Genomic DNA, 62668 nt, shown 5'->3' with positions numbered 1-62668 from the left:
AATCGAAATCATAATATTTAAGTTCTATTCTAATTCAATATTCAGACTAATTGCTCCATTGGTAACAATGATATTTAATTAATTAATTGATTAATCAATTAATTTATTCATTTATCTATCTATCAACCTATTTATATTGTATGAATGAATGAATGAATGAATGAATGAATGAATGAATGAATGAATGAATGAATGAATGAATGAATGAATGAATGAATGAATGAATGAATGAATGAATGAATGAATGAATGAATGAATGAATGAATGAATGAATGAATGAATGAATGAATGAATGAATGAATGAATGAATGAATAACGAACGGACGAACAAACGAACGAATAAGTGAATAAATAAAAAAAATCATTCATTTAATTTTAAATATATAAATAGACAGATAATAAATAATTAAATGAATAAATTAATAACTCAATAAACTAATAGATAATTAAACTTATAGTTTAATTAAATGAATAAATGAATAAATAAATTAAAAAATTTAGTCAATTGATAAACTAAATAAACTAATAAATTGATAAATTGATTAGATAAATAAATTAATTAATAAATTTATAAATTCATAAATTAATTCATTCGTTAATGTAACAAATGTCCAATTAGTCTGATATTGAATTAGAATGGATCTGAAATATTATGATTTCGATTGGTCGATTACCTTAAGTTTTCAATACCAGTATAACAGTCACCTGTACATTAAATTTGGGCGGGGCGTGGTCAGTGCAGTTCTAATTACCAATGAAAACAAAGGAATTATCTTTCGGATAATAACTTGATTGGATAGCAACATAAATGACTGGCAGATCTGATTGCCCCCTAAAAGAATGTTGACATCACTTGAACGTGTGAAAAATATAACCATCGAAGGTCATAAATTACGTATTACATCCTATTGTTCACAGAGATCAATTAAGTTTTATTCCCTTCATGATGGGGTTTTTCATAACAGCATTATTATATAAAAGACACACACACACACACAGAAAAAAGAAGAAGAAAAAAAACAACACGGTTTAAAAGAATGATAGAATTTAAAGAACATGAGGATGTTGATCATTTGAAAAAAAATAGTTCATATATAATAAATGCAAGTTATAATAATTTATACATGTACGCCGTTTGTAACAGAAATAAGAGCATTTAGGATGTTTTCTCGTCGGTTTCATTGATCTCTTTCTTTCTTTGTAATAATTGAATGGCTATTTGTTTAAAAAGCGGCGTATTTGAAAATCGTGTAGGCACGTTCATTTAGAGCACTTAAATAACAAATCATTTTTTACATAAATTTAACTTGTACAACACGCCAAAAGAAACAAAACAGCATATATTTTAATGTATTAGCGAGGAAAAGAAATACACATAAGTAAACTGACATGAAGGTTAACAAAATAAGGTAGTGATTTTCTTATGTCATCAATTAATATAGCGGTAGAAACTTCCGATTACTTATTTATTTATTATTTATTTTTTATATATTATCTCATTCATTCATTCATTCATTCATTCATTCATTCATTCATTCATTCATTCATTCATTCATTCATTCATTCATTCATATAGAATTAATTAATTAACTTATTGATGAATGAATGAATGAATGAATGAATGAATGAATGAATGAATGAATGAATGAATGAATGAATGAATGAATGAATGAATGAATGAATGAATGAATGAATGATCGAATGAATGAATGAATAAATAAATAAATAAATAAATAAATAAATAAATAAATAAATAAATAAATAAATAAATAAATAATCGGCAATATCTGCCGCCATTTAATTGATGACGTAGGAAAATCACTACCTAATTTTGTTAACCTTCATGTCAGTTTTACTTATCTGTATTTCTTTTCATCGCTAATACATCAAAATATATGCTGTTTTGTTTCATTTGGCGTGTTGTACAAGTTATACATATCCAAACAAAAACGCTTTTGATATTAAAGTGCTCTAAATGAACGTTCCTACACGATTTTCAAATACGCCGATTTTAACACAAATAGCCATTCAATTATTCAACTGGATTGTAAACAAAGAAAGAAAGAGATCGATGCAACGGACAAAAAAACATCCTAAACGCTCTAATTTCTGTTACAAACTATGCAATTTACGGCGTACATGTATATATAACTTGTTAACTTACATTATTATATATGAACTATTCATTTTCAAATGATCAACATCCACATTTTCTTCTTTCTTTATTTTTGATCATTCTTTTAAACCGTGCTTTGTCTGTGTGTTTTGTGTGTGTGTGTGTCTATGCTATTATGAAAAAGCCCCATCATGAAGGGTAATAAAACTTAATTGATCTCTGGGAATCAAAGGATGTGTAATATGATACGTAATTTATGACCTTCGATGGTTATGTTTTTCACACGTTCGAGTGGTGTCAACATTCTTTTTAGGGGGGCAATCAGACCTGATAGTCATTTATGTTGCTATCCAATCAAGTTATTATCCGAAAGATAATTCCTTGTTTTCATTGGTTATTAGAACTGCAATGACCACACCCCGCCCAAATTAAATATACAGGTGACTGTCATACTGTTTATGAAAACTTAAGGTAATCATCCAATCGAAATCATAATATTTCAGATCTATTCTAAATCAATATCAGACTAATTGGACATTGGTTACTTTAATGAATGAATTAAATTATTAATTTATAAAATTAACTAATAACTTTATTTATTTAATCAATTGATTAACTTATTGGTTTATTTATTTATTAATTGATTTGTAAATTTATTTATTTAATTAATTTATAAGTTAATTAATTTATTAGATTATCAATTTATTGATTTATCAATGTATTAATTCAATTATTTATATCTATCTATTTATATATTTTTAATTAATTGAATAAATGAATGAATGAATGAATGAATGAATGAATGAATGAATGAATGAATGAATGAATGAATGAATGAATGAATGAATGAATGAATGAATGAATGAATGAATTTATTTATTTATTTATTTATTTATTTAGAATGAATTTATTTATTTATTTATTTATTTATTTATTTATTTATTTATTTATTTATTTATTTATTTATTTATTTATTTATTTATTTATTTAGAATTAATAAATAAACTAATTGATAAATAAATAAATAAACTTATTGATAAATAAATATAAATCAATCAATAAATAAATCAATTAATAAATAAATAAATAAATAAACAAATAATCGGTAATTTCTTTTGCCATTCTAATTGATGACGTGGGATATAACTTTGTTAACCTTCATGTCAGTTATACTTATGTGTATTTCTTTTCCTCGCTAATACATCAAAATGTAAGCTGTTTTGTTTCATTTGGCGTGTTGTACAAGTTATATTTATGTAATTAAGAAAGAAAGAGATCGATGCAACGGACAAAAAACATCCTAAACGCTCTAATTTCTGTTACAAACTATGCAATTTACGGCGTACATGTATATATAACTTGTTAACTTACATTATTATATATGAACTATTCATTTTCAAATGATCAACATCCATTTTTTCTTCTTTTTTTTAAATTTTTTTATTGTTCCTTTAAACTGTGATTTTTTCCTTTTTTTTCTTTTGCGTGTGTGTGTGTCTCTTATAATTATGCTGTTAAGAAAAAGCCCCATCATGAAGGGTAATAAAAGATAATTGATCTCATTGCTAATTAGAACTGCAGTGACCACACACCGCCCGAATTTAATGTACAGTTGACTGTCATACAATTAATTAATTTATTTATTTAATCAATTTATTAAAAAAATATTTATTTATTAATTCATCAATTTATCAATCTATTAATTTATTTATTGATTTCTTTATTTAATTATTTATTTATATATTTATATATTTATAATTAATTGATTGATTGAATGAATGAATGAATGAATGAATGAATGAATGAATGAATGAATGAATGAATGAATGAATGAATGAATTTATTTATTTAGAATTAATTAATTAAATTGACTGTCATACTGTTTAAACAATTTTTTTAAATATTTCTACAATGTATAATAATACTTATTTATGAAAGTCTCATTCATGCACATACACAAATAAAATTCAAAAGCAAACATAAAACACAGAAAAGTACATGACCATTCAATTATTGAATTATAAGAGACTAGTAAAACATTTATAATAACACGAAACTATCATACTTATCATAAAATTATATCCTACTAAAAATAATAACTAACTACACAGAACAAATACTATAAATTAATGGAAAGAAATATACATTTATATATTTATATGATTAAAAAAAACAGTCGCTATTAATGTTTATGAAACTTAATGTAATAATCCAAGCCAAATCATAATATTTTAGATATATTTTAATTCATTATTAGACTAATTGGACATTTGTAACATTAATTCATAAACCAATTAATTAATTAATCTATTTAATCAATTTATTAAAAAAATAATTTATTTATTTATTAATTCATCAATTTATCAATCTATTAATTATTAATTAATTTATTTATTGATTTCTTTATTTAATTAATTAAATAAGTGTATTAATTTATTAGTTTATTAATATATTGATTTATCAATATGTTAATTTAATTATTTATTTTCTATTTATTTATATATTTATAATTAATTGAATGAATGAATGAATGAATGAATGAATGAATGAATGAATGAATGAATGAATGAATGAATGAATGAATGAACGAATGAATGAATTTATTTATTTAGAATTAATTAATTGACTAATAAATAAATTAATAATTAATTAATTGAGTAAATAAATAACTAATTGGACCGGACTATTTCATTTAAAAAAGGTCGGAACCGAATATTAACATGTAGAAACACTTTTTTACTGTTAAACTTTCGATCCAATAAGTAAAACAAAAAAAAAAGATATAGATGAACTCTCCCATAATGTTATTCTCCCATCACGCTCTAATGGGTATTTCTCCAAGTTAGCCATCATGGGAGATTTCTCCCATTTTAATTTTGGGAGGTTTCCGCACCATTTTAATTTTGGGAGATTTCTCCCATTTACTAAATGGGTTAGTTCAGCCAATGGAGAATTGCAAAATTCTTTAAATATATTCCTCGAATACTTATAAGTTTATCATAAGTATTATATATTCAACATATGTAAAAATATTTAGAAAAAAAATATTTTTCCTCCCACGGTTTTATTCTCCCACTTTAAGAAATGGGGTTTCAACCCCACTAAAGTCCCAGTGGGATACGTAAAAACCCGTGGGAGAATTGAAAAACCCAATTGGAGGTCACACTTTGAACGCTCACACAGCGTTTAATTATTGTGCTATCTTTGTGTAATCGGTCAATAATCGTCTATTTTTATCCAAATTACTGTTTGATTTAAATTTTTGTATTGAAACTATGTTAAAAAGGGTAGTTGAGTTTGCGAAAATTCCGGATTTGCAAACTTATTCCGGAGGCTGTTTTTAGCAGAATTCAATATTTGAACATAAAGTGGTTAAATTTATGGTTTTATGCCATACCGGTGTACATGACTCTTACCAGAGATTGGGATTTAATTCTTGGCAATCTTATTTTCAGTGGAATGCAACTGTTCATTGTTAACAGAATAATATTTACACAGGTTGCACTGTGTTTGTATTGGAATGAAATTCTCATTAGTACATTATTCTCCATAATGTGCACTTTTTACAAAAGGCTAACATAAAAATCAGGTCTTGAGTGATCATTTTCAAAATTATAGGCATCAGAACTATAACTTGGTCCTTTTTCCATTCTTGTTTGCTTATTAAATTGAAGTATGATTATACATTATCATATATCAATCGGTTGAGTCTGTAGATGTTAACTATGTATTGGCTTTTGCATGCAATTGTCTGGTTATTTAATCTGGTGACACCCTATACAGGTTATTACACCAGATTGCCAAATGATCTTTCTTTTCATTATTATTTCATAACATAGAAACTTGGGGTTTGGAGCTCAAAACGCCTTTAAAATCCAAATAAAATGCATATTTGTCAATCCCAGCAGATGTACTGATCATATATATCAAAAAAACTTAATATAAGCCGTTTTGAAAAAAAATTCATATTTCAACATCTATAATAATTAATACAGATTGAGCACCAAACCCCCAAGTGTCTGTGTTTCATAATATTTACATGACGCACACTACTGTATGCCATATTACTACGATGGAAGCTTGGCAATAGGTACGTTTTATTTCTGGTACGAACCGATCATAAAGAACGGCTTCAAATAACCACAGCAACCGTACGACATAGACATGACCAACGCTCCATCTTCTTGTTTACTGTAGATCTAGTGAGAGTCTCAGACTTTGTTCTTTTTCCGATTGTTTCGTAACGCGTTACGAGGATATAAGCTACATTCCTTAGCTAATAAATAGCTTTTCATATCGTTTATTAATTACAAAACATAAAATAAAATTGCATCCGTCATTTATATTATATCTCCTAAAATCGAGGTCGCAAGTTTGTTGACGTTTCTAATTATAGCATTTCCGAACTTGTTTCTAATTATAGCATTTCCGAACTTTTCCGTATGCAAATGAGTTAATTCCGAATGAAACCGATCGGGCCCGAGAGCTTTTACAAATGGCGGGGATTTCAAAAACTGGCGATATTATATCCAGTTGCATCCGAGTGTTTCGGCGAAATAAGATTAAAATTGTATAGCAGTTCATCATTAATGAGGATATACTTATGATTTAGGTGATAATTTCTGAAAACTAAGTTGTAGGGTAAAATATCATCGTTCAACGGTATTATAACTTTAACATACTGTTTACCCGAATATGATAAGCGATTTCCTTTGCATATTTTTTTCAGTTTAAAGTGTCCCATCTCTGCAAGACTGTCAAACTTTATATTTTAGGCTTTTTAGAATCATTAGGAGCTTTTTTAACATTCATAACGAGCAACCAATACTAGACTGTGTTGACCCCCCGTATAACAAAAAATGATTTTTTTAATTCAGCATGAAACCGAAAATAAAAGTCTGCATTAAGAATATTAAGTTTAATTATGCCAAGATTTCTTTTTGTAAAATTCGTCTGCTCAACTCGTTTCTTTTGCCTGGGTAATGAATAAATGTTTCATTATGCAGAAAAGGCAAAGAGATGCTCATCACCTATATAAAGTGTTGAATATGAAATATAAATTTTGAAAAAGGTAACAAAAATTGTAAACAAAGAGGTATTTTGACTTCTAGATTGGCCTTTAAGATGAATACACATTATCATTTCATAAGATAGGGGAAGTAACTCCATCAACATTGTAAATGTTTAATATTCTCTGATTACATACCTTCATTGTAATATACGTTAACATATATACCCAAATAAAGAGTTCGCGCGTTTTTATTAAATAGTTTAAATTATGAAATTAATTGCTCTTTGAGCATTGAAACATTTTTTATTCGTTTTCATGTAAACAACTGTACATACTTATAAACTGCATTTTCAAAATGTTTATGGCAGTAAGCTTGAATCTGGAGGCGTGGTGCTTTAAGTCATAAAAATACAACCTTCATGAGGAGTATATAACTAGAGACTTACCTCTTTAATATTTCGTTCATTTAGAGTAATAATACTAGACTAAGCGTACATTTTATGCCGTTTAAATGCCATAGTACCTCAGGTGTGTAATACATGAATATATAAGCAAGCATAACGTGAATATTTTCAAAAATTGAACTGAAACATACATATCTATACAAAACATGTACACATATGAGCGATCTAAGAAGTTGACACATGTTAGTTAATTACAAATTACAAACATTAATTGAAAACAAATTTCATTTGTTTCACAATTATTTCCACTCGTATTTTTCATCAATTTAGGATGTTTTTGAAATTGATTAGATTATTTTTGAAAAATGAAAAAAATACATTTGAATCATTAAAATTTGCAATTATGAAAATTGTTTTTATCAATTTAATATTTGGAAAAAAGGGAACAAATACAATGTTGTCACATTTGTTTGATTTATAAATGGGTTAGAACACAATTCTGTAGTAACGTTTTAAATATTGTTTCTGTTTAACGAGATCGGAAAATTACATCAAAAGATGATACTTATTTACTATATTTTCGTCTCTTGGTATTGAGTTGGCGAAATAAAGTCTGGTCAAGTTATTGTAAACATAAAGGTGGCTTGAATACAAAAATAAAGAAACATGAATACCTAAAATGATAACAAAAGCATGACTAGACAAAATTAAATGAACAAAATGTTATCCTTTGGGTACTCGTATATGTTCCCTGTGATATACTCTTACTGTTACTGTATACCTGAATGTGCGTGCTCTTCTTCATAGTTTGCGAAATATTGTACCAACTTATGTTTCAAATAAAGTAGACTAATTTAAATTAATAATTTTTGATTGCATAACAGAACTATAATGATTATGTTGATGATGGTGGTTTTTGTAGTTTTCACTCCGGATCACGGAAGTAAGCCACATTGAAATTACCAGAGCACATTTTTTTTGAGAAGGATAAAAAGTCTGTACATAATAATCGCGTCAAAACACATTTAACCTAAAATGAGCGAAACAATTTTTGATGAAAAGGTTCATTTTAAAGCTAGACATCAGTAATTCAATAATTGGGTGTTTTCACCGTTTATTCCTCTTCGTGTAAACATATGCGTTAGGTTGAAGGAATTTACTACTGTTCTTGGCGTGACACATTTTAGGCCTCTCAAAGAATAATGGAATGAATCTATTTCCTAGAAAGATTCGTCTGGTACTCACAATTGAGCCGCGTCATGACAAAACCAACATAGTGCGTTTGCGACCAGCATGTATCCAGACCAGCCTGCACATCCGCGCAGTCTGATCAGGATCCATGCTATCAGTTTCTCTACTTGTCATAGCATGTATAGGGTCTTTAAGCGAACAGCATGGATCCTGATCAGACTGCGCGGATGCGCAGGCTGGTCTGGATCCATGCTGGTCGCATACCCATTATGTTGCTTTTGTCGTGACGCGGCACATATGTTTTCGTTCTTTTGACAAGATGTCTTTATAAATACATTTGTAAGGAAAATAGCCGAATACAAAATGTCGGAAACCGCTGCATTGAACCCTCAATATTTCATTTTAATTTCTTTTAAATTTCAAAACATTCAAATTACAAAGTTGCATAGTAAAAGAAGAAAATATTGATAAGGTTAATTATATAAAATTATAATTAAGAATCTTAGCTCAAAAAGAAAAGATATTACTTCAATGTTATTGATGAGGTTGATTATATAAAATTATAATAAATGAACTGCATTGCTCAAGTAACAGAACTCTTTTTATTCAAGTAAAGATAAATTAAAAAGAAACATATCCTGTTGTTCGTGCTGTTGGTACTTAGTTAACACCAACATCCTGTTTAGAGTTAAACAAACAAGTAATAAAAAAGTAACAATATACATTTGTGTTAAATGTTAGTTGAAAAAGAGGAGAAGGAATAGCAATTAAAAAACATTACAAAAAATGTAATGCTTATGTGTCCAGCTACATTTGGAACTACATTTCAAACAACCTCATTTATATTGAAATCAAATCATCTTGTTTACCATGCATGACTTATTGTATTGGGCACTGATGAAACTGGCACTTGTGCGAGTATATTGTGTGTTGGTGCCCCCCCCCCCCCCCCGACGCCACCCCCCCCCCCCCAAAAAAAAAAGAAAAAAAAAAGAAATTAACATCAAAAGGGCCAAAAAATAGAATAAAAATACGATTTTGATTTAATTTCTGAGTATATTTCTTCATTTTAATTTGTATATATCTTTCTATTTTTAGGTACTCCAATTGATCAATATCAGAAAGTTTTTTTATGTTTACAGGCCTTTGGACATCAGAGGAGTTCCTTAAGAAACAATATAGACTTGCTCTTTAAATGTGCTATATTTTTACCTGCATTTCATTATAGATTATGTATGGATGTTATTTGTTTATGTTTTAAACATCTCATTTAATCCAGAAAATGCTCTGTTAATATGACTGATAAAGTATGCTTACCCATTATGTTGGTTTTGTCGTGACGCGGCACATATGTTTGCTTCTTTTGACAAGATGTCTTTATAAATACATTTGTAAGGAAAATAGCCGAATACAAAATGTCGGAAACCTCTTGCATTGAACCCTCAATTTTACATTTTAATTTCTTTTAAATTTCAAAACATTCAAATTACAAAGTTGCATGGTAAAACATACCACCATATATTTTTCAATCGTATAAAATTATAGAATAGCTTACTAAAATCCACTTTTTTATTTGAAATTGCTACCTTAATTGTTGTTGTTTTGTTGTTGTTGTTTTGTTTTGTTGTGTCTTTCTTTGAATAAAAAAATCTTAGCTCAAACAGAAAAGATATTACTACAATGTTATTGATAAGGTTAATTATATGAAATTATAATAAATGAACTGAATTGCTCAAGTAACAGAACTCTTTTTATTCAAGTAAACATAAAATAAAAAGAAGCATATCCTGTTGTTCGTGCTGTTGGTACTTAGTTAACACCAACATCCTGTTTAGCGGTATACTAACAGGTAATAAAAAGCCACAATCCACAATATACACTTGTGTTAAATGCTAGTTGGAATCAAGAAGAAAAATAGCATTTAAACATCATAAAAATTGAAATGCGTACTTGTCAAACTACATTTCAAACTACCTCATTTATATTAGGATCAAACAGATCCTCTTGATTACCATGCACGACTTACTGTATTTGGCACTGATGTGAGTATATTCTGTGTTGGTGCCCCCTCCCCCCCCCCCCTCCAAAAAAAAGGGCAAAGAATAGCATTGAAATACGATTTTATTTTTATTTTGGAGTATATTTCTTAATTATCTTGTGTATAAATCTTTCTGTTTTAGGTACTCCAGCTGATCCACATCAGAAAGTATGTTTTTATGTTTACAGGCCTTTGGACATCAGTTGAATACCTTTAGGAACAATATAGACTTGCTCTTTAAATGTACTATATTGTACCTGTATTTCATTAAAGATTATGTATGGATGTTATTTGTTTATGTTTTAAACATCTCATTTAATCCAGAAAATGCTCTGTTAATATGACTGATATAGTACTTGTTCTGTTTATATATGTTTAAATTAAGAAACAAGCACTATATGTTGGTGCTAAAATTATTATATAATGATTACAGCAATAAAGATTTTGAACATATAAAAAGAAGTTACTTATCTGCTTTTGAATATGTGAGAAATAAATGGCAAGATACAATGCACTATCGATTATGGCAGTTCCCGTAAAATGTAAAAATAAACTATTAAACAGCTGTTTGCGTTCAAAACAGTATTGATTCAAACACAGTGTTAACGTTCGCAAAAAAAAAATAAAAAAATTTTAATTTTTAATACAAAAATTGATTTGATTTTTATCATTTTTTATAATAAAAATTTTTTTTATTATTTTTTTATTTAGCGAAATGTTTTTAAATGTGAAATTTTTAATTTTTAAAATTATTTTTCATTTGGGCACAGGGGGTAACAAAATAAAACTATCACAAAAATTTTAATACTTTTGAAAAAAAGGGCCAAATAAGAAAAATATTTTTACGTCTTTTTTAAATTTTGTTATTTTTTAAAACAAAAAGACCAAAAAAACAGGGGGGGAAAAATTAAATTTCCCAAAAGGCTTTAAACTTTTTGTTTAAGCCAATGAAAATTTCTCTTTTCGATGCTTTTTAAAAAACACTTTCCCTAAAGGACTTCCTTTAGTTAATTTCGAAAGTTAGAAAATTCAACTTTTTTTTAATAAGGGTTTTATAATGGTTTGGGTAAAAAATTTCTAAATTACTAAATTGTACTTGTTGCAAATTCAAGAGAAAATTTTTAAATTTTAAAGGGAAAGGAAAATAATCCCGGGTAACACAAAAAGGAAACCCACAATTTCGAAAATTTGGAAATAGAAATGTTAAAATACCCAAAAACAGCGAAACTTTGATTTTTTGATCCATTTTTTTTTGGTGTTTCAAAAAAGAGAAAATCAATAAACCCAAAGGAACGTGAAAAACATTGAGGTTCAATGCTTTTCCCCATGTTTAAATTTGAATTCTGTTTAAGGGCCGGGGTGCAAGGGGGCGTAAAAGAGCAAATTTTTATCACTTACAATTAAACCAAGCAAATAAAAACCGGGGTCGGGCAACTTTTTTTAATTTTTGCTTTTTTGGGGCTTTTTCCCGGGGTTTCCCTTTTTGGGATTGGGGCGGAACGCCCTTTACCCTTGGAAAAGTGAAAGCAAGATTTTTGTTCTGGAGTAAAATTATTAATGCTAAGGAAAATAAGATATGTACACTTCTGATAAAACAATGTTGTCTTTGTCCTCTAGGAATATTGTTAATTCGAAATGGATAACGTTTGTGAAAGAAACGCTTAATAATCTTGGTATGTCAGAATATTTTCATTTACAGAAAGTAGATACACTGTAATATTAATCACTTTAAAAGTATTATAAACCTACTTAAGACTACACGATCAATTTTTAAAAATTGGCATAGTACTATTGATACATCTTTTAAGTGCTCAGTGTATCTTAGATATAAAAATACTCATTTGATTTGAAAAATATCTAGATGAACGTACATTTGACATAGGCAAATATTTATGTAAATTTAGAACAATGAATCACCTATCACCAATATTTGGCAATTGATCATAATGATAGGCTGTGTTCCTTATGTCCGTATCAAGCTATTGGTTTATGAATTTCGCAACTTATTTGAATGTTCGTTCTTTAATGACATAAGACGTAAATCTCTTATTCCCAATTTTTATATTCATTCCTATTATTGAATAGTTGTTATAAAAGTTATACTAAAGCTATCTTTATTTTGTAAAAACAGTATGTTAAAATTTAGATAATTCTTCTTATTCTCCGTTCCTTCTCCAATGTGTTACAGTGTAAAATAGTATTCAATTCAGTCTTAACAACTTTTTACCTTTACTAAAATTTTATTACAATTCAGTAGTTTAAAATAACAATATGATCTACTATTTATATATCTGGTCAAAAATTTGCATTCTTTTAGATATATTGTTATTGGAAATCTTTTGACACAACTGCTAATTTCTTCGTTTTACAGTGTTTAAATAAAAGTTATGATGAAAGAGCAATCAAAACAACGCAGACTATGTGGTTCTGGTAACAGGGACCGTACACCGAAGTACAAATCAGTATTGCCGGAGTGTGTTAAAATGTTCTTGTCTCTTTTGTACCCATATGGCAAAGAACACGTTCCCCTGTTGTCAGCAATGTTAAACCCCCAAACAAATGTAACCAAAGCAAAGTATCTGAAATGAGTTTCTATCCGCTATTGTCCTTTCTCTGTCGTCACAATAATTTAAACCGCAAGACAAAAATGAGCCAACAATGGGGCATGGCTCGGATGCAGGTTAACTTCCATCTTTGCACGCACAGTGTACCCGGCACTGTGCAATTATATAAATATAAGAAAGATCATCGAAACATGAGGTTATCTGCTTTGTACGAGGGGGCGTTCCGAGATTGCCGAGTGTTTTAATGTTCTTTCTGTTTTGTATCATAGGTATAAATAAACACTCGTTCCCTGATGCGCAATGTGAAACCCAAGAAAAAAATAACCAATGAACGAGAATTTAATTATGATACTTCTATCCGAGTCCCTTTCTCGTAAGCTTCATTTATCATAAACGTTGTCAGCTTCATTTATCGACCACGTTGTCTGAATAACTTCGTTTATCACATGCGTAGTAAGAATAACTCTGTTTGTCCAACAAATTGTCTGAATAATGTCTAATTCTTACGCGTTGACGTACGACAATCGGGAAAACTATTGATAGATCATTCATGTATTTGGTTTAGGTTTTTCTAAATTCTTTATTTCCCATTCTTGCGTCACTTTTACATTTTAATGTAGATGTCTGTTTCGGTTAAGAAAGCAGCTAACCATCCATGTTCAAGCAAATACTGAGTTAATTGAAATGTCATTTAAAATCAAGACACGATTAAAATGCTTCCATAATTTCGATTTTTCTTTGTATGTCATCTTCCAGTTTGGGAAGACAAAAATAGATAGCCTCTTGTTTCAATTCATTTAAAACTTGCAAATCATTTGGAAGACAACAAATGGGCATCACGCAATCGTACATTAGAAAATTCAGAATGAATGTGAAGTGTGACGGGTCTCTGTCTATAAATATTTGTGATTTTGGGGTAACATTTAGTTTGCACAGTTTAGAAATAAAGGACGTCGGTACTTTCATAAGTGTTGACTTCCTGATGACGAAAGGATTTCCTCCGACGCATAGAATAATACTATCGTCCTGCCAATGTTGAGTTTGTACCATCTTATGGTTTATAATTTCTTTCCCCTTTCCTACCATTTCAAGCTCATCTTCGTGCTTTAAACCGGAATCAATGTTTCCTAGAAGTTGGATATTTTGTTCAGGAGAATATTCAGTAATCACATGGCTTAGTTCATTTGACTTGGTTAGAATATCGCTAAATGACTCGGGTTCAACTTCATTCTCATCAAATGCAAACTTATCTTCGTGCTTTAAACCGGAATCAATACCTCCTAGAAGTTGGATATTTTGTTCAGGAGAATATTCAGAAACAACCTGGCTTAGTTCATTTGACGTTGTTAGAATATCGCTGAATGACTCGGGTTCAACTTCTTTTTCTTCAAATGCAAGCTTATCTACGTGCTTTAAACCGGAATCAATGCCTCCTAGAAGTTGGAAATTTTGTTCAGGAGAATATTCAGTAATAGCCTGGCTTAGTTCATTTGACGTGGTTAGAATATCGCTAAATGATTCGGGTTCAACTTCATTCTCATCAAATGCAAACTTATCTTCATGCCTTAAACCGGAATCACTGCCTCCTAGAAGTTGGATATGTTGTACAAGAGAAATTTCAGTAATCACCTTGCTTAGTTCATTTGACGTGGTTAGAATATCACTAAAAGACCCGGGCTCAACTTCATTCTCATCAAATGCAAGTGGTTGACTGATTATGATTTCCGATGGATCAGGAACAAAATCCAAATCTAAACTTGGATCTGCCTCCTTTTGGATTTGTTGTAGTTGAGGTTTAATATGATTCAGTCTATATGGATGGTATGTTCTTTTTATCTCATAATGTTTATAATGGCTCACCCCTGTCATGGAGTCCAGATCACGAGAAGGCAGTTGCAATGGCAATGAATTAAACTCTTTTTGAATATCATTATTAATTTGATCGTCAAGGTATTTTCTTTTCTGAACGGCACTGGTTTCTATTAGTCCAGACTCTTTGTGAATAAGGACATATCTACTTTTACTTGAACAGTTGTGTTTTCTTTTTATTTTCCTAGTATAAACTTTCCCGCATCCAGTACATTTGTACATGAACCCGTAGTGAAATGTTTGTATATGTCTCTTGCATTCACTTTGGCTGTTGTATGAACGGGACCTGTCGACACACTTCTTACACACATATCTAGGGCTCTGTTAAATAAATACAATACTTTTGCGGAATAATGGTGGGAAAAATGAAAAATGAATCAATCAGGAATCTTGTTTTCATTAAAGCGTCGATCTTTGTTGATTTACGGTTAATGTGAAGAGTAGTTATCTGTGACTTACTACTTATAGTGCGTTTTTTTTTGCCTGGCAAAACAAAACCTCTAAGCAAATAAAACATATTTATATTGATATAGTAAATGTTGCGTCAAAACCATACCTATTTAGGTATATACTATACTATATTATACTTAACTATACCTTTTCAGTTGTTTTTGACCCTTCCGTTTGGTAATAGTTCATAGTAAACACCACGGGTACCTAAAGTAAGTAAAATTGTGTTATACATTTCTAATAAGTAAAAAAAAGGAACAAACACCCTTGGTAATAAAAGGATTTGACATAGATGAGCTGTATGCCTGAAAGGAAAACTGTATGCAATCTTAAATCTCCCTCCCAGGTCCCCCATGCCATATATATTTACCGGCATGGGTAAAACTAGCGAAAACACCGGTCTGATATGCAAGAATGTAAGAAAAGCTGATCTATTTAATATGAAAGACTTTAACTGGGACATTGTATCTTATTTCATCATGAGTATATCTGGTGTCATATGTTACCTTGATCTTAGGCTTCCAAAACAGATCCAAAGTTAAGTCTTATTGTTCAACCAACTGAACTCTTTAGTTAAACTGCAATAGTTAATTTAAAAAAGGCTCTAGTTATTGGCCTAAAATCGTGTTCAGTAGTCGTATTAGAGACATTGACGTTATAAAACACAAAAACAATCTAAACAAGGAACATGACTTGAAGTGGTTAGCGAGTGAAATGGTTACAAACTTGACAAAAATGGCTACCGAGTCATTGATATTTATAAACAATATTTATATAAATTTATGAAAATTTTATATCAAAAATTATATTCTCAAAGTTTTGATTCCAATATTAAAATATATACATAATTCACTATTAAATAAGAATTTAATTCCTCGCAAAATAAATGTGAAGAAAGCAACATTAAACCACTCTGGTTTTTTTCCTCACCTTATTTTATACAATATTCCAATCATAAGAAAAAAAAATCATAATCTTTTAAAAAATGGTATTTAGAGCGAGGTGGTCCTATTTCAGGGATTATTCTAAACAAGGGTAATTCAACTTTATGTAAATCTAATGTTATGCTGTGCAACATAAACGCTAGGAGAACGTAATAACAGGAAGTTGCGTCATATTTATGTGTGCGTGACTAACAACATCCCATTACAAGAAGCACTGGCCAAGTACAGGTGTCGTCTGCATATATGTTTCAGTTTCCAAACTTGAGTATTTGAAATTTAAAAGAAATAACTTAGTGGAAGGAAAAGTCACGTGACACTCAAAAACTATACGCACGTGTAATCACGTTCTATAATGTAAATTGCGGAACAAAATCGTCCGTGACCTCGATCACCTCCGCTTACACGTTTTAGTAAATTTTGGTTGTTGAAAATTTATAACAACAGTAGCCATGGATTGAGCCAGATTTGAGTGAAGGGACATGATTTTCACAATTTTGGTAGAGGTCATATTAGTCCATGCTATACTAGTATACCAAATAGCTTAGTTCTAAGCTCGTAGTTAAACAAAACTGGGATCATATGTTTTCCTCTACAACTATGTAATCAGTTATTCAATGGACATAAAGTTACATCAATCTGCAGTGCTACACGGTAATGATTTGTTTACAATTATAATCTTGTTCAGGAAGAATGTTAAATAAAATTGTAGATTACAACGCATGAGTGACTGACAACATCAACAAAGCTCAGCCCTGAGCAATTTGCGGTCAGGTGAGCTAACAAAATTGATAATAGTAAAATAAAAAGACATGATTTTTTCCACGGAAAGTCATTCGTATTCAGAGTAATTATAACAGTTTTAAAAGAAATACATGGTTAAAAAGAGATATTTTATATTTTTTAAATGAACTTTACTTACTACGTGACGTAATTAGAGCTTCCAAACAAATTAGATAAATAATCCATGTATAAAATATTTATTATAGGTAATTTAAAACAATCATTAACAACTGTTTTTTCGAAATGCAACTTAGGTTAACACAGGTTTTGAGACATTGAGAAAGGTGTCTAACAAATGTCGCGTACTTAATTTTCTATTTTTTGTGTGTGTTATTGTATCGTCATCTCGAGCAGGTAAGTGCATTTACACGCGCATGAATATAAAATTTCCAATCATCGCTTTACTGTTTCTCATTTATTATGTCCAATAACTGTTTCTTATCACATAAACCGCGGCGCAGGAGTGTAATAAAGCCATTTAATAAAAACGATATTACACTAGTGTAATAACACTTTGACGTGACGTCATTTTCGCTATCGCGCCCGTTTAACTCACAACGAGTGAAAAATGTCCATCGGTTAAAATGTTGTGAGCAACTTCCGTTCCTGGTTGTGAGCACCCATCTTTGACGTGTGACACGACAAACAAGGTGAGTTTTTCATATTTTTTGAAGATTACAGACATTTATGTAAAAATATCGAAATGAAGTTAGCTAGCGATGTGTTTTCTGAGTATGCACATGTAAAGATATTGCCTGTTGGTGGACAATTTGATGGAAATACCATGCGACGCAGTCACTCGGGGTAGCAGGAAAACTGGAGACAACTTCTCTTTGGACCTAATTTAACATTGAAAACGTCGATTCTGGTGACGTTTTGTGCATTATAACCTAAAACAGATGCCCACAAGTCTTCAACGAAAATTATTATCTGAAAGCCTTCATAGAAACGAAGATATACCCTTTTTGCTTTAAGGCCAATTTGTTATTCATTTTCAATAACTTGCTTTATAGCTGAAGGGAATGTTCTGTTGTAGACCAAATTCAGTGCTGCCGGTATGTACACATTTCTCATCTCTTCTCTTGTTGGCATAAACTTATCTACGTCTTCTACAAAATACATCAAGTAATATCCACCTTCGTTTGCGTTCATTCCTGATAACAAATCAAAGGATTTAAAAACTTCAAGCTCTTCAATAGTCTGTGTTTTTGCTCTTTCATACAAATCTCTAGGCTCATCTTTAATAAAGTCTCCATCAACGACTGGGTCAAATATAAAATATTCTATACTATTTGAATCTTGGCTTAATGCATTTATTGCTCCCATGTAATCTTGCCAGGTGATGTTACGGTCGCATTCAATCATCTCTGCAGTGCTTTTTAAATCACATCCAACCTTTCCCGCCATAACTCTGGCGCCAGTCAGTGTATTTCTAGAACAATTCATAGACCTTACAGAGGGTGATCCGCTTGAGGCAATAATTCTATGGATCACACCAATATTTTCTCGTTTCATACCTTGCATTTCGCCACTTATCGCCCCAGCTGATTCACCAAAAATAGTAATGCGGTTAACATCACCACCGAAGGCGCCAATATTATCTCGTATCCAGTTTAAAGCCAACATCTGATCCCATAATCCGAAGTTACCTGGACAATTCGAGTCCATTGTACTGAAGAATGCAAGTGGACCGAGTCTGTAGTTAATTGTCACTACAAGGACATTTCCGAAACCTGACAATATTTTGCTGTCATACTCATCGGATGAACCTAAAATGAACCCTCCTCCGTGAATCCAAACCATAACAGCATGTCCATTTGTATTATCAGGCGTTTGTGTTGGAACAAAGATATTAAGATGCAGGCAATCTTCATCTTGTGTCCCTACTAATGGTTTACTCGGGAGAATAATCTGCGGGCAGATAAATCCGTATCTAGTAGCACGGAATGGTGTTTGTAGCTTTGGTAAAGGTTCTGGCTTTCTGAATCTTAAGTCCCCAACTGGTGGTTTTGCATATGGAATTCCTAAAAATTGTTTTATTTTATATTGTACCCCGCTGAATGTCGTTTCCTCGGTTGTGCCTATGAATTCACCAGCCGTTGAAGATACAGCTACTTCCTGCCCATACACATAAACAACGAGACTTACACAAAAAATATGAAATGATAACTTTAAATCCATTCTATTTTCATATTTTTCATTGCTTAGATTTAGATTCGGTAGTTTTATGAAAATGCTATATTCATCACATGGACGTTAAGAATAGTGCTTGTTTAATTTAGAAGTTGGGTTATATAAAGCTCAGGTACGACATTAAATAATTATAGTATTTTCAACATATCCTTACCTCAAATATATCTATTATTAAGTTTAACTCTAACCGGTGTTTGCATTCGTCCCTCTAGTTCTTTAAACTTCATAGCAAACAGTACATTCAGCAGTATGTGGTAAAATATTTATTTACGGATACCGGTGTAACATTAGATTTTGACCCCGTTGAAAAGATTCCAAGTCTTTTTACAACATAAAAAAGTGACTCTGTCAATGATGCAACTTAAAAATCTTGATCAAAAAGTCGTTGAAATCTGATGAGTCGTTGAATTATAATGCAGTCATTTTACGGGTATGTTAAATTTTAGGTTTTCTAATGGAAATGATCTGCTTTCGGTAGAGAGACACTGAAGAATCATTAACACTCAGAGCCTTGGTCTGAGTCATAAACTTGGTTTGTATCAATTGCCACTTCCAAGATGTAGAACGGGGCGTTTAAAAAATTGTGAGTTTAGGGTCCGTTTTCTAACTTTTTTAATCGTTTTGTATTTTATATAGTGTATCCCTTCAGTAGCGTAGCTAAGCCTGAACTGAGATTATGCACAATCTTGATGGGTTTGGGTTAAAGGGACCGCCTCAGCTCCCCTTACAGCTCAACGATTGAAAATTGATAAATTATAACGGGGTCAAACTTTGTTTACACAACGGTCTTTAAGTTTTGTTTATTATTCAATATTATGGTAAAATTCAATGGTGGACTTTGTACGTAAACATACTGTTTACCCGAATATGATAAGCGATTTCCTTTGCATATTTTGTCAGTTTAAAGTGTCCCGTCTCTGCAAGGCTATCAATCTTTATATTTTAGGCTTTTTATCATTAGGAGCTTCTTTAACAATCATAACGAGCAACAAATACTAGACTGTGTTGACCCCCACCCCCTTTATCAAACAATGTTGTTTTTTTTCAGCATAAAACCGAAAAGAAAAGTCTGCATTAAAACTATTAAGTTTAATTATGCCAAAATTTCTTTTTGTAATTTTCGTCTGCTCAACTCGTTTCGTTTCAATGCACATTATGCCTGGGCTATGAATAAATGTTTCATGAGGAGATGCTCATCACCTATTTAAAGTATTGAATATGAATATAAATTTTGATAAAGGTAACAAATAATGTAAACAAAGAGGTATTTTGACTTCTAAATTGGCCTTTAAGATGGATACACATTATCATTTGAAAAAGGTAGGGGAAGTAACTCCATCAACATTGTAAATGTTTAATATTCTCTGATTACATACCTTTATTGTAATAATTTATACGTTGACATATATACCCAAATAAAGAGTTCGCGCGTTTTTATTATATAGTTTAAATTTTGAAATTAATTGCTCTTCGAACATTGAAACATATTCTTTTTCATGTAAACAACTGTGTATTTGTAAAACTGCATTGAAATATATACAATACATGAATTAAATTTCATTTTAACCAGACTGAAGGAAATTAATGGGTTTTAACATTTGTTACCAAGATCAGATGTCTATATATAAACGGATTAGGTTATATAAAAATACAAACGTATAGAAGTGTGTCATATAAAGTACATGTAATTAGCAAAAGTTTTCAGTAGGATTGCGTGCTCAACTTTTCTCGGTGCTTGATAGTAAAACGAGAGCTAAGATAATGTAGAATATAAAGAAAAAGTTCACAAAAAGGTCATAATTCTGTCGAAATCCATGTTATAGTAATTGCCCCTTGACAGTGACCTTCTATTATGCTCTCAAGTAAGTTTCAAGTTTGAAACTTGAGAGCAAAAACTTAACTAAAATTTGTCGCCGACGCAGACGCCTTGGTGAATAAATAGCTCTCCCTTTGCTTCGAATAGTCGAGCTAATACAATAATGATTACGTTGATGTGTTCTAATAAACAATGTGTCATTTGTTTTGTTGTTTGTACTTTTTTTATATTTTTATTTTTTACTGTTTGGAATACAATTTCTATCAAAAATATACTATTTCATCGAATAGTACACGTTTTTAATTCAGATATCATGTAATTTTTTCTACTTGAAAAAGTTGGCAAAATGAATTATATTGGTTTGTATATAATGTTACTCCTTCGATTTATAAGGGGACTAAACAAGCTAAATGTACTTAAAGGCCTTTGGTATCAATTAAGTGTTTTTACGTCTGTAAGTTAATAATGTATCAATTGTATTTGGTACAGCTTGATTTTATTTACACCGTTGGGAGCCAATTGTGAAGTGCCAGTCGTTGAAGAGAACTTGTTTTTATAAAATCTTTCAAGAAAAAGCAGTGAATAATAGGGTACAACCGTTTTGCCATATAAAGCATTCGAGTTAATAATAATAATACTAATAAAAATGATGATAATGATGATTAAGATGATGACGATGATGATTAAGATGATGATGATGATTAAGATCATGATGATGATGACGACGATGATTTAGATGATAATGATGATTAAGTTGATGATGATGATTAAGATGATGATGATGACGACGATGATGATTAAGATGATAATTATGATTAAGATGGTGATGATGATTAAGATGATGATGATGACGATGATGATGATTAAGATGATAATGATGATTAAGATGATGATGTTGATGATTAAGATGATAACGATGATGATGATGATTAAGATCATGATGATGATGACGATGATGATTAAGATGATAATGATGATGATGATGACGACGATGATGATTAAGATGATAATGATGATTAAGATGATGATGGTGATTAAGATGATGACGATGATGATGATTTAGATGATAATGATGATTAAGATGATGATAATGATTAACATGATAATGATGACGACGATGATGATAAAGTTGATGATGATGATTAAGATGATGATGATGATTAAGATAATGATGATGACGACGATGATGATTAAGTTGATGATGATTAAGTTGATGATGACGATGATGATTAAGATGATGATGACGATGATGATTAAGATGATGATGATGATGATGATGGTTGTGATGATATGATCATTATAATTAAGATGGTGATGATGATTAAGATGATGGTGATGACGTTGATGATGATTAAGATGATAATGATCATTAAGATGATGATGATGATGATTAAGATGATGACGATGATGATGATGATTAAGATCAGGATGTTGATGACGATGATGATTAAGATGATAATGATGATGATGATGACGACGATGATGATTAAGATGATAATGATGATTAAGATGATGATGGTGATTAAGATGATGATGATGATGATGACGATGATGATTAAGATGATAATGATGATTAAGATGATGATGATGATGATTAACATGATAATGATTACGACGATGATGATTAAGTCGATGATGATGATTAAGATGATGATGATGATGATGATGATTAAGATAATGATGATGACGACGATGATGATTAAGTTGATAATGATTAAGTTGATGATGATGATGACGATAATGATTAAGATGATGATGACGATGATGATTAAGATAATGATGATGATGGTTGTGATGATATGATCAATAAATAAATTAATGAAAAGAACATTTGTAAGATTAGAAAGATACCTAACATGTTGAGGAAGAAGAAGAACTTTAACGTTATATTGTAACTGGATAAGCACACGATTTTTTTTAATTTTAACTAACAGAATGAACCGATTTCTATGAAGACGCCGCGTTGACTATTATTTGTTTTTCTAACCCATTGCATGAAACATTTTGTATTTCTATAATTTCCATTGCCATAACAATAGTACTTCCTTCTTTGGAAAAATCATATTAATTTCAAAATCAGTCGGACTCAGATTGTTTTTATTTATTAACACAAATTTAAATGACAAATTGTACGATTATGGTAAAAGCATTGAAAATGGCTTAAAATTATTATAAGAAAGACAACGAATAAATGCCTTAAGTAGTAACTTCGGTTACAAAAAAAATGATTAAACACACAAAAAGCACATTATAAAAGTTAATCTTACATTTTCTACAACAATAATATACAAATTAATGTGGCCCGACCTATTTATGAAACACTAAGTCATGGATCGTCATGTTCCAACGGAACTTTAATCATGTTACAGTCGTTAAGGCAAAATCAGGCTTTATAGGTTAGTTTTACTTCTCTTAGCTTAGACATCTTCAGTGTTTATTGTTTCCAGTGTCTATTACTGTCATATATTTCTCGCATTAGGGATTTATTGCGTTAACATCTTTGAATTCAATGAATAAGGATGATGGATCTGAATTCTTCGATCATAATAATAAGTTTGCTGATTTCATGTGTCGGTATTGTGAATTCAGTAGTGATAACAACTAACGTTGGTGAAATCATTGGTAATATAGAAACAGTTGATATCAACAATACAAATTTCAAAGTGGATACTTATCACGGGATCCCCTATGCGACACCGCCTGTTGGTAACTTACGCTTTAGTAAACCAGAGCATGTAGCAGAAATATAGACACCTTTCAACGCAACGGAATATAGTTCAGCATGTTGGCAATTTAAGACTTATTCTGTAGCACCTAATCCTCCCCAATCTGAGGATTGTTTGTATCTCGAAGAAAAGAGACAACAATGAAATATGCCGCATTGGTGTATATTCATGGAGGTGAATTCGAATGGGGTTCTTCTGATTTATTTGACGGAAAATACCTGTCGGCATATGGCGGAATTATAGTTGTGACTTTCAACTATCGTCTTGAGCTTCTGGGATTTTTACAGTTAGATGAAAACGATGCACCTGGTAATGTTTGCATATGGGATCAGAAACGTGTCCTTGAATGGGTAAATAAGACTATAGAATCATTCGGAGGTGATAAGGCCAAAGTTTCGATACTTGGATTATCTGCTGGTGCGGTAAGTGCAACAATTCTAGTTTTGTATCCAGAAAACAAAGGTCTGTTTCAAAGAGTTCTAGTTCATGGTCATAGCGTTACGTCACCCGAGTACAAGTGGAATTCTGGGAACACGCTGGAGACTGATTATGTTGTACGGTCCCTTGGATGTTCATCTTAAAGTTCAACTGCTTACGAAATATATCAGCTAGTAGCCTAGCTGCAGACGTCAAAGCATATAGTTTGGAGGCTCGGAAAAAAATGTTGCGGGACATGTTTTATTTGCCAACAATAGATGGTACTCTATAAAAGTAAATCCTTATGACTTGACGAAAGAAAACAATAGAGGAGAACACGAAAAGTCTTTGGATTTCTTTAAAACACTCGACTTTTTGCAAGGGTATTCTATATAAGATGCGGGATTTCTTTTCCAAAATTTACTAAACATCAGTGATGCTGAACAGTTCAAGCCAACAAAACAAGATTTTATTACAGAATTTGCATTAAAACTGCCAGATAACAAAACATATTCCGATAAGGTTTATGAATTTGTTACTTCTACGTACGCTGACTGGACAGATCATTCAAATCCTGAAAAAATTAGACTGCAAGTGGCAACGTTTTTCACTGATATCATTAGAGCTATACCAGCTGTACAAATGAACAGACTTCATGCTAGATTAAATGTATCGTTGAATAATTATATGTTTCTATTTAGTGCAAAACCAGTGCTCCAAGTGCTCCCTACACCTAGTTGGCTAGATGGCAGAGAAAGGGAAAGTGACAGAAATTTTATATTCAGATGCTAGTTCATTGGTAACTTTTTTTCTGGGGTTTCATATTGTGACAACAAGAAACGTGTTTTATGTTAAACTATGATACAAAATGGAAAGAACATCAAAACACTCGGCAATCTGATTTTTTTTTTTTTTGATTTTTTTTTTTTTTTGATTTTTTGAGAATTTGAAATAAAAGAACCTTTTGTTTAATGTAAATATGTGCTCATGAAACATTGAAACATTAAATATTTCAGTTTAAAGTTTTATTCATAAAGCTGTTTTTATCTTAACATGAAGAAACATACTATTTTAGAGCCAATAACTCTCTTTTACATGATTTGGAGTTCTTTGTAATTTCTCCAATCAAAACTGAAGAATTATTTGAGATATCAACTTCAAATTTATATCTGCAAATTTCTAGAAATCAAGAAATCTAGAAATTTATAACTACAAATTCCAAGAACTATAGTTCTCGTTTTTATACTGAAATAAATTTTCCCGCCCTTAAGGCTTCAATTCAGTGATTTGGATCATTCGACTGGGGAGATCATTTTAACGAATTTGCTTGTTTCATTTTTTTATTTTAAAAGATATTTTTAGTATTATTATATTTTAATGATTATTTCATGATTGTTGCATAATGGCATATCATAATGTTCATGATAAAATATCATATTGTACTACTGGTTGATTTTAACAATTTTATAATGACCTACATTAATGAATAAATAATTTCAGCTAATAGTTATCTCGAGTGAACTCTGTATGTCTGATAAACAGAATTAAGATTAAAATTTTCTAATCAAGCATACTTTATGGTGAACTAATCGTTGTAACAGGAGTTTATGAATCAGTGAAAACTTTGATAAAGCGGTTTTTAGAAAACTGGTTTATTTGGGGTCATTCAAACGTTTTGGTAGTTCTGGTAAGATAGGCGAATGTTTGCATCTTGGTACTTTCAAGGATATTTCTATGGCAACTGTGTACTTCCTTTCGGTTTTGTTATACTTTTCTGGAAAAAGTAGATGCTTAAGCTAAACAATCATTAAATTTTCAAAAAACTGACTTATTATTACCTGCTTGTGATTTTAGACCGGCTATAAATAAACTCGTATCATCTGAATGGAAAGCAAATTGGGACAATGCCGTATTTAATAAACTGCACGATATAAACCCATCTATGGAAGAATATTAACGCCAGAATTACATCTTGCTTTCTTACGTTACATCGTGCTTTCTAACTTGTACATCTTACATTCTGACTTGTATATCTTGCATTCTGACTTGTACATCATGCATTCTGACTTGTACATCTTGCATTCTGACTTTACATGTTGCTTTCTAACATGCACATTATGCTTTCTGCTGTGTGCGTCTTGCTTAATTGTATGTTGATATCGTTATTTAACGATCAATTATTATTCATTTGTTGATCTGGTATATTAATTCAATAACTTAACCTGCAACTGTTTGCGTTTGGGTCTATTTACTCAGCATGAATGACGAATGTCATAAGGTAGAATGACGCATAGCCGAAAGCCGAATGCAGCAAGCATAATACGACGCGACATCTGGTGTAATAATATGTGACACCCAAATTATGCTAACAGGTGGCGCTACAGTTATATTCTCGGTAAAGTCCGTATTGCGGTTCGGATTCAGTTTACCAAATTACGTCCCTTTGTTTTAAAATTTTCATTACCACCGTGGAGGAAATAAGGTCAACAAATATACAAAACGATTTGACCAATTTTTGTATTTATTACTGAAACTCTGGGTCAAATTATATTTCCAGCTGACAATGACAGGTTGCACATTTCCAAATCAATGAAATCTAGAAATTTATAACTACAAATTCCAAGAACTATAGTTCTCGTTTTTATACTGAAATAAATTTTCCCGCCCTTAAGGCTTCAATTCAGTGATTTGGATCATTCGACTGGGGAGATCATTTTAACGAATTTGCTTGTTTCATTTTTTTATTTTAAAAGATATTTTTAGTATTATTATATTTTAATGATTATTTCATGATTGTTGCATAATGGCATATCATAATGTTCATGATAAAATATCATATCGTACTACTGGTTGATTTTAACAATTTTATAATGACCTACATTAATGAATAAATAATTTCAGCTAATAGTTATCTCGAGTGAACTCTGTATGTCTGATAAACAAAATTAAGATTAAAATTTTCTAATCAAGCATACTTTATGGTGAACTAATCGTTGTAACAGGAGTTTATGAATCAGTGAAAACTTTGATAAAGCGGTTTTTAGAAAACTGGTTTATTTGGGGTCATTCAAACGTTTTGGTAGTTCTGGTAAGATAGGCGAATGTTTGCATCTTGGTACTTTCAAGGATATTTCTATGGCAGCTGTGTACTTCCTTTCGGTTTTGTTATACTTTTCTGGAAAAAGTAGATACTTAAGCTAAACAATCATTAAATTTTCAAAAAACTGACTTATTATTACCTGCTTGTGATTTTAGACCGGCTATAAATAAACTCGTATCATCTGAATGGAAAGCAAATTGGGACAATGCCGTATTTAATAAACTGCACGATATAAACCCATCTATGGAAGAATATTAACGCCAAAATTACATCTTGCTTTCTTAGGTTACATCGTGCTTTCTAACTTGTACATCTTACATTCTGACCTGTATATCTTGCATTCTGACTTGTACATCATGCATTCTGACTTGTACATCTTGCATTCTGACTTTACATGTTGCTTTCTAACATGCACATTATGCTTTCTGCTGTGTGCGTCTTGCTTAATTGTATGTTGATATCGTTATTTAACGATCAATTATTATTCATTTGTTGATCTGGTATATTAATTCAATAACTTAACCTGCAACTGTTTGTATTTGGGTCTATTTACTCAGCTTGAATGACGAATGTCATAAGGTAGAATGACGCATAGCCGAAAGATGAAAGCCGAATGCAGCAAGCATAATACGACGCGACATCTGGTGTAATAATATGTGACACCCAAATTATGCTAACAGGTGGCGCTACAGTTATATTCTCGGTAAAGTCCGTATTGCGGTTCGGATTCAGTTTACCAAATTACGTCCCTTTGTTTTAAAATTTTCATTACCACCGTGGAGGAAATAAGGTCAACAAATATACAAAACGATTTGACCAATTTTTGTATTTATTACTGAAACTCTGGGTCAAATTATATTTCCAGCTGACAATGACAGCTATGTCGTGGCCACGAGGTAATAAGTCGTAGCCACGAGATAGCTAAGTCGTGGCAACCAGATACTTTGTCGTGGCCACGAGTTACTATGTCGTGGCCACGACATAGTATCTCGTGGTCACGACTTAGCTATCTCGTGGCCACGACTTATGACCTCGTGGCCACGACATAGTATCTCGTGGCCACGACTTAGTAACTCGTGGCCACGACTTAGCTATCTCGTGGCCACGACTTAGTAACTCGTGGCCACGACATCTCGTGCGCACGAGAACACAAGTCACCTTTGTGCCACAGTAATCTTCAGCCCAACATGCAATATTCATTTTATCACCATTTCTTGGGATCTTTTTTGTACATTTTGTTTTTATGTACTCATCAATTAACATTATGAAATCATTCGCCTTAAAGCTGCACTCTCACAGATTGACAATTTCGACATTTTTTTTCCTTCTCTGAAGCAGCTGATTTTGGCAGCATTTCCTTCAATTCAGTTTTAAGCTGACACTGTGAACAAGGTCCCGTATTCATAAAGCATCTTAGTGAATAATTTCAACCTAGTGAAAATTTTTTTTTTTTTTTTGACAAGTTGAATTTAAAAAATCTAACAATGTGTGTACAAATTTAGTTTGAAAATAGGCAAGAATATGTCCTAATTAATAAAAACACATTATAAATGTTGTGGATGGTCACAGGTATTGGAAATAAGCCATGTCAAAAATTAGGAACTTTTCAAGAGGATGAACTATTTTACTAAGAAGTTTTTTTATGGCCTAAGCACTTTGAACAGCTGTTCTATTTTATAATTATTTTGTTGATAAAAAATAATTCTAAAATCATTGATTTGGAAATGTGCAACCTGTCATTGTCAGCTGGAAATATAATTTGACCCAGAGTTTCAGTAATAAATACAAAAATTGGTCAAATCGTTTTGTATATTTGTTTACCTTATTTCCTCCATAGTGGTAATGAAAATTTTAAAAAAAGGGACGTAATTTGGTAAACTGAATCCGAACCGCAATACGGACTTTACCGAGAATATAACTGTAGCGCCACCTGTTAGCATAATTTGGGTGTCACATATTATTACACCAGATGTCGCGTCGTATTATGCTTGCTGCATTCGGCTTTCGGCTATACGTCATTCTACCTTATGACATTCGTCATTCATGCTGAGTAAATAGACCCAAACGCAAACAGTTGCAGGTTAAGTTATTGAATTAATATACCAGATCAACAAATGAATAATAATTGATCGTTAAATAACGATATCAACATACAATTAAGCAAGACGCACACAGCAGAAAGCATAATGCGCATGTAAGAAAGCAACATGTAAAGTCAGAATGCAAGATGTACAAGTCAGAATGCATGATGTACAAGTCAGAATGCAAGATATACAAGTCAGAAAGTAAGATGTACAAGTAAGAAAGCACGATGTAACGTAAGAAAGCAAGATGTAATTTTGGCGTTAATATTCTTCCATACCCATCTCTTGATGTGTCATCATCTCTATCTCTGTCAAACCGCCATGATCAAACAGTTCTTCTTCGATGCCGAATTGGACACACTTAAGTTAACCACTCTTATCTCCTCACGAATGACAATGCCCCTTTCTGTGTAATGAAAATTTTACTGTCAAGCATTTTCTTCTTGAATGTCATGATTTTTCACAGGCCCGTAATAGATTTTATTCTGTAAATTCACTCAAAGAACTCTTTAATACAATTCCATCAAAAATTATTGATTATTTGAAAGAACTAAACTTGTATTCTAGGATCTAATTGGCTCATTTTTATTGTCATTTACAAAGTTTTACATAACATTTTAAGCCTATTATAGCATTCGGCACGATATGGCCAGTTATGTAAAAATCCAAACAAACAAACAGAACAGAACAGATCATATCTTTATTAACCCGAGTTATATACTTATATAACACATGAGTATACATAATAGTGGTGAATATTTGTAAATTAAATCACATGAAATGGTTTTATTAAATATTTCTACACACAGTGCAATATTATTTTATGTATTTGTAAGGAAAATGAATATATCATGAGAGATTTAAATAAGAAAAAAGCAAACAAACAGCTACCGCCTGAAAGGGGGTAGATACACACACACAAATTGTATTCGTTTCTCGACGGACTGTAGAAATGGACAGTTGGTAAAAAAATACGTCATTGTTTACATACGGGTCCTGTCGCGGGGTCCCGTCAAAGCACAATTTAGGTCAATCAATACACAAAAAGGAAGTAAATATTGAATGACAGTGTACAGTTAAAATTCTACTGTACATAATATTAATATCAATAATAATAAAATCAACGATGGAAGTTTGGGGTGAACAAAAATATTGTTATTCAACGTGTCAAAAATACATTTAACCTAAAATGAGCGAAAAAAAATTTGATGAAAAGGTTCATTTTAAAGCTAGACATCAGTAATTCAATAACTGGGTGTTTTCCTCGTTTATTCCTCTTCGTAAATACAGATGTGTTAGGGTGAATGTGAATGAAATAACTACTGTTCTTGGTGTGACACATTTTAGGCCTCTCTAAGAATAATGGAATAAATCCATATCCTAGAAAGATTCGTCTGGTACACATATGTTTTCCTTCTTTTGACAAGATGTCTATATAAATACATTTGAGCCGTGTCATGACAAAACCAACAAAATGGGTTTGCGACCAGCATGGATCCAGACCAGACTGCGCATCCGCGCAGTCTGATCAGGATCCATGCTATTCGCTGTCAGTTTCTCCACTTGTAATAGAGTTGGTAAGCGAACAGCAACGATCCTGATCAGACTGCGCGGATGCGCAGGCTGGTCTGGATCCATGCTGGTCGCAAACCCACTATGTTAGTTTTGTCGTGACACGGCTCATTTGTAAGGGAAACAGTCGAATACAAAATGTCGGAATTGCCGCTTGCATTGAACCCTCAATTTTACATTTAAATTTCTTTTAAATTTCAAAACATTCAAATTACAAAGTTGTATTGTAATACATACCACCATATATTTTTCAATCGTATAAAATTATGTAATAGCTTACTAAAATCCACTTTTTTATTTGACATTGCTACCTTAATTGTTGTTTTGTCGTCGTTGTTGTTGTTGTTGTTTTATTTCGTTGTGTTTTTCTTTAAATAAAAGAATCTTAGCTCAAAAAGAAAAATATTACTTCAATGTTATTGATAAGGTTAATTATATAAAATTATAATAAAGAGTCTAAGCTCAAAAAGAAAAGATATTACTTCAATGTTATTGATTAGGTTAATTATATAAAATTATAATAAATGAACTGCATTGCTCAAGTAACAAAACTCTTTTTATTCAAGTAAAGATAAATTAAAAAGAAGCATATCCTGATCTTCGTGTTGTTGTTACTTAGTTAACACCAACATCCTGTTTAGTGGTATACAAACAGGTAATAAAAAAGCCACAATATACACTTGTGTTAAATGCTAGTTGGAATAAAGAAGAAAAAATAGCATTTAAACATCATAAAAATTGAAATGCGTACTTGTAAAACTACATTTTAAACTACTTCATTTATATTAAGATCAAACAAATCCTCTTGATTACCATGCACGACTTACTGTATTTGGCACTGATGTGAGTATATTCTGTGTTGGTGCCCCCCCCCCCCCCCCAAAAAAGGGCAAAGAATAGCATAAAAATACGATTTTAATTTTATTTTGGAGTATATTTCTTAATTATTCTGTGTATAAATCTTTCTGTTTTAGGTACTCCAGCTGATCAATATCAGAAAGTATGTTTTTATGTTTACAAACCTTTGGACATCAGTGGAGTACCTTAAGGAACAATATAGACTTGCTCTTTAAATGTACTATATTTTACCTGCATTTCATTATAGATTATGTATGGATGTTATTTGTTTATTTTTTAAACATCTCATTTAATCCAGAAAATGCTCTGCTGATATGACTGATAATTATAGTACTTGTTCTGTTTGTATGTTTAAATTAACAAACAAGCAAAGAATGTATGTTGGTGCTAAAAGTATTGTTTAATGTTTACAGCAATAAAGATTTTGAACTACTTATCTGCTTTTGAACAGGTGAGAAATAAATTGCAAGATACAATGCACTATCGATTATGGCAGCTCAAGTAAATGTAAAAATATAATATTAATCAGCTGCCAATTTAATAAACTTGCCTTGAAAACAGTATTGATTCAACACATTGTTTACGTTCGCAAAAGAAAAAAAATCATATTATTATATGCATTGTCACGTTTTATTAAATAAATCTTTTAAAATGCTAATGTATCTTAATTTTAAAATTTATTGATTTGAAAAAATTCTAATGAAGTTATTTGACTGAAAAATTTTGTAAATTTTAAAAAAAAAACCCCCCAAACAACATTTGGGGGCAATAAAAATTTTAAAAGGTTGCCTTAGTTCCCCTTTTAATTTTGGGTTTGAAATTTCGCACTTTTTGATGTTTTTAAAACTTTAAGTTTTAAAAAGGTAAACCCTTAATTCCCAATTTTTTTTTTAAAATTTTCCAAAATTATTGAATATTTATAAAATTTTAATTAAATAATTTTATTTTGAAAAAAATGTAAAATTTTTAGATTTTTCTTCTTTTCGCCGGGTCCTTCCAATTTTAAGTTTAAAATTTAAAGTTTTTTCGTTTTTAAAATTTTTTATTTTAAAATTTTAAAACTTTTCGGGGAGAAAAATAAAAATATCTTACTTTTTTATGTAAATTGGCATTTTTTTTAAATGAATTTAACCCAGTTTTATTTTTCGTTTACATTTTTAAAAAAGGTTTATAGAAAGACTAAACAAAGACTTTTAGTACTGTAGGAACAAACGTACACATACAAAAATCAGAGGGGAAATAGTTTTAAATGCTTTCCGTCCCATAGCAAAAACAGTTTTGTGTCACAAAGTTAAACCCCAAAAAAATGTAAAAAATTGAGCAAGGCATTCTGAAATTGTTTTTTCAAACCTTTCCCCTTGGACGCAAAATATTTTACCCCAAAAAACAAAATTCCCAAATTTAATGGGCCACCTGGATTGGGGGTAACTCATTCTTGGCAAACCCAGTTTTTGCCTGGAGAAAAATAAATTGGGGAAAAGAAAAAATTTCAAAAAAAACAAATGGTTTTCTTAGTTTTTAACGGGGGTTATTTTAAAAACAGAATTGGGGTTTTTAAATTTTTTTCTTTTTACAAATATAAAAAAAACACTCTTTCCCCTTATCCAAATTTTTAAAACCCAAGAAAAAAATAAAATGCGGAATTTTTTTATGATCTTTTTCCCCAGTTTTTTTCTTGAAAAACAAAAGACAATAATGGCTTTTGGGGGGGGGAACTTACCTCCCCAGTTAAGTACTGTGCCTTATTGTATCGTTTTAAATTAATTTCAACAAAAAATCCCCAAACTAGACAAATTTTATCGATTTAAAACTTATTTTAAATAAAGCCCCCAAAAATAATACAAATTTTTTTAAAAAAAAAATTGTTTTTTATCCCGCGATTTTTCAAAAATTCACGCTTACAAATTTTAAGTCAAAATTTGCCTTAAATTTTAAAAATTTTCAAACCGTTTTTTTTTTTTTTGTTTTGTTTTGGGGTTTTCCCCTCAAAATCGACAAAAAAGTAAAAAGGTCAACCGCAAAGGTTTCCCATTTTTAAGGTAAAAAGATTCAGGTGTATGTGCTTTTTTAGGCAGAACGGGCACCAGTAAACCACGAGTTCCCGAAGCTAGCTATGTTCCCTCACTAATAACAAATCCCTGCGGGATCGAACCCCAGCGGTGAGGGCACGGTTTTTAAGTCATTTTTTTTTTTTAAACGTCAGTGATTTTAGGTCACGTTTTTCTGGAAATAACTTCTTAATAGACGCGATTTTTAAGGCTTTCCCAATTTATCAAAAACTTTGTCAGCTTTTTTATCGACCACTTTTGTCTAAAAATAACTTCGTTTATCACATGCGTAGAAAAGAATAACTCTGTTGCCCAAAAAAATTTGTGAATAAGTCTAATTCTTAGCGTTGAGTACCCCAAAGGGGAAAACTTTTTTAGAAATTATTTTTTGGTTTTTAGGTTTTTTCAAAATTCTTTTTTTTCCCTTTTTGCTCACTTTACTTTTATGTAGATGTCTGTTTGGGTTAAGAAAGCATAAATTTTCAAGAAAATTTACTGTTTTATTAAAAATGTCATTAAAAATCAAGAACGTTTAAAATTTCCATAATTTCGATTTTTTTTTGTAGTCATTAATTTGGAGACAAAAATAAAAGCCTCTTTTCAATTCATTTAAAACTTGCAAATCATTTGAAGACACCAATGGCATCCACGCAACGTACATTAGAAAATTCAGAATAAATTTTGAATGTGACGGTCTCTTCATAAATATTTTTTGATTTTTTGGGGGAACATTTAGTTTCACGTTTAAAATAAAGGGGTGGTCCTTTTATTTAATTTTTACTTCCTGATGACGAAAAAAGGGTTTTCCCCCAGCAAGAATAAACTATCGTCCCGCAAATGTTAGTTTGTACATTTTGGGTTTATAATTTCTTTTTCCTTTTCCTACCCTTTTTTTTTAAGCTCACTTTGTGCTTTAAACCGGGAAACAATTTCTAGAAGTGGAATTTTTTTAGGAGAAATTTAGTAGACTCTTGTTTATTTGACTGTTAAAATCGCAAAGACCGGGTTTAACTTCAAAACTCTCAAATGCAAAATTATCTTCGTGCTTTAAAAGGAATCAAGTCCAGAAGTTGGATATTTTGTTCAGGAGAAATTTCAAACATGGTTGTTCATTTTACGTGTTAGAAAATCGCTTAAAACCGGGTTCAACTTCTTTCTCAAATCGCTTATCTTCGGCTTTAAACCGGAATCGCTCCTTTTTAAAAAGTTGGATTTTTTTGTACCAAGGAATTTCATTTAAACCCCCTGGCTTTAGTTTATTTTTGAGTGGTTAGAATTATGCTAAAAGACCCGGGGTTTAACTCATTCTCATCAAAAAGCAAGGGTTGACTGATTTTGATTTCCGTGGATCAGGAACAAAATCCCAAATCTAAACTTTTGGGTTCTTTTTTGGGTTGTTGTAGTTTAGGTTTAATATGATTCAGTTTTAGGGGTGGTAGTTTTTTATCTATAAGTTTAGGGGGCACCCCCGAAAGGGTTCCAGGCACAGAAGGCAGTTTTCAAAGGCATGAAAAAAAACCTTTTTTTAAATTTATTATTTAATTTTTTATCTCAAGGTATTTTTTTGGCGGGCCCGGGGTTTTATTAGCCAGACTCTTTTGAATAAGGACATATCTACTTTTACTTGAACAGTTGGTTTTTTTTTTATTTTCCCATTTAAAATTTCCCGCATCCAGTACATTTTTACATGAACCCGTAGTGAAAAGTTTTTATATGTCTCTTTCATTCACTTTTGGGTGTTTTAGAAGGGACTTTTGACACACCTTTTTTCACAATACCAGGCTGTTAAATAAATACTATTTGGAAATGAGGAAAAAAGAAAAAAGAAAACATCAGGGAAAAATTTTTTTTCTTTAAAACGCGATTTTGTTGATTTCGGTTAAAGTGAAAGTAGTAAACTGTGACTTACACTTATAAATGCTTTTTTTTGCCTGGGAAAACAAAACCTCAGCAAAAAAAAAAATTTATTTTTGATAAAAAAAAAGTAAATGTTCGTCAAAACCATACCATTTAGGAAATACTATATTATTATACTTTTAATTACCTTTTTTTTTTGTTTTTGACCCCTTTCCCTTTTTTTTTTTTTTTTTTTTTTTTTTTTTTTTTTTTTTTTTTTTTTTTTTTTTTTTTTTTTTTTTTTTTTTTAAAAAAAAAAAAAAAAAAAAAAATTTTTTATATAAACAAAACCACGGGTACCTAAAGTAAGTAAAATGTGTATACATTTTTTAATAAGAAAAAAAGAAAAAACACCCTTTTGGGAATAAAAGGATTTTCTAGATGAGCTGTATGCCTGAAAGGAAAATGTATAAAATCTTAATTCCCTCTATTAAAATTTTACCGGCATGGGAAAACTAGCGGAAAAAACCGGTCTGATATGCAAGAATGTAAAAAAGCTGATCTATTTTAAATGAAAGATTTAAAAGGGACATTGTATTTTTTCACAAAAATATTGGGGTTCATATTTACCTTGATCTTAGGTTTCCAAAAAAAGATCCAAAATTAATCTTATTGTTCAACCAATAAATCTTTAGTAATGCAATGTTTAAATTAAAAAAGGCTTAGTTTTGGCAAAATCGTGTTCAAAAACCTTTAGAGCATTTACGTTTTAAAAACCCAAAAAACAAAAAAACAAGGGACATGACTTTAAATGGTTTGCGAGTAAAATGGGTTCAAACTTGACAAAAATGGCTACCGAGTCATTGATATTTATAAACAATATTTATATAAATTTATGAAAATTTTATATCAAAAATTATATTCTCAAAGTTTTGATTCCAATATATTAAAATATATACATAATTCACTATTAAATAAGAATTTAATTCCTCGCAAAATAAATGTGAAGAAAGCAACATTAAACCACTCTGGTTTTTTCCTCACCTTTTTTTATACAATATTCCAATCATAAGAAAAAAGAAAAATCATAATCTTTTAAAAAATGGTCTTAAGAGCGAGGTGGTCCTATTTCAGGGATTATTCTAAACCAGCGTCATTCAACCTTATGTATATCTAATGTTATGCTGTGCAACATAATGCTAGGAGAACGTAATAACAGGAAGTTGCGTCATATTTATGTGTGCGCGACCAACAACATCCCATCACAAGAAGCACTGGCCAAGAATAGGTGTCTTCTGCATATTGTTTTAATTTCCAAACTTTGAATATTTTGAAATTTAAAAGATATGACTTATTGGAAATGAAAAGTCACGTGACACTCAAAAACTATACGCACGTGTAAATCACGTTCTATAATGTAATTGCGGAACAAAATCGTAACCGTGACTTCGATCATCTCCGCTTACACATTTTAGTAAATTTTGTTTGTTTAAAAATTTATAACAACAGTAGCCATGGATTGAGCCAGATTTGAGTGAATTAAGGGACATGATTTTTCACAATTTTTGGTAGAGGTCCATATTAGTCCAATGCTATAACTAGTATTAGCCAAATAGCTTTAGTTCTAAGCTCGTAGTTAACAAAAGTGGGATCATATGTTTTCTTCTACAAACTTGTAATCAGTTTTCAAGGTGGACATAAGTTTACATCAATCTGCAAGTGCTACACGATAATGATTTGGTTTAACAATTATATCTTGTCAGGAAGAAATGTTAAATAAAATTGTAGATAACAACGCATAAATGATGAAACATCAACAAAGCTCAGCCCTGAGCAATTTGCGGTCAGGTGAGCTAAAAAAAATGATAATAGAAAAAAAAAAAGACTTTGATATTTTCAACGGAAAATATTCGTATTCAGAGTTTTAAAGTTTAAAAAGAAATAAATGTTAAAAAGAGATATTTTATATTTTAAATGAACTTTACTTCTACGTGAGTAATTAGACCCTTCCAAAAAAATTAGAAAAATAACCCTGTATAAATATTTTTATGGTAATTTAAAACAATCATTAAACAACTGTTATTTTCGAATGAATTGGGTTTTAAAATTTTGAACATTGAAAAAAGTGTCTCCCAAAATTTGGGGTACTTAATTTTTTTTTTTTTGGGGTGTTTTATTGTATGTCATTCGAGCGGGTAAGTCCCATAATATAAATTTCCAATCATGTTTAAAAACTGTTTTCTCATTTATTATGCCAAAACTGTTTCATTTTTTTACTCCCTTTGGTTATTTTTTGATTATAAAGTGGTTTACAAAAAAACAATGTGTTTTTAAAATTTTTTTTTTTTTTTTTGTTGTGTTGGGGGTGAAAGGGGGGTGCGTGTGTTTTTGGTGGGGTTGTTTTTTTATTATTATTTTTTATTCTTACTATTATTATTATTATTATATTTTTATTATTTTCGCATTTTATCCATTCCTATAATAAAAATGTTTTTGTTGCTTAATATTTATTTTTTACTTTGTAATGAAAAAACCCGGGTCATTTTTGAATGATTTTTGAATGTTTTTATGAATCACAAATTTGAAAAAATCATTATGTAATGTAAAGTTGGGGTTTTTTCCCGATAAATTGTCTTAGCATCATGTGTCATGTAGTATGAAGAATTTTAAAACATTGCGTTTTAAATTTTTTTATTTGTATTAAAGTAAATGTGATGACTCAAATAACCGCAAACTGATAAAATCTTATTTTTTTAATGCATTCTTATTTTCGTTTACTTCAGGGCTCTCAAGAGAGTTTTTTGATCAGTAGCAGTTAATGACAAACCAGTTGGGACATTTCAACTTCTCATTTCCGATTGCTCTTCGTGAATTCACAAAATTTTTAAATTCGTAAATTCCCGATTAAGCTTCAGAATTTGTTTAACCAAAAATTAAACAACTTCGTGCATTCACATTTTTAGCCCTTTCAAAAACTTCATGAAATTTACGATCACCTTATAATTCACATTTAAAAATTACAATTCACACAGGGGTTTTTAACTTCAAAAAAAAAACTTCAAATTTTGGAATTCGTGAAAAAGGTCTTTCGTATTAAATGTTCCTTGCTTTTACCTTATGAATTCCAAAAGGAAGCGGTTATTTTTATTCTTTCTTTTTTTCTTTTTTTTTCTTCATGCAAAGCATTTTTGCCAGGGTTTTCAAAAGTCTTTTTTGTCTTTTATACCCCCCCCTTACAAGAATTTCGGAAAGAGAAAACCAAATAGTCCTTTTACCGAAACACTAATTTAAGAAAACGAAAAAGAATCAAATAATCGAAAAATTTCACTATTTTTCATTTTTAAAAAAAAAAAAATACGAATCGTTCAAAAATAAGGAAATTCAGAAAATTAATCAGTGTCAGATATATTGAAAACAGTTACAATCAAACTATTAAATTTGGGAGCGATGAAAGGTTTTTTGTGAAGCCTTTTTACTACATGCGCTTTTTTTTTTATAAATTTGAGGTTGTCTGGTATTTTGACCTCTGGCTGACTCCAAAAAAAACCCCCCAAAAAAATTTTTTTTTAAAAAAAAATTTAAAAAAAAAAACCCCAAAAAATTTCAAAAAAAAATTTTTTTAAAAAAATTTTTTGCCCCGGGTTTTTTGGGGGGTTTAAATTAAATTTTCCTTTGAAAAAGGGGGAACTTTTAAATTTTTTTTTTTTAAAAATTTTTTTTTTTTTAAAAAAAATTTTTTAATTTTTTTTTTTTTCCCTTTCCCTTTTTTTAATTTTTTTTTTTCCTTTTTTAAAGTTTTTTTTTTTTTTAAAAAAAAAAAACCCCCAAAATTAAAAAAAAAAAAAAAAATTTTTTTTAAAAAAAAAACCCAAAAAATTTTTTTTAAGGGGAGAAAAAAAAAATTTTTCCCCAATTTTTTTTTTTTAAAAAAATTTTCCCCCCCTTTTAAAATTTTTTTTTTTTTTTTTTTTTTAAAAAAAATTTTTTTCCAAATTTTAAAAATTTTTTTTTTTTTAAAAACCCTTTAAAAAAAAAATTTTTAAAAAGGTTTAAAAAATTTTAAAAAAAAAAGGTTTGGGGAAAAAAAAAAAATTTTTTTTAAAAAAAAAAAAAAAAAAAAAAAAAACCCCCGGGGTTTTTAAAAAAAATTTTTTTTTTTTAAAAAAAAAATTTAAACCTTTTAAAATTTTTTTTTTTTTTTTTCCCCCCCTTTTTTTTAAATTTTTTGGGGTTAAAAAAAATTTTTTTTAAAATTTTAAAAACCCTGAAACTTTTTTTGGTTTTTTTTTTTTAAAAAAAAAAATATTTGAAACGATGTTTTTATTGATAGCTCACTTCATCGAAACAGTGTATTTATTGATAGCTCATTTTATTCGAAACGGTGTTTGTATTAATAACTCACTACATTGTTACAGTATGTGTTTTCATAGCTCACTATATCGAAACGTTGTTTGTATGGATAGCTAACCTCATCGAAATGGTGTGTTTTAATAATGTGTACACATGTAAATGTATGCAAATAAACATAACTATTACTCTTGCTGTTTGGTATGACTGTTTTATTAATAATGATTCTTTTCTTATCTGCTATACGCTAATCTAAATATATTATATTAACATACATGTATACCTCTTTATGTTTATCTATAGATGAAATACAGTCACTTAAACATCAAATCTTTTTGGGAAACACATTGGTTGATTATTAATTTTATTTTGTTTCCTTAAATTATGCTTAAAACGAAAAAGAAATCAACAACTGCAAAACACAAGAAACAAAAAAAAACGGAATGCAAGAATTTAAACAGAATTTTTGAGCTATTTCAAGGTTAACATTTGGATTTCTTTACTTTTTCAAATAGATTGCTGTTATTTACAAGTATACTTGAAAAAGTACACTGCAGCGCGCTTAAATCTACCGAGGGGAAATACACGTACGAATAGTTTAAACAAATAAAGGTCAAAATTTGGAACACACTTGCAAAGGTCGAAACCTATGTGCAGTGGTTATAAGGCATGGTTCACTAGCTTCAGTTTAAGATATAGAATTTGATATAATTTAAGATTGTTTACTTTTGAAAACATATTGAATAAATGTAGGTTCCATGAAGCAATGATAAATTACTTGAGAACAGACGGCCGAACTTATTATTCATTTTTTTAAATATTTTAATTTTGATATGAAAAATAAGGAATGATAAGTAAAGATAGTTAATTAGTGTATGTAGATTTGGATAACGACGCATGCTAGCATAATTGGTTCCCCCGTACCTGCAATTTACTGCACCCTTATAAGAGTTGCTTGATCAAAGTTGGTGGATTCATTTTCTTTTCATTAGGAAAAATAAGGAATAAAATCAGTTGTTCACTACTGTATGGGGTAGGGCTGCTTGAACTTGGGTCCAACTTTTATATCTTTTATTTCGAAAACTTGTTGTTTTTGTGTATATTTACATATTTTTCTTAGCAATAAGATATGATTAAATTTAACTAAAAGTTATATTCTTGAGAAAATGAAAAAACTAAGGCATCAGTCGTTCTTACAAAAAAGAATGGAATTACTGCCAAAGATTTAAATAAAAAGAGCTTTTAAAAACAACATGAAAAATGGTGTTGTGCTGCTGAAAAATATATTTCCAAGACTGATCATTGTTCCACATGTTTTCATGCCCTGATTATCCGTGGCGTGCACAAGGTCTGGGAACACTTCCAACCAGAAGTTGAGCTCTTTCGCGAATGCGAACTGCTTCCCGCCAGTTTCACCCAAATCTCTATCTAGCTCCATGTAATGCTGGTTTATTAAGTCGTATTCGCGCCATACAGGTCCAGGATGATTTGGGCTATTTGGATCTCTGTAAAATAATATCTTATTTGAGTTATTCTTTTCATAACTTTGTCTGCTTTCACATAATAATACTTTAAGAGAATAAAACAGTTAGTCGTAGTTTAATTTTTTGTTCAATTATGGCTTTTTGTAACACATATCTGTGTTTTATACTCATAGCATTGGGACTGGTCAAAAATTACAATAATACAGCGCGCTTAATTATATATCATTATATTGCTGATAAGAAGAGTAACCACGTGGTCATATTCAAAGTTGATATTTCAATTTTCATTTATGTGTAAGTGACGGGGTATAAAATTGAAAAACAAATGTAATCAAACCAATCTGAAATGATTCAGTTAATATTAAATAACATCACGAAACAATAATACCTAATGTAAGCGTTAACATGCAATTTCCTACTACACGATGAATAAAATATGAAAAAGATATACAAAAAAAATGATAACATATGAAAAAGATGAATTTTGACGTACCCTGTTTTAGCAAAATTAGTCCAATACTGCATCACGTGTTTCGATAATTCAATCTCCCAATCTTCTGCATTTGGTTGATCAATAAATCCAAATTCAAAACGAATATCGTCACCGTGGTTCGCTTCATCCATCCACTCAGGAGAACCACCGCTTCGCTTTGATGGTTTAGGCATAAATTTGTAAACATATGTTTTAGATGTCGTTGGTGATGTAACATGAAGCCGTGAGAATTCGATACTAGTTACTGCAAATCCTGTATCTCCAAATATTTTAGCAAATTGTCTTCTGATATTATGATAGTCATATGGACTTGACCAATTTGTATATTCATTTTCAATAACTTGCATTATAGTTTCAGGGAATGTTCTATTGTAGACCAAGTTCATTGCTGCCGGTATATACACATTTTTCATCTCTTCTCTTGTTGGCATAAACTTATCTACGTCTTCTACAAAATACATCAAGTAATATCCACCTTCGTTGGCGTTCATTCCTGATAACAAATCAAAGGATTTAAAAACTTCAAGCTCTTCAATGGTCTGTGTTTTTGCTCTTTTATACAAATCTCTAGGCTCATCTTTGATAAAATCTCCGTCAACGACTGGGTCAAATATCAAATATTCTATACTATTTGAATCTTGGCTTAATGCATTTATTGCTCCCATGTAATCTTGCCAGGTGATGTTACGGAGACATTCAATCATCTCTTCGGTGCTTTTCAAATCACATCCAACTTTTCCCGCCATAACTCTGGCGCCAGTCAGTGTATTTCTAGAACAATTCATAGACCTTACAGAGGGTGATCCGCTTGAGGCAATTATTCTATGGAACACACCAATATTTTCTCGTTTCATACCTTGCATTTCGCCACTTATCGCCCCAGCGGATTCACCAAAAATAGTAATGCGGTTAACATCACCACCGAAGGTGTCAATATTATCTCGTATCCAGTTTAAAGCCAACATCTGATCCCATAACCCAAAGTTACCAGGACAGTTCGAATCCATTGTACTGAAGAATCCAAGTGGACCGAGTCTGTAGTTAATTGTCACTACAAGGACATTTCCGAAACCTGACAATATTTTGCTGTCATACTCATCGGATGAACCTAAAATGAACCCTCCCCCATGAATCCATACCATAACAGCATGTCCGTTTGTATCATCAGGCGCTTGTGTTGGAACAAAGATATTAAGATGCAGACAATCTTCATCTTGTGTCCCTACTACTGGTTCACTCGGGAGAATAATCTGCGGGCAGATAAATCCGTATCTAGTAGCACGGAATGGTGTTTGTAGCTTTGGTAAAGGTTCTGGCTTTCTGAATCGTAAGTCACCAATTGGTGGTTTAGCATATGGAATTCCTAAGAATTGTTTTATTTTATATTGTACCCCGCTGAATGTCGTTTCCTCGGTTGTCCCTATAAATTCACCAGCCGTTGTAGATACCGTACCTTCCTGCCCATACACATAAACAACGAGCGTTAAACAAAAAATATGAAATGATAACTTTAAATCCATTCTATTTTCATATTAATGATTGCTTAGATTAAGATTCGGTAGTTTTATGAAAATGCTATATTCAACACATGGACGTTAAGGATAGTGCTTGTTTAATTTAGAAGTTGGGTGATATAAAGTTCAGGTACGACATTAAATAAATATAGTATTTTCAACATATCCTTACCTCAAATATATCTATTATTAAGTTTAACTCTAACCGGTGTTTACATTCGTCCCTCTAGTTCTTTAAACTTCATAGCAAACAGTACATTCAGCAGTATGTGGTAAAATATTTATGTACGGATACCGGTTTAACATTAGATTTTGACCCCGTTGAAAAATTTCCAAGTCTTTTTACAACATAAAAAGTGACTCTGCCAATGTTGCAACTTTAAATCTTGATAAAAAATTCGTTCAAATCTGATGAGTCGTTGAATTATAATTATAATGCAGTCATTTTACGGGTATGTAAATTTCTAGGTTTTCTATTGGAAATGGTCTGCTTTCGGAAGAGAGACACTGAAGAATCAGTAACGTTCAGAGCCTTGGTCTGAGTCATAAACTTGGTTTGTATCAATTGCCACACCCAAGATGTAGAACGGGGCGTTCTTTTGGGTTTAGGGTCCGTTTTCTAACTTCTTTTATCGGTCAGAGGCTTGTATTTCATATAGTGTATTGGGTTAAAGGGACCGCATCAGCTCCCCTTACAGCTCAACGATTGAAAATTGATAAATTATAACGGGGTCAAACTTTGTTTTACACCGGTCTTTAAGTTTCGTTTATATTTCAATATTATGGTAAAATTCAATGGTGGACTTTGTAAAAATACTGTTTACCCGAATATGATAAGCGATTTCCTTTGCATATTTTTTTCAGTTTAAAGTGTCCCATCTCTGTAAGACTATCAAACTTTATATTTTAGGCTTTTTAGAATCATTAGGAGCTTTTTTAACATTCATAACGAGCAACCAATACTAGACTGTGTTGATCCCCCGTATAACTAACAATGTTTTTAATTCAGCATGAAACCGAAAATAAAAGTCTGCATTAAGAATATTAAGTTTAATTATGCCAAGATTTCTTTTTGTAAAATTCGTCTGCTCAACTCGTTTCTTTTGCCTGGGTAATGAATAAATGTTTCATTATGCAGAAAGGGCAGAGAGATGCTCATCACCTATATAAAGTGTTGAATATGAAATATAAATTTTGAAAAAGGTAACAAAAATTGTAAACAAAGAGGTATTTTGACTTCTAGATTGGCCTTAAAGATGAATACACATTATCATTTCATTATCCTTGCTGAAAAAGATAGGGGAAGTAACTCCATCAACATTGTAAATGTTTAATATTCTCTGATTACATACCTTTATTGTAATAGACGTTAACATATATACCCTTATAAAGAGTTCGCGCGTTTTAATTAAATAGTTTAAATTTTGAAATTAATTGCTCTTGGAGCATTGAAACATTTTTATTCGTTTTCATGTAAACAACTGTACATACTTATAAACTGATTTGTAAAACTGCATTGAAATATATACAATCCATGAATTAAATTTCATTTTAACCAGACTGAAGGAAATTTACGGGTTTTAACAATTGTTACCAAGATCAGAAGTTTATATAAACGGATAAGGTTATATAAAAAATACAAAAGTATAGAAGTGGGTCAAATAACTTGTTAAAATCTTAGTACATGTAATCAGCAAGAGTTTTCAGTAGGATAGCGTGCTCGACTTATCTCAGTGCTTGATAGTTAAACGAAAGCGTAGATAATGTAGAATTTACAGAAAAATATCATAAAAGGTCATAATTCTGTCGAAATCCATGTTATAGTAATTGCCCCTTGACACTGACCTTCTGTTATGCTTTCAAATAAGTTTAAAGTTTGAAACTTGAGAGCAAAAACTTAACTAAAGTTTGTCGCCGACGCAGACGCCTTGGTGAATAAATAGCTCTTCCTTTGCTTCGAATAGTCAAGCTAATAAAATAATGATTACGTTGATGTGTTTATAAAATGAAATTCTAATAAACAATGTGTCATGTGTATTGTTGTTTGTACTTTTTTTTTAATTTTTATTTTTTAATGTTTGGAATACGATTTCTATCAATAACAGAAAAAAATAAAAATATACTATTTCATCTAATAGTACACGTTTTTTTTAATTAAAATATCATGTACTTTTTTCTACTTTAAAAGTTGACAAAATGAATAATATTGGTTTGTATATAATGTTACTCCTTCGATTTATAAGGAGGAATAAACAAGCTAATATTTTAGGTCCCTGGCTTAATAAGATAAATGTACAGAAAGGCTTTTGGTATCAATTAAGTGTTTTACGTCTGTAAGTTAATAATTTATCAATCGTATTTGATACAGCTTGATTTTACATTAATTTTATATACACCGTTGTGAGTCCGTTGTGAAGTGAATGTCGTTGAAGAGAACTTGTTTTTATAAAATCTTTCAAAAAAGCAGTGAATAATAGGGTACAACCGTTTGCCACATAAAGCGTTCGAGTTAATAATAATAATACTGCTACTAATAATAATGATGATGATTATGATCATGATGATGATGATGATCATGATTGGTGTATATTCATGGAGGTGGATTCAAATGGGGCTCTTCTGATTTATTAGACGGAAAATATCTGTCGGCATACGGTGGAATTATAGTTGTGACTATCAACTATCGTCTTGGGCTTCTGGGATTTTTACGGTTAGATGAAAACGATGCACCTAGTAATGTTGGAATATGGGATCAGAAACTTGTCCTTGAATGGGTAAATAATAATAAAGTATCATTCGGAGGTGATAAGAGCAAAGTTTCGATTCTTGGAGTATCTGCTGGTGCGGTAGGTGCACCAATTCTAGCTTTGTATCCAGAAAACAAGGGTCTGTTTCAAAGAGTTCTAGTTCATGGTCATAGCGTTACGTCACCAGAGTACAAGTGGAATTCTGGGTACACGCTGGAGACGGATTATGTTGTACGATCCCTTAGATGTTCATCTGAAAGTTCAACAGACACACTGAACTGCTTACGAAATATATCAGCTAGTAGCCTAGCTGCAGACGTCAAAGCATATAGTGTGGAGGCTCGGAGAAACATGCTGCGAGACATGTTTTATTTGCCAACAATAGATGGTACTTTTATTAAAGGAAATCCTAATGACTTGACAAAAGAAAACAATAGAGAACACGAAAAGTCTTTGGACTTCTTTAAAACTCTCGACTTTTTGCAAGGGTATTCTATATACGATGCGGGATTTTTGTTCCAAAATTTACTAAACATCAGTTATGCTGAACAATTCAAGCCAACAAAATAAGATCATTTTAGAATTATTATAGAATCTGCATTAAAACTGCCTGATAACAAAGCATATTCTGATAAGGTTCATACATTTGTAACTTCTATGTTCACTGACTGGACAGATCCTTCAAATCCTGGAAAAATTAGTCTGCAAGTGGCAACGTTTTTCACTGATATCTTTAGAGCTATTCCAGCTGTACAAATGAACAGACTTAATGCTAGGTTAAATGTATCGTTGAATATGTTGATATGTTTCTATTTAGTGCAAAACCAGTGTTCCATGTGCTCCCTACACCTAGCTGGCTAGATGGTGCCAACCATGCGGACGAACTATTATATCACTCCGTTATTGATCAAATTCCAATTGCTATGCTTTGGGAAAAAGAGTTGTCGCATGCAATGATGAGATATTGGTCTAATTTTGCGAAAACAGGGTACCTTACACTTTTTTACAGTATTTGTTTTTGTTTGTTGCAAACTTTGGCTATATTGTAACTTTTTCCTAAAGACATGTTTGCAACAATGTTTATCACCAGCTTGAAGTTTGTGGTTTTGATATTAAAGAGAAAGATATCACATTTTTCCAATTACTTTCGGGTGTTTTACTTTGAAAAATACCCTTTAATAATAACTCATTTATGTACACTTCAAGTTAGTTTTAATTATAACTGATGTATAGATTGAAAAAAAAATTGTATTTACACATGAAAAAGTCTATAAACTTATATGAATAAAATAGCGCTACAGAATTTTTCGTTTTAACATTTATGTGTTGTCTTTTCTGATTAGCCGTTTGCATTTTATGTCACGTGAAATGATGTGAAACAAAATTTGAAAAAATCTCTATTTACTGGTGCAATTCGTGCAAACACAACTTGTTATTTCCCTATATAAAATGTACTATTTTTCGTAAAATTTAATTGGAGGTTCTTCTTAACAGCAATATAAGGCACAAAGCTCTAGCCCTAGGAATGCGGCGTTAATATTTTCACGAGGCATGGTCGTTTTTACGACCGTCAATTTGTTCTTTTAAGCGAACAAGACGTAATTTCCTTATTTAAGTTAATGTATTCATGTCTTGTTAATACACGGCCATGTTGGATGGCTTGATGATTTCCCATCTCCATTTGGGTTTTCTGAAAATAAAAAAAATACAATAAATCATGACCAAACTTTAAAGGAAAGCGCATTTTCCATAAGACGAACCTTTGGCATTCAGTTTGTCTTTATTTTCTGCTATTTCCTCCAAAAGTTCCTTTGTATTTTGTTTTAGATGAATAAACATGTTAAGTTTTCTTCCTTCAATTAAATTTTCAATTGTGGAATTTGCATAGTATTTTTTGGATTTTTGAGAATTTGAAATAAAAGAACGTTTTGTTTAATGTAAATATGTGCTCATGAAACATTAAAAATATCACTTTAAAGTTTTATTTATAAAACTGTGTTTATCTTAACATGAAGAAGCATACTATTTTATGGCCAATGACTTTCATTTACATGATTTGGAGTTCTTTGTAATTTTTCACATCTATTATTTCTCCAATCAGAACTGAAGAATTATTAGAGATATCAACTTCAAATTTATAACTACAAATTCCTAGAAATCAACTTCAAATTTATAACTACAAATTCCTAGAAATCAACTTGAAATTGACAACTACAAATTCAAGAAACTATAGTTCTCGTTTTCATAATGAAATAAATTTTCCCACCCTTGATGCTTCAATTCAGTGATTTGGATCATTCGACTGGGAAGATCATTTCAACGGATTTGCTTGTTTCATTTTTTTATTTTTAAAGATTTTTAGCATAATTATATTTTAATGATTATTTCATGATTGTTGCATAATGGCATCTCATAATGTTCATGATAAAATATCATATTGTACTTCTTGTTGATTTTAGCAATTTTATAATCACCTACATTAATGAATTAATAATTTCAACAAAAAGTTATCTCGAGTGAACTCTGTATGTCTGATAAACAGAATTAAGATTAAAATTTTCTAATCAAGCATACTTTATGGTGAACTAATCGTTGTAACAGGAGTGTATGAATCAGCGAAAACTTTGATAAAGTGGTTTTTAGAAAACTGGTTTATTTTGGGTCATTCAAACGCTTTGGTAGTCGAATGTTTGCATCATGGATGTTTCTGTGGCAGCTGTATAAAAATGCCATATGAACTACCTTTCGGTGTTTTTATGCTTTTCTGGTCCCTCGGGACCATTCATTCTTATAATTGTAGTGCTGAAACTTAAAAACCGCATTTCCCGGTGCTAGGGATGGTGAGAAATGTTGCACTTGCCACTATCTGTCATGTACAGACTAATTTTAAACGGGTCTGCGATTTGTTTTTGCGTTCATTATTCTTGGAGGTTCTTTCTCTTCCATGGCTTTGAGTAACACTTCTAAGAGTGCATGCTGATAAAGCGTTCATTGAACGGGGCTCATCCTTGTTAATCTGTGTATTGATATATTCTTCACTGTATTTTTAAAACTGATCACCTTGTAACATTTAATTTAAAGCTTACCTATTTATCCAATAATTGGCCTAGTACATGTGAAGATAATGCAATTAGCACAAACGTATATGACACAAACATATAGCATTACAATCGCCAATATTGTATGTATAGATCTATTTTAAACTTTGCTTCTTTAACACCTAAATATTATATTACTACTACATTTTTATGATTAAATATGACCGTCTCGCGTCTGTTTGATATTTAAAGTGTGTAAAGCTATATATCTGATGCAAAAAATATTGTTTGGATTTTAAAAAAGAATACTTCTTAAATGCTTGTATGAAATAAAAATGGCAATGAATTGCCTTTAAGCGAGTGGCGCACACACAAAGTCGTTGCTAATCAGATAAAACTTTTTTGGAAATCAACCAACCAATATTATTTTACTTTTGATAAATTTTATAAAATATTTCAGAAGATATAGATTTAAATCTAGTGTTATTTCATCGAGGCTTGCCATCTGGTCAACCAAATGTATTTTAAAAGCATAAAATTACTCAATCACTTTACATACTTTTCTGTATTATCTGGGAGATATATGGCAGAAAAAATGCATGATCACAAAACTAAAATAAAATAATATACCATATTAGCTAATTTGATGATAGCAAGACCAATTATTGAATTCTGTTTCACCTTGTTTTAAATGATATTGTAGTTATAAGGTTTAAAGTCGTATATATAGATTGATCAAATGATACGACAGGCGTGCCACGACGGTGTTGAGCAATCAAACGTAACATATGATAATAGTATTATGATCAGGTGTGTCGGTATGTGTTACTATAATTAGATATTAAGTGTAAGTTTAAAACATTATGTCAATGATACTCAATTAAAATAAGACGTTCAAATAGTGCTCATGTGTTATTTATATAAATACTGTTCGTGAAATTGGAACACTTCTAAAATTATTGAGAACATTTATGCCCCATCTTGTGAGTTAATGTCTCATTTACAGATACTAGTTATGAAATATAGTGATAAATTGAATACCAGTTATTTTCCATATGAATATGTCATATGAAACACAACTCCTAGTTACTATTGCAACCGGTTATTTTTTAAACTCATGACGCGCCTGATGTCAAAAAGAAATGAAATTAGAACACGGGTTAGATATTAACACTGTAGTTATTTTGAAATGAACGTCCCTAACGAAACGGTCAGAAAGTTGATAAAAAATGCATAAAAGCACTAGTCATGTATCAATATGCATGTTTTCTATGTCCTCTTTTTCTCTTAAACGTTCTTTCGTCGGACAAGTAAATCGTTTAAAACAATGTGCCAAGAACGTTAAAACAATGTGTCAGTGACCTGGTGGTCACCTAATTAGAGACGCAATCGATCATATGGTGTGTATCTAGCCACGCATATTAAAATACTATGAAACTATATTTCTACTCGGCTTTTGTCTGTTTTTAAACTTTCTATTCTAACAAGACTTTCCTTATTTTCCAGGCAAAGAAGGAATAAACGATAGGGTGCATTTTGATAATATAGATAGGTTCGGTGTAAAGTTCACTGGCACCGAATCTATAATTATATTACTGCGCATCAAAAATCTACATACACACATATATGAGAGGAAAACGCTCGGTCGATGACTCAAGATAAATTGAGTACATATTATATAATGAACACTAATATTCAAAAGATTTTGCCAACAAATAAATATAAACTAGCGTTCTTTGTTAGATAATGTAGTACAGTACATACGCTAGTTTTGTGTACTGAAAATCATGCAACGTTTCTATTTACGTCTACCTATTAGCTAAAAAATTCTCACGTACCGTTGAAAGATTCGTTGTGACGTCATAAAAACGTATATACACTCGATAGCACTAATTAATCAAACTTTATATCGGCAGTATATAGATTAACTTCCTGTGTTTTGAAAACTATAAATGGATTTCAATGTCATACATCATATGTATTGTTTCTTGTAAAAGGATAATGGCCTATAAAGACAGTGCATGATATGGTGTTAAAGTCATATTGAACTAATAGTACTTAAGTTGCCTTACCGTGCATTATTTTCTGAAAGCTATCTGAATGCTAAAGTAAAAAATACCTGGAAAAAAACAAGCGCACTCATCATGCCCCTTGTGACGGAAGGGTTGCTGTCAATGGCTCAGGTATCTGAATTGCAGTCATTGTTAAACCCTGCGTGATCGAAAGAGGCGACTTTTTGTGTTCAAATAACTGTAGTCTATGCATCTCTGCAGAGGTGGTTTTGACCCATGGTGTTGCTGTATGTTTGTAACGACCGTGGCTAGCCAAAATCATCTTTCCAGCTGGTTCGGCCTTCACTGTGTCATAAATTATATTTTTTAATCTTGAAACATTTCAGCCATGGAACGCGAACAAAAAACACCAGTAGTCCAAATCGCAGGTCATACGAGTTGAAAAAAGAATAAAACAGATAAATAATGATAATACAGATAATAAATGTAACATGTAATATTGCTAGACGAGTGTTACAATATGGTAATTGTTTTGGAAACAAGTCCTAGTTCTTGATTTGATGATATCCACCTAAAGATGGCCATTCTTTGTTTGATTTTTTCTTCTTTGTAGTTGTAAACAGAAAACTTAATATTTTGATATATTTGAAAACATAGTACATGCATTGTAAATAAATGAACGCGCATGCAATTTACCTTTACTAACTTGAATATTAGCCACACCCGGGTTTAAATATGGGTTATCTTTAACGATAGCAGTCTTCGCTGAAATTGAATTAACTTCCTACCATTTTCAATAAACGTACAAATTTGTGGGCCACATGATTAAACCATGTGAATTTAAATTTTATCTCTGTATTAATGTATAAGCTTTATGTTTAAATCTAAATTATCTTTGATACCAGTCGTCTGATTGGCCGTCGTTTCACGGGCTAAATACGGCAGGTATATAAAGCGTTGTAGCTATTTTCAAACTGCAACATCATTTTAAACAACTTTTATGTGTTGATAGTGTTTACCGTTGTGGTAATATACCGTAGTAAATAGACGTCATTGTACATCGTATGACTAGACTATTAATGAAGACTACAATGACATTTAATATTGAAATCTAGACGGGTTAAGAAGTAATTTCAAACGGTCCGATTTTGAATTAGAAAGTAATTTGAATTGAAATGTGAATTTTAGAAGCTGACGTAATAACAGCGAGTGGACTAAAAGCATACACCCCACAGTGAAATGAAATGAACTTTTAGATCGAAATAAAATTTGGACAAAGAATTGTGCATTTGCTCATTGTTAACATTATATTCTGGTATTGAAAGTGTCATTCTTCGATTTAGGGATAATAAACATTTACTAAAAGAATGATAAAGGACAAAATCATGAGTCAGAAAGTTGTTAATTGTACTGTGATAGGAGATGGAATGGTAGGAAAAACTTCTCTAGCTTTGGCGTTCGTCAATAAGCAGCCTCCCGGAGAGGCTTATGTCGCTACAGTATTCGATAATTATGCTGGTAAGTTGTCTATTTTCAGATACTTCTGTATATATCTCATTTGGTTCAAACAATTGACGTAAAATTCCGTTGCATTGTGCAAGTTATTATCATAATTAAATGTGCGTGTTTTAACATAAAAATTGTGCATTTTAATACAATCGTGCTTTCTTAGAGCGAACTTTCGATTTTAATATGTTCTGCTATAAATAAGGTCCATGTAGTTTTGGAGAAGTCCTAAGAGTTCATCACAAATTAGCCACACATTTTCAATTTAGTCAATTTTGTGTTTACAGTGCAATTTAAACCTACAAAGTTTTTGAAATGATGAATGTAAAAAAAACTAAAAATAGTCCAAGTAAGTATAATAATGATATGATAAATTATTACATATATTGCTTAACTTTGTCCTGTCTGTGTACTTGACCATGATGTATCAGCCATTTGAAACCCCAGTCCTTTCCCTTTAGACTGCAGTAATAATAGTAGGTTCTTAGCAAAGCTTTTTTCTTTTATTTTCACTGATTGATCAATGCTGATTCTTAGATGAAGCTCCATAGTAGTGTGGAATACGTCCCAACTCGTAGAATGGGAGATGGGGTGGGGAAGGATGATTTTACCATCTGGCTTCTGTCACAGAGGACCTAGCTAGGAATACAATAGTCCTTAAGTAAACATTTTCGGAACAAGGCCAAGGTTTAAACTGACAGTTGCATGCCACTTTAATTGAAGGAAATAAGCCAATTCATTATTTTGGCGGGAAATGAGAAAAGGAGAAATTTTACCCCACAAATCTGTACCATCAGCGTATAGACAGACAGGTTGCACATAAGTTCAGTCTGACCACACTAAATACTGACCCGTTTTAGCCTAACAACTATGCCAACATTTAAAGAAAGCCAGCTAAAAAATTAAAAGGGATAAGGGGTAAATATTTTTGCCTTTAACATTTCACTTTTATATATTATAGGTACAGTGTCAGTGCACGGAGAACAATACACGGTTAGCATCTTTGACTCACCAGGACAGGTTAGTATTTTTATTACGTTATTTATTATACATGTATATAAATGCTTACCCTTTATTACCCGGTACTCAGAAGCCGGTTGCAATTGATTTAATGTGAAGAAAAAAGTAAAGGGGATGTGACCGACTGCAGCTATATCTGACGTTTATTTATGGCCTGGTAAAAGTACAAGGTTGAAGATGTTTTAAGCTGATCAGACCGGGGTCTTAAGCCAGACTTAAATTCACATTGCAACATACAATATGAATAAATCCCTCATAGACAAGCGGGAAAATTTGCTGAACTGATGAACCGGGCTTAGATGATTTTAGAAGATTCTTTAAATAATAAGACAGGTTTAGTAGTAATTCGCAAAATCTAAAACAGGAATTCAGTAAATAGTTTCTAATCGTGGTTTAAACTTTCAGCCAATCTATTTACGGTATCATTATAAACTTTGATCTGTTTGGTATGTAAAACATTAGTGATATGTACAATCTTTTTCAAAAATGTATTTATAATTATCTTGAATAGTTTAAACATTTTTTCCCGCCGCATTACCTGTTTTCTGAAATATACTATCTATTTATGGGGTAAAAGGGCATTTACAGTTATGATTATAGTGAAATTTTTTAACAACCTTTGATCTTCAAGATTATCTTAATACATGTTATCAGTTATTATAATAATAATTTTGATAAATCTAACTACAGAATGTGAGTTTGAGGTTGGCAAATACAAATGAAATACATCTCGGCTATTCTGTCATTGCTGATATTTCTCAATTTCATTCATATGATATAAAAATCACAACTCAACAAAAGCATTTTGCTTTAATAAGTTTCATCAGTTTATATAATTCAATCAAATTCTTATGTATTTTAATGGCTGAAACTGGTGTATTTGAGTATCTTTTGAAATTTAATATTTATACATGTAATGACACTAGTTGTGGTTGAAATTAGACCGTTTGCAACTGCATAGTTTCATGCCTACAAAACATTAATCTAAAGAAAAGAAAAAGTGTATATTTTCAACAACCTGGGGAAGATTTTGCCCACACACGCTCAACGGGCTTTCGTTCATTTTTTTGTTTGAACACATCATATATTGCTTTCACTTGTAACAATAGCCTTTTAACACGCAATACGAAGCATTTTTATTTAACTCCCACGTGCTAATACGAACCGAAATATAACGCGTTTTTCAAAATTTCAAGTTTTAACATTTATAAAAAAATTGACATTCGTTTCACTGGAAAATGTGTGATTTTTTTACTTGTATATAATAACACGTTTGGTTAAAGATAGGGTAATAAAGTCTTCACAATTGACTGAATCTGTAGCTTCAAATTTTTGTTACTTTTTCAAGGACAACTGTGGACCTACATATTACCTACATCTGTGACCCACTACAATAGCACAATAAAAAAATTAAAGTGCACAATTATCGGTATAAAATATGAATATTTTTTATTATTTTTTATACTCTATTTTACACAAAAAAGTCCCTATGACGTCAAATGCTTATTATAATATTTTGACTATAAGACAATATTTTGTAAACAGGACCATTAAATGCATATATTTGTACTATTAAACCATTGTTACACTACTAAACAAACATGAAATGACTTTCAAAATTTGAATGTTTTCCTACTTTAAAATTGGTGTAATGTTATAAAAGTATTTTTACCAAAAAAATCAGCTTCATCATTATTAAAATATAAACCACACATATGACATACTTCAAAACAACTCTGATTTGAGTGGGTTGACACAAAATATTAAAGTCATAACTACTTAGTTTTGTTTTCGGGGCGTTATGGATTTAGGGCGATACGTTTCCCAGCCGTTTAAACATTTATATGTTTCAAAATGACATATTTTATATTTGACACAAATAGGTTTCACCTGAATAAAGTCATATCATATGGTTTAATCATGTGTTGTTATTATCTCATGTCATAAACTTATAACGGGGGAATTTTTGACTTTATACATAACCTTTAACCTATTGAATTTCTTAAATGGACTTGTCCAGCTTCTACTTGTTTGGACAGACCACTATCAATTTAGGGGATACTAAGATGAAAATTTAATCAGGCATCTGTATACAGCCTGGTCACACTGCGTGGATGCGCAGGCTGGCTTGGCTCTATACTGTTGGCATAGGCTGAAAGTCATATCACTTTCAGTACCTGTAGGTGAACGGTTAAAACCTCCGCAGTTCATTTGCGTTAACCATCGTATACTGAAAGTTGTGATATACATTAATACTTCAAAGAGCGAGTCTCAGAATAATTAATTTTTACTTAGGAGTTAGGACGGATTATTCTTGTAAAATAATTCATCAAATAAGAACGTAAGAACAAATAAAAACTGTTAAATTCATTCAAATAAATTTTCATAAAAATAATTAAATAAATTCTAGCTGAGAATTATTCATTCACCTAAATCATATAGATGAATATATCAGATAAATTGTATGTATTATCTCCCTTTATGAATGTATAAATTGCGTTATCTCTATGTAACCTTCAATCTGTATTTATTTCGAATGGACTAGTTATTTTGATTCACAGAAAATCACTCTTGACCCGTTCCAAAACCGGATACATTCCTTAGATAACCTGTTATCTTAAAACATGGGTTAAATATTTCACATTGAATCAGTCCCATGATTGTTTACAAGTCACAAGGACCAAACAACGTAGACCTACATGGTAATATAGATAAAGTCATCATGTGTGTTGATAGCGAAATACTTCAACCCGGATCTTTAGATAGATCTACGCCCCAGTGTGACGTCCATGTTTTTATCTTAACGTAAATTAATGAGCAGTACGAAACTAAATGGAGCAATTAAATCAGTTATTTATATTAAGAAAGTAGTTGTATAATAAGGAATGACTCAAATTAGTTAATTTTCGGTTTCGTATTACGAAACCGAATAAAGGGTTATGAACAAGTCAGTGCATGTTTTTGTCGTCTGCTATCTTTAAATTAGGTTTATTAATTAATTAATATTGGCCCAGTTTATATTCCTTATCTGAATTACAACATTTGTAAAAAATGAATGCCAGACAGTACAAAATATTCAAAACCAGCTTGTTTTGTTTGTTTAGTTTGTTTTTACGGCAGACCAACACAATCTTTGTAGCGAAAATGGCTATTATAAAATATTTGATAAATATATTTTAACACCGCACACTACTATATATACTATGAAACAAGATACAGGTTTATTTCACGTAACAAAGGTTTATAAATTAAACATTACCTGCAAGCTGTTTTAACGACAAACAAAAACCTCTTCATAATTAATTTAAAATAAAAGCTGATGTAACAAGAAAACAAACTAACGTTTCATATTAAAACGATTCCGCATAGCTAAAATGTATACTATTAAGAAAAGTGATATATAAATACATGTTCAAACTTATACAGTATGATAAGTATAAAAAATATGCATTTAAAGAAAATAAACAAAAACAACAACATTAATTTGCATAAAATATCACACTTAACATAATAATACGTAGACTACAAATATTAAATGAAATAGGAAGCAGGTATTAAAACAAATTACAAGAAATATATATCCAAATAATTCCAATAAATGAGACGGAACACACGGTGAAAGATGTGAAATATAACACAATTGTATAGCATAGCATTTTAAAAGTATTAAAATACACGAAATTTAGAATATACAGTATAACTTAGGCGATGACGGATATGGAAGTTATTATTGTGAATTTACATGTATACACAAAATTTACATTAAACTATTTTAATGTATATGTATGAAAATATTAATATAAATATTTACTTAAGCATACTTATATAAACTATTAAATTTGTATATTTCAGCATGATTATGAAGACGTGCGAGCGTTCAGTTACCGAGACAGTGAAGTCATTATCGTCTGCTACAGCGTCAATGACGTGGACTCTTTACAGAATATCAAAGACGTCTGGATACAGGAAGCAAAGTCCCATGTTAAACGTAAAAAGCCTATTATTCTCATTGGTTGCCAGTCAGACGTCCGACTTAAGCGCCGACATTCGTCCGGAGATAGTTATGTGACTCTAGAAGAAGGCGAGGCCTTTGCAAAAGAGATTGGAGCCGATGCATACCTCGAATGTTCCTCGTTGACAATGGACGGTGTAACGGAAGTATTCTCAAGTGTAGTTAATCTTGCTCTCAAGAACCGGAAGAAGAAGAGCAGAATTTTTAGCAGGTTGCTAAGGCGATAGACACGCCAAGACACGTGACATATGTCAGAAGTTATATTCTAGTACCGATCTCCAGTATTATAAATATATTAAATATAGGTCAAGTATTTTTTGCATTGCTTTCTTTTCGCATTTAATCAAAAGCTTTGCAAAAAATTCTTGGATCCCATACCATATATATAAACCAAGGGAAATGTGCAATATTATAAGACAATGCATTGCGTAAATATATACAGACGATAAAAAATTTATGAACTTCCTGTTCAGAACAGTTGACACGAGTGCGAGACTATCAAAGCTTCGATTGGACAATCATATTTAGAATGTTATACTCGTTATGATATTCAATTTAGCAAGTCTACAATCTTGCGTTTTAAAATTTCTCAAAACGTACAGTTTCAGCCGAAGTAAGAATTATAACCTTCTTCAAGTTGTGCCAGAAACTTTATTAACTTCTCTAGTAAATGTTTATATAAATCAACGATAAAAATACAAAACGGTGCTTGCTCATAACAATACGCTGCCGTTGAGAATGTGTTCACTTGCAGTTGATATTTCGTCCTATACTCATGCATATGTATCAAGATTACCATGCTATAAATCTATTTATATTGTATGCATAATACACAATTCATGTACACAATCATGTCATTTATGCTGCTGGCCGGCATATACTATGTATGTATTTATAAACTATTTCATGAAAATGTTAAAGAATAAAATGTCTAACCTGATTTACCTTTATACTTTACTTCGTTTTTCTAAGTTATGTATTCTTAAAATAAAGAAAGACAGAATCCCTAAAGAAAGCCCAACACGGCAAATTTGAAAATGTTGCTGACTCGAATTCGGTTTGAATGAAGACATTAAAGAAAACTGAATTTGAGGAACAATCTATTGTTACATTTCAATATGTTTCTAGCTGAACTTATAGATTCCAAAAGACAGTCCTTATTGTATTTCAGACATAACAGACGGACAGCAGGAGAAAGCCAATCATATCGCCTTGTGTAGCCGTCGGAACCCAACTTTGTTTCAATCTCCGAGCATGATCTTTTATTGAGGCAAAAACAAATCCTGTGTTTCGTGCAACACGGCCCTCTCTAGAAATAAAAAACTATCGCTTTTTATAGAATATGTCTTAAAACCATGTAAACAGAGTTCTAAGTGAGTTCGTATGAACATAATAATTGATAAAAATGATTTTTTTGTTCTATCTGCTATAATTATTTTTTCTGCGCACCAGCACAATATATGTCATATGGCGACTTTCCAGCATTACTGGTGTAGGAAGTCGCACCGCTATTCCGTAAGCTAGCTGGATAGCTTCCTCAAATGAAAGAATCCAAAAGACAATGAACTTTATTATGAACATCACACCTTAGTTAATAGTTGTCAATTATGCATGACTGTAGTTTGGTCAAAGACTCTATTCTAACTTACTTTCTATCTATTCAAAATTTACACTGACGGCTCCAAAGATTTTCGCAAAGTGGTGCGACCGTCTTTGAAAATAAATTTACATCCCTGATAATGCATCTATATCTACTGCAGAAGCTTAAGCCATTAATCTAGAATTGTCACACACTTTACAGCATAATGGTGATAAATTTGCAATTCAAAATTCCTATAATATTATGATTAAGAAAAGCCGTTTGTGGCTTCATGATATTTTAAAACCAAGCCAGTCAATTTATGTTCGATCCCAAGCCACGTAGGAATACGAGGAAATGAAAAAGTAGATGCTTTTGAAAAAAGAATCCATAAATTCTTTACCAGTAGTTTTATCCTTACAAAACAGTGCTTTTAAACTCTCAATAAGTTAACTTATTTCATCTGAATGGAAATTGAAATGGGACAAAGCTGTATATAACAAACTTCATGAGATCAATCCTTGTATTGTTGAATCACCATCTCTTTTTCTCCTGAAGTTGTTCTTAGATGTAGAATAGGACCTACTAGAGTTACACCACATTTTTTACTTTTAACTGGAGACGATGCTCCATTTTTGTATATGTTCTAGTGGACATTGATACAGACTGCGTGTAATTTCTTAGTACTTGACACAACTTCGGCTTACTCGTCAACTGTGTAAAAAAGAATGATACGAAAATGCGTCGCTCTTGTGCGTCCGATCAAAGATTTTTCAGGCGTACTGATCAAAATGTTGCCTGTGTGGTACCCTGTTGCTATAGATAGGAGAACAATGCGATAACAAATCTAATACTCTTAAAGTCAATGGAAAAGAAAATACAAATGTACAATCTTATTTAAAATCACATATACGATATGGAAAGAAATAAAGAACATTTCGTTTTATTACACACAAAATCTAATTATCAAAGTGAGTATTCCAGATGTATCTCAATCGAATGTTGCAAACTGGAAAGCACAGAAATAACAGTGAGATATCGTTTATTTTCTCGCAGTGATAAGAAAGACTGCATAATGTTCAAAATGTACTTAAAGCTGTATGCCTACAATTGAGCCAAAGCAAATTAATTAAAAAAAAATCACTTTTAGAAAAATGAACTAAGGTCTAGATAAAAGTAGATATTCACAATTTGAGTGATGATTTACATGTTATATGCAATAAAATGACTGATTGAAGTATTTATCACGATACTTCTACTGTGTGACTAACGCATTAAAGGGCTATTTCTGCATATTCTGAACTTTATTTAATAATTAACCGGGAATGAACGAGCCGTTTGCAATGTGTAAATTACTTTCTTTGTTAACAATATTTTATTTTTTTGATACATTTTCAAAATTTTCAAGGAAACTGACGGCGAGCTGCTTGAATAGAACTCATTTTGTATAAAGAATTGAAAGTGTTACAAGAAAAAAAGTTAAATAGTATGTCATTCCTGAATGACCCAGTTATCGGCAGATTGACATGTGTAGGACAATATATATTTTCAGAGATGTAGATAACATCTATGTCTCTGATATCTTTTATTTCTTATGTTTATGTGAAAAAAAGCTGTTCTACAAACACGGGCTACCTTTCTTGCATTCTTTTTTTTATATAATCGTACTATATTAAAGTCGTCATCGAAGCAAATAGAGCAGAAAACTTAAAGGGAGAATACTAGTACTTTCGTACTTTTTCCCAAACGAGGTTGTTTCCCTTCATACAGCAATTTTGTGAGAACTCTCCTTTCATAAGGATCGTACCTACCTATCAAGGAATTTTGATATTTTTATTATAAATCTTGCCTGTAATTGCAACAGGTCTACGCCCAAAGACTTAGTCGTATTACTAGTACAATGTAATTATAAATTGATTAGCCATTTTAATAGTGAAATGTATTAAAGTTTTCTGCTCATTGTTCCGAAACCATACTCAACTCATATGTAATACAGATACAAAGTCGGATGGGAAATGTTTCTTTTTCATATCAAACATGGGCTTGTTATGTCCTTAGAAAATGATTAAAATGCATTTTGGACAGTTTGCGCATTTCTAATGTAAGTCATTCGGGAGCAACGGGGCGAGGATGCTAATCCGTTATTTCCGCAACCTAGAGGTAAAGGATTATTTATATCGTACATACGTGGTATGTAATTATGAAAGCGATTATAATGTATTTTAGGCCGTTTTTATATTGTTTATAATTTCTTTTACAAAACTTAAGGCTATAAACTTTTATCTGTTAATTTGTGCTAGGGTGCTAAATTATCGTATGTTTAAAATCCTACTAACTTAAGGCTACGAAGCTGTTAGGCTGTCAACTTTAGATTTATAGACTGTAAATTACTTATATTTGCCGTTCTTTAAAGACGTTTTTTGGAGTTTTCATATAGACATATAGGCAAAATTAAAACTGTTCAATAGAATTTTTTTAAACTTGGCATGTTGATAGAATATGATAACAGAAACATTTAAAGCGAAAAAAAATTGGGGTCACCGTTCTCGTTTTCGAGTTATCTGCCCTTTGATTGGACTTTTTTGTTAAATTCAAGGGCAGATAATTTACAATAAATGGAAACAGTATTTTTTTTTCTTATTTTCATGAAGCCTACCTTCGTTTTAGTTGATGTACAAAATTTAAAGAACAAATTTAGAGTGGGTAGTTTTTATTCCCACTTCTTCTTATAACTTGTGCATTCTTTCTTAAAAATGGCCTATTTTTTAAAAATTAAAGTACATGTACCTTTATTTTCATTGAAAAAAATGAACAGAAACCATGTAAGGAATTGCATTTTATTACGTATTGTACTCAACAATAAAAAGAAAAACATAATCCAGAAGTAAAAACAAGAATT

At 31.0% G+C, this 62668-nt stretch overlaps 5 protein-coding genes across 5 annotated transcripts; 3 read left to right on the top strand and 2 right to left on the bottom strand.

The window, feature by feature from the left end:
* Nucleotides 1–18351: 18351 nt before the first annotated feature.
* LOC132734557 (neuroligin-4, X-linked-like) lies at nucleotides 18352–19564 on the bottom strand. The gene has a single exon (XM_060721314.1). The coding sequence runs from the start codon at nucleotides 19546–19548 to the stop codon at nucleotides 18352–18354; it is 1197 nt and encodes a 398-aa protein (XP_060577297.1). The 5' UTR covers nucleotides 19549–19564.
* A 4678-nt stretch (nucleotides 19565–24242) lies between these two features.
* Nucleotides 24243–24683, top strand: LOC132734555 (cholinesterase 2-like). The gene has a single exon (XM_060721313.1). It carries the CDS (start codon nucleotides 24243–24245, stop codon nucleotides 24681–24683), a length of 441 nt encoding a protein of 146 aa, XP_060577296.1.
* Nucleotides 24684–41420: 16737 nt separating this feature from the next.
* Nucleotides 41421–45231, bottom strand: LOC132734554 (cholinesterase 1-like). Its single transcript, XM_060721312.1, has 4 exons — nucleotides 45208–45231; nucleotides 44028–44081; nucleotides 42342–43798; nucleotides 41421–41869 (listed from the first exon to the last, which is right to left on the bottom strand). The coding sequence occupies exons 1-4, from the start codon at nucleotides 45229–45231 to the stop codon at nucleotides 41590–41592; spliced, it is 1815 nt and encodes a 604-aa protein (XP_060577295.1). The 3' UTR covers nucleotides 41421–41589.
* Nucleotides 45232–46051: 820 nt separating this feature from the next.
* LOC132734553 (cholinesterase 2-like) lies at nucleotides 46052–47172 on the top strand. Its single transcript, XM_060721311.1, has 2 exons — nucleotides 46052–46064; nucleotides 46454–47172. Exons 1-2 carry the CDS (start codon nucleotides 46052–46054, stop codon nucleotides 47170–47172), a joined length of 732 nt encoding a protein of 243 aa, XP_060577294.1.
* Nucleotides 47173–52615: 5443 nt separating this feature from the next.
* On the top strand, nucleotides 52616–59130 carry LOC132734546 (cdc42 homolog). Its single transcript, XM_060721304.1, has 3 exons — nucleotides 52616–53170; nucleotides 54120–54178; nucleotides 58031–59130. Exons 1-3 carry the CDS (start codon nucleotides 53020–53022, stop codon nucleotides 58415–58417), a joined length of 597 nt encoding a protein of 198 aa, XP_060577287.1. The 5' UTR covers nucleotides 52616–53019; the 3' UTR covers nucleotides 58418–59130.
* The last annotated feature ends 3538 nt before the right edge of the window (nucleotides 59131–62668 follow it).

Source organism: Ruditapes philippinarum, unplaced genomic scaffold, assembly GCF_026571515.1.
Source record: "Ruditapes philippinarum isolate M1 unplaced genomic scaffold, ASM2657151v2 ctg4498_1_1_1_1, whole genome shotgun sequence".
Lineage (NCBI taxonomy): Eukaryota > Metazoa > Mollusca > Bivalvia > Venerida > Veneridae > Ruditapes > Ruditapes philippinarum.
The sequence above is the reverse complement of the archived record's forward strand: the minus strand, read 5'-3'. Positions and strand labels throughout refer to the sequence as shown.

Bases quoted from the DNA above. Each gene is read 5' to 3' on its own strand.
- LOC132734554 (XM_060721312.1), bottom strand. From the start codon at position 45,231: ATGTTAACGTCTATTACAATAAAG. The intron at 44,082-45,207 runs GTATGTAATCAG...TTAAAGAACTAG, and splicing joins TAACGTCTATTACAATAAAG to AGGGACGAATGTAAACACCG. The intron at 43,799-44,027 runs GTAAGGATATGT...GTGTATGGGCAG, and splicing joins TAATAATAGATATATTTGAG to GAAGGTACGGTATCTACAAC.
- LOC132734546 (XM_060721304.1), top strand. From the start codon at position 53,020: ATGATAAAGGACAAAATCATGAGTCAGAAAGTTGTTAATTGTACTGTG. The intron at 53,171-54,119 runs GTAAGTTGTCTA...TATATATTATAG, and splicing joins AGTATTCGATAATTATGCTG to GTACAGTGTCAGTGCACGGA. The intron at 54,179-58,030 runs GTTAGTATTTTT...TGTATATTTCAG, and splicing joins TCTTTGACTCACCAGGACAG to CATGATTATGAAGACGTGCG.
- LOC132734555 (XM_060721313.1), top strand. From the start codon at position 24,243: ATGAAATATGCCGCATTGGTGTATATTCATGGAGGTGAATTCGAATGG.
- LOC132734557 (XM_060721314.1), bottom strand. From the start codon at position 19,548: ATGGATTTAAAGTTATCATTTCATATTTTTTGTGTAAGTCTCGTTGTT.